This window comes from Gossypium raimondii, chromosome 2, assembly GCF_025698545.1.
Source record: "Gossypium raimondii isolate GPD5lz chromosome 2, ASM2569854v1, whole genome shotgun sequence".
Classification (NCBI taxonomy): Eukaryota; Viridiplantae; Streptophyta; class Magnoliopsida; order Malvales; family Malvaceae; genus Gossypium; species Gossypium raimondii.
The window spans coordinates 39,819,016-39,888,385 of NC_068566.1; the positions used below are offsets into that span (position 1 = coordinate 39,819,016).

General features: G+C 33.5%; 4 protein-coding genes and 1 pseudogene across 16 annotated transcripts; 2 read left to right on the forward strand and 3 right to left on the reverse strand.

Annotated features, from left to right (window-relative positions):
- Positions 1–9,358: 9,358 nt before the first annotated feature.
- On the forward strand, positions 9,359–12,505 carry LOC105788729 (protein NRT1/ PTR FAMILY 8.1). Of its 2 annotated transcripts, none has more exons than XM_012615758.2 (5): positions 9,359–9,721; positions 9,797–9,918; positions 10,000–10,217; positions 10,776–11,329; positions 11,509–12,505. In XM_012615758.2, the coding sequence occupies exons 2-5, from the start codon at positions 9,813–9,815 to the stop codon at positions 12,341–12,343; spliced, it is 1,713 nt and encodes a 570-aa protein (XP_012471212.1). In that variant the 5' UTR covers positions 9,359–9,721; positions 9,797–9,812; the 3' UTR covers positions 12,344–12,505. The 2 variants fall into 2 exon arrangements, with proteins under 2 accessions (XP_012471212.1, XP_012471211.1); XM_012615757.2 differs by having other exon boundaries at positions 9,359–9,601.
- A 2,045-nt stretch (positions 12,506–14,550) lies between these two features.
- LOC105788730 (uncharacterized) lies at positions 14,551–16,120 on the reverse strand. The gene is made up of 3 exons (XM_012615759.1): positions 15,761–16,120; positions 15,521–15,661; positions 14,551–14,919 (listed from the first exon to the last, which is right to left on the reverse strand). The coding sequence occupies exons 1-3, from the start codon at positions 15,950–15,952 to the stop codon at positions 14,749–14,751; spliced, it is 504 nt and encodes a 167-aa protein (XP_012471213.1). The 5' UTR covers positions 15,953–16,120; the 3' UTR covers positions 14,551–14,748.
- A 19,106-nt stretch (positions 16,121–35,226) lies between these two features.
- On the forward strand, positions 35,227–40,963 carry LOC105788731 (probable anion transporter 4, chloroplastic). Of its 6 annotated transcripts, none has more exons than XR_008193713.1 (10): positions 35,227–35,722; positions 36,108–36,334; positions 36,481–36,844; positions 37,172–37,216; positions 37,316–37,462; positions 37,628–37,765; positions 37,860–37,893; positions 38,431–38,610; positions 38,879–38,981; positions 39,620–40,963. XR_008193713.1 is itself a non-coding variant. In XM_012615762.2 (9 exons), the coding sequence occupies exons 1-9, from the start codon at positions 35,270–35,272 to the stop codon at positions 38,887–38,889; spliced, it is 1,599 nt and encodes a 532-aa protein (XP_012471216.1). In that variant the 5' UTR covers positions 35,227–35,269; the 3' UTR covers positions 38,890–39,134. The 6 variants fall into 6 exon arrangements, 2 of the variants coding, with proteins under 2 accessions (XP_012471216.1, XP_012471217.1); XR_001132130.2 differs by having other exon boundaries at positions 38,882–38,981; XR_008193714.1 differs by lacking the exon at positions 39,620–40,963 and adding an exon at positions 39,186–39,330.
- Positions 40,964–49,485: 8,522 nt separating this feature from the next.
- LOC105788732 (serine/arginine-rich splicing factor SR45a) lies at positions 49,486–52,386 on the reverse strand. Of its 7 annotated transcripts, none has more exons than XR_001132132.2 (7): positions 52,206–52,385; positions 51,441–51,544; positions 51,241–51,337; positions 50,967–51,116; positions 50,724–50,815; positions 50,465–50,528; positions 50,284–50,368 (listed from the first exon to the last, which is right to left on the reverse strand). XR_001132132.2 is itself a non-coding variant. In XM_012615764.2 (6 exons), the coding sequence occupies exons 2-6, from the start codon at positions 51,542–51,544 to the stop codon at positions 49,617–49,619; spliced, it is 1,167 nt and encodes a 388-aa protein (XP_012471218.1). In that variant the 5' UTR covers positions 52,206–52,375; the 3' UTR covers positions 49,486–49,616. The 7 variants fall into 7 exon arrangements, 3 of the variants coding, with proteins under 3 accessions (XP_012471218.1, XP_012471219.1, XP_052483467.1); XR_008193716.1 differs by having other exon boundaries at positions 50,724–50,830; positions 52,206–52,384; XM_012615764.2 differs by lacking the exon at positions 50,724–50,815 and having other exon boundaries at positions 49,486–50,368; positions 52,206–52,375.
- Positions 52,387–53,345: 959 nt separating this feature from the next.
- Positions 53,346–55,779, reverse strand: LOC105789682 (zinc finger CCCH domain-containing protein 40-like; annotated as a pseudogene).
- Positions 55,780–69,370: the final 13,591 nt, after the last annotated feature.

The following is a 69,370-nucleotide window of genomic DNA, read 5'->3' on the forward strand; positions in this document are numbered from 1 at the left end:
AACAGCATAGCATCAAAAACGGCGTTAATTACCACGTCGTTAAATCAAAATCTGATAAGTTTGAGGTGAAGTGTGCGGTGCAAGACGGCATATGTTCATAGAAAATCGTCGCCTCGTTAAGGAAGAGGACAGGGTTGTAAGAGATCAAAAAGTACAAAGGTCCAAATACATGTGCTGCAGGTACAGTATTGAATGTGTTTTTAATTATATTTTTATTTTCCAATGTTGCATTACTTAATGTACTCCCTCCCTATGTAGGTGTTTTAGAAGATCATCCGAAAATGGATTCAGCTATGTTGGCTAGCTTGATACTGCCCATGATAAAAGCAGATCCTCGGACTTCAGTGCCGGTGATAATTGCCAATATTCGTAGCCAAATGGGGTACACGCCCTCTTACTGCAAGGCTTGGATAGCTAAGCAAAAGGCATTGGAGAAGATGCATAGTGGGTGGGACGCCTCATATAATGAAATATGGCAATGGTGTCGGTGCTAGAGAGATCGTCCAGTGCCATCACGGACCTTGAAATGAACATGCGTACTACAACGGCCGATTGCTACGTGGATGCCAAGTGTTCAAACGCCTATTTTGGACCTTTAAGCAATGCCAAGACGCATTTTAAATCGCAAGCCGTTGGTACAAATTGACGGTACCTTCATGTTCGGTAGGTACACTCATCGGCTATTGGTTGCGTTACACAGACGACGGTGGGAGAATTCTTCCAATTGCATATGCAATAACACCGGGAGTCGTCGATGATGGATTTCTTTCTCTCTAGGTTAAGGAGGCATGTGTGCCCCAACCTGATATCTGTGTTATTTCAGATCGGGCGCGGTATACTAGTGCATTCGATCAACGCCCGATCGGTTTGGCTCCAACTTGCATCCCCGGCCTACCGTCGCCACGTGCCAAAATCCTGCTTCCCGCAAGTAGTTCTCTACTAACGGTGATGGAGGAGCATGCATATTCCAAATATTGCATTCCAATACCCGATCTTCAGCCTTTTATAACAAAAAATAAATTAATAAATATCTAAAAATACATAAATAAAAATATCTTAAATAAAATTTAAAATTTAAAATTAATACTTACCATGTTCATTTGCTCCACCGATATGTGATTCCTATCAAGACGAATCAATGATCCGGCCATTGTTGAAAATATTAAAAATTTTAAAATTATTTAAAAATTTTAAAATTTTCTTAAAAAATGAAATTTAATGGAAAAAGAAATTTAATATGGATTTGGAGATTTTTAAAGGAAATTGAGAGGATTTTGGAAGGAATTTGAGAGTTTGAGAGAATTTTGGAAGGAAATTGAGAGAAATTTTGAAGGGAATTGAGAGAATTTTTAAAGGAATTGAGAGAATTTTTGAAGGAAATTGATATTGAATTTGTTTGTGAAAATAAAATGGGTGGGGGGGTTTATATAGTAAAAAAATTGACCGTTGGGGGCAACGGTCAATTTTTTGACCGTTAAACCTTTATTCACAGCAGCGTCCACGTCGGCAGAAGTCGCTGATGTGGACGTGACCTCTGTCACGCCCCCGACATCGCTACCGACGTGGACGCGATTTCGGGGAAAATGGTCCATTCCGGTAAATAATTAAAAAACCGGCCCATTTCGATAATTTTATAAAAAAATTGGCTTTTTTTGGTAAATTAACCTCATACTTGCACCAAACAAATAAAAACGATTTTACTTTTTTTTCTAACAAAAATAAAATCATAATATTTTATTACCTTATCATCGGTTAAAATGATAATGAGAATAGAAAAACATTAAATCAATTGATGAACAATTTTGAAGCACATGGCATGTAGCTATGGCATATGACGTTATAATATAATAATTATCACTATGTAATCTACTTTTAAAAACTACCATAATCTATTTTTTAAAAGATAATCTTTTTTATTTATTTTTAATTTATTATAATTATTTTTAAATGTTTAATTATTCTCAAAAAAATTTCAAACTCATGTTTTTGTATATATATTATAAATATAGATATAAAATTATATTTTATAATTTTAACATTTTCTATAATTTTAATATTTTTATAATTGAAAAATTTTATAATTTTTTGATTTTTTATTTTATTACACACACCATATATATATATATATATATATATATATATATACATGTTTGACATGTATTAAGCCTTTAAGTGAGATGGTGTCACGAATTAATCGAACAAACTCAATTTGATAATGACTAAAATACTATTATTTTGCATAGTAAAATATGTTATTTTGAGGATTTTTTATCTTTTATACGGAAAAATAGAAAAATCCACACATATAAGATATTTAAACTTAAAACACTGTAGTTTGAAACATATTTATTTTATCATTTCAATTAAAGCATCGTTTATTATTTATATAATAAAATTATAAATATAAAAGGTTCTTTGGTGGAGAGAGGTAGTATTGCAAACAAATGAACATGATGTACAGGAAGAAGGCGAAGAGGAAGATTAGAGTAGATCCGATAACACTGAGCGCAATAACAAGTGGTGGTTAATAAGGTGGAGAAAGAGAAATGTGACAAATAATTAGGTTCAAAAAAGAAACAAGATAAGAGAAATTAAGAGAAAATGATTTGGGAGTTCAAAATGCCAAAAAGTCTTCACCAATTGTGAAAAACTCCTGTTTATAGTGTCTCAAGAATGAGAGTTATAAAGCCGACAGTTAATAGGAGTAATAAATTAATATTTTCAGTTACAATGATACTAATGGTTAAAAAGGGATGGTGAAAAGTTTTGTTGGTGACGGTGATGATGAATAGTGAAGAAGAGTTCATCATGTTTCTAAAAGAAGGGAAATGCACTCAGGGGGAGTTTGGTTCGCCAAATCTTAGATTATGTTTCGTAATAAGATTACGAGAATGTAACATTAGGGGTGAAATATGATATTACCTTATTTGATTCATTTGACAAGAATGCAAGATTCAAGTGTTTGATTGACCAAATGTAAGATTACATAGAAACACGTTTTACTCAATTGTCCTTGTTATAGAATTTATTTTTTAACAAGTTTAGTTCCTTTAATATTTTTTAGTCTCAATTTCCATAAAGTTATGATCAATTATTACAATTCTTACTTTTTATTACAATTTATATATTAATAAGTAAATATACTATGTTGAAATAAATTTATAAATCATCATTATAACCATAATTAATAAATTACTAAATAAATTATTAAATAAAATATAATAATTATAAATGTAATGTGTGATATCTACTAGTTCACTATTAAGAAAAAAAATATTTTGATTTTAATTAGTCTTAAACTTTATTTAAGAAAAAGAAACCTAAATTGATTAGAATAATAAAAACAAAGGGTAAATTGGTCTAAAACTTAAGATTATGCTCATAATCTAAAATTACGTAAGGAATAGGCCATAATGAGATTACACCCTATATTATGGGATGACTAGAATGTTGAAATCCAAACATCGTAATCTCATTCCAGAATCTAACATTATGAGTCATAATATTACAATCGGCGAACCAAACGCCCTCTTAGTGTTACAGGAAAAGGTTAAGAGGAAACCTCTTAACTACCCTATATCTGATCCACCAAACCAAACTCTTCAGAACATTCCATGAATGCAGATAACCCAAGAACCCTGCCATATTCCGAGGTAACTTCAACTACTTCTACTTTGGTGAAGTGGTACCATGTGAAACATCTTTCACAGAACATCTCTTGGAACACAAAACATTTGTTTTCCTTGGATAAGAGTTGTTCCCAAATAATGGTTATTTTGACTTACTCTAAACGTAAGTTGTTCCCAAATAATGGTTATTTTGACTTATTCTAAACGTGAGTTGTTCCCAAATAATGGTTATTTTGACTTATTCTAAACGTGAGTTGTTCTCAATATAAAGGTCGAACAAAAGTTGTTTTGTGGTGATGCTTTTCTTGGTAGAGCTTGTTTTGAATAATGATTCTTTTGGAAAAATACAATTGCTCTAAATACAAGTTTCTCCAAAAAATGGTTGTTCTAAATATAGTTATTCCTAAAATGTCATTATTCTAAACACTAGTTGTTCCAAACTTTAGCTTTTCTTGTTAAGCTCGATAATCACCAAGAGGGAGGTGAATTGATGTTTTAAAAAACTTTTAAAAAAATATGGCAAACAAAGGAGACTCAAGAATTTATAATGGTTTGTCTCCAATTGCCTACCTCTACTACCTTAGCTTACCAGAACTAAGGATTTCTCACATTCACTATATTTGAACCTTTCAAGGATAAGGTTTAACCTTTACAAAATACTATCTTTTCACTAGGCAAGATAGAGCCACTTCCCTAAAGGCTTTCTACCAAAAAACCTTAAGCAAACCCTTACAAATATGAGAAATAAGAATAAGGATTAAATACTCCTCTTAAGGGAAGATATTACAATGATAAAGCTCAATCAATAACAATACAACACTTGAAAAGAATAAGAAAGATGGTTACTCAAGTGTGTGTATAAAGAACAATGAAAATATCAATGAAAATATTGGATTTTTGTGCAATTGACTTTACAAAATTGTTTCTTGTCTTCAATATGGAGTTATTAACTTGTATTTATACCTTCTAACAACCTTGAGGGCGTTTGGAAGCATAGGGAGACAATTAGATTAGTTGTTGTAATTAATTCGAGCATTAATTGTAACCTACAAACCATTTATATCAGTAAAAATGGACTTCTGCTGGTAGAATTCTTCAAAATATGATCATTAGAGTCTGATGTATCGGTAGAAGTCCACTTGTAGAAGTCTGAGGGTTTTAAGGGTTTAGATTTATACAAATAGTTGTATCCGTGAAAGGTGTAGGGGAGACCAAAAATTTCTCACTGACTTACTTGTATCGGTAGAAGTCCCCCTAAGTATCGGTAGAAGTTTGATGCTTGACTTGGAATGCTCACTGACTGACTTCTACCGGTAGAACTCCTCCCAATTATCGACACAACTAAAATTTTATCAGTAGAAGGGCTCCCAATTATCACTGACTTACTTCTATACACTCGTATCGGTAGAAGTGTCCCATTAAGGTAAAATTTGACTTGAAACAATATTTTTCAAAGGCATTTTACGATTTTGAGTTTCTAAACACTTTGCAGATAATTTTAAGAGCTTTAAATCAATTTATTACTAATTTGACTGAGGAGAATTTATAATTTGATTTTGTTATAGCAAAACATTTGAAAAATTAGGGCTAACAATTTTGAAGAGTAGTTGTCATCTAATAACAACTACACTGAATGACAGTTGTTCTAACTAAAACTCTATTCTGAACATAGTTATTCTCGAACAACAGTTGTTCTGAACAATAACTATTCTAAACAAGAGTTATTACTCCGGAAGATATATAAAATGTAAAGACAATATTAGTCATTTCTTGCTTGATAGCACAATTTCCTAAAATATAGTATTATTCAGTGTAAGAAAGAAATGAAATGTTAGTAACCAAAACTAAATATCTACAATAAATATATTTGTTACGCAATTTTATTTTTCACAAATGTGAGATAACTTAATACACTTTATTTTTAAAATGAATTCACATTCATATTGGACTTTGATGTGTATTTTATACAAATATGATGCTTTTTCTAACTATATATTGCAAGTTCAATGGTTTTTTTTAACATAAATAAATGATGGGATAACGTGCACGACGAAATGAAAATTGACTGAAAATACCTTTTTTTTGGTACTTGTACAGGCCTCATGCGATACATTATGTTATATTATTTAATCATATTAATAAGTTTGAATTAAGGGCCCCAGCGTTTCATACATTTTGCGGCACACTCCGACTTTTTTTTAGTAAAGAAAGATTACAGTAAAATATTAAGATAAAATCATTCCAATTTTCCATCAATAAACTCAACACTGAAATTGGAGTCGTATCGTTGATACCAGCGATTGGGACCTTGGTCATGTAATCTGCTACACTGTTATGAAATCAAGGGATGTGTCGAACACGCACCATCCAATTGCGGCGAAGGAGTTGGTGAATGTTCCGCAACTCCTGTAATTTGCTTTTGGATGCACTTCCAGCAAGGATTGTTTTCACCAGCATAGCATTGTTGCACTTGGGTTCCACTTGCTAAAAGCCTGAATCCCAAGCAATAATGAGTTCCTCTACTCAACCTTAGAGACAGAATCATTAACAATACTCATCAAGAAACCGCATATTCATTCCGCACGGGAGTCTCGAAAGACCCCCTCCCATCGAATTACCAACACCATGTGTCAAGGCACACTCTGACTTTAAAGGTAATGGATAAATCTCAACTAATAAATCATCTTTAATTAAATATTTAAGGTGAGAAATGAATTTTTATTTTGTGTAAATATATCTAAATTTGACTTATTGAATTTTTAGAAAAGCATTAATATTATGAGAGACGTAGTATTATTATTTGTATATTATATACGTAAATAATTGTGTTTAATTAATATAAAATAAATGGATTTATTATTTCTTAAAACTTGTAAAGTTAAATCAAAATCAAAATTTTATGAATATGACATGAAACCAAAATTTATATATAAAATTAAGAATTATCCCTAAAATTAAGAATAATAAAATATTTCAAGCCTGACGGATTTGGGTATGATACAACATGATCTTATAAGGTGTTTGGCAGGGAGCAAGTTTTTAATTAAAATTGGTTAGTTTAGGTCAGGGTCGAATTTTGATTAAACCTTTTAATTGTATAACTAATTTCATATTTTCAATTAATTTTTTGTAAGATTTTAGTTATTTTTTGTTTATTTTAAATTTTAATCAAATACTTTTTATTTTAATTAAATTTTATAAAATGTATTTTATTTAATCTTGAAATTTTAATATAATATAAAAAGTATTTAATATTTTAAGGCAAGCGGATCAAAATATAAATCTTTTAAAACCAAATTCGAATACTAAAGTTCTAAATAATGTCAAAAATTAAATTAATAATTTCAAATTGTGACTTATTGATCAGGTGTTCACTTTCTTAAGAATAGCCGAAGTCGAATTCAAACTTGAAACCCAATTCTCCAACCTAATATTATATAGCTTAAGGATGTAAAAGCCCTCAAATTTTTTAATAAAATAATTAAACCCCTATTTTTTCACTTAATTGGATACTTGAACTTTCAAAATACATCAAAAATATCTTTTGACCATTAACTTTAACAGTTGACCATTAAAATTAACAACTCTTAATTTTTTTAGTTAAAGTCACCACGTATCACAACCACAATGATAAATAAAAATAAAATTCAATAAAAGTTATAAAAATATTAAATTTTAATAAAAAATTAAAATTTGAAAAAATATAAAAATTGTAAAATAATTATATTTTTTATAAAAATCGTAAAAATATAAAATACATAGAAATATTAAAATTTATAATTTTTTTATAATTTTTTATAATTTTTATTGGTTTTTATTTTTTTATAATTTTTTGCCACATGTCAAGCTGTGGTTGTGATACGAGATTACTTTAACTGAAAAAATTAGGGGCAGTTAACTTTAATGGTCAACTGTTAAAGTTAACAGTCAAAGTACTCTTTTGATGCACTTTTACAGTTCAAGTGCCCAATTGAGTGCAAAAAAAATGACTTAATTGCTTTTTTTGAAAAAAAGTTTGAGAGTCTTTTTTATGCATTTTGAAAGTTCAAGCACCTAATTGAGTGAAAAAAAATGGGCTTAATGGCTCTTATTTGAAAAAGTTTTAAGGCCTTTTTGATATATTTTGAAAATTCAAATACCCAATTGAGTGCAAAAAAAACTTAATTGCTCTTTTTTTTTAAAGAATTTGAGAAATTTTTACACCCTCAACCTTAAAAAAAAGTTAATACAAACTAAAAACCTTCTCACTGCACTTTCTTGCATGCCATCCCTGCTTAAAACTTAGTTTTTTTCTGCTAAATTTTTTTTATATAATGAAATGATATTAGCTTAAAGGTGTAAAATACTCTCAAACTTTTTAAAAAAGTAATTAAGCTTTTGTTTTATTTTTTCACTTAATTGGGTACTTGAACTTTCAAAATACATCAAAAAGGCCCTCAAGATTTTAAAAAAACCAATTAAGCCTTCTTTTTTTTTGCACTTAATTGAGTACTTGAACCGCCAAAATGCATCAAAAAAACCTTGAAACTTAAAAAAAAAATTAAGCCATTGCTTTTTTTCTTTCACTCAATTGCCAAAATGCATTAAAAATGTATTTTGATCATAAACTTTAATAGTTGACAGATAAAGTTAATTGCCCCTAATTTTTTCTAGCTAAAACCACCTTTTGTCACAACCACAGCGTAACATGTGACAAAAAATTTTAAAGATAAACATCAATAAAAATTATTAAAATTTAATAAAATTATAACAATATTTAAATTTTATTAAAAATTAAAAAAATATAAAAATTGTAAAAATATAAAAAAGTGTAAAATGTTATAAAAATTATAAAAAATTATAAAATGCATCAAAAAGGTCATTTAACTATTAACATTAATGACTCCCTGTTTTTCAATTAAAGTCATCACGTGTCGCAACACAATGTGACATGACATGTGACGAAAATGATAAAAAAATAAAAATAAAAAAAAGTTAGAGAAAAATTATAAAATACTTCTTTTGGCACGATAATTTTTATAGTTTTTTTATGAATTTTATATTTCTTTATATTTTTATAATTTTCTTATGACTTTATAAAATTTTATAATTTTCTTTCTATATTTATATATATTTTATAATTTTTTACTATTTTTATAAAAAATTATAATTATATATATTTTAAATTTAATATTTTTATAACTTCTATTAATTTTTATTTTTTTATCATTTTTTGGTACATGTTATGCCGTGGTTGTGACACGCAGTGGCTTTAACTGAAAAAAATTAGGGGCAGTTAGCTTTGACGGTCAACTGTTAAAGCTAACGGTAAATGGGTCTTTTTGATGGATTTTGGCAATTGGGTGCAAAAAAGTAGGAGCTTAATTGTTTTTTTTTTTTGAAATATTTTGAGGACTTTTTTGATATATTTTGACAGTTTAAGTATCCAATTGAGTGTAAAAAATAGTAAGGGTTTAATTGTTTTTTGAAAAAATTGAGGATATTTTTTTATGTATTTTGGTAGTTCAAATACCTAATTAAATATATAAAAAAAAGGCTTGCTTTTTTCAAAAATTTGAGGGTTCTTTTAATGTAATTTGAAAGTTTTAAGTAAAATTTTATAACTTAAGTCAAAGATATTATACAAGGTGAATCTGCAAAAATCTCAATGATCATGTGCATATTCTCGCCATTGATCTTTTACGATTTTCTACTATTAAACAACTTCAAATCCAGCTTTCCCTTCATTACTATTCAAGTATACGCAGTTCTTTCTTTTTGTTTGTTTTGTTTCAGATTAAAGTATATACAGTTAATTAACTTATTATACACACCCTTTCACCGATCATCATTATGAACACAAATTCAACTATTAAAGTCAAGCTTCCTTCCAACCTTTCAACTCGTTGACTAAGAAAGGATAAACTCTAGCTGGATCCATCATCCACCTCAAGTGGCTTACGCAACTTGATGAAGATTGAGTAACACCCCTGGTTTGTTCACACTCTAATTTTTAACTCTATTTTAGCTTCGGTACTGAGTGTGTTGTGTTTGAACAACTTTGTCTACCCTCGTTTATTAGTTTCAGAAACTCGGGTTTTGTCATATTCAAGGTGATTATGAGGTTGAATGGGTTTAATTGGTTTTAGATTCTTGATTACTGAATAAATTCATTGTTGAAAGTGCAGGTACTGGAAAAAATTCATGGCTGAAAGTGATTTTTACACGAAAGATGGAACAGTGGATCACAAGGGAAACCCTGCAAACATAAAGAAAACTGGAACCTGGAAAGCTTGCCCCTTTATTATTGGTAATTTTATGAAATTAACCACTGGTAATGTGTGAATCAAATTTGGACATGCTTATCGAGTTTGGTAATTTATTCAAACAGGAAATGAATGTTGTGAAAGATTGGCTTACTATGGGATGAGCAGCAATCTAGTGCGATACTTCAAGCACCGACTAAATCAGCATACTTCTGTTGCTACTAGAAATAACCAGAACTGGAGTGGGACATGCTACATCACACCGTTGATCGGAGCGTTTTTGGCTGATGCTTACCTGGGAAGATATTGGACGATTGCCCTTTTCTCAATCATTTATGTTTTTGTGAGTTCTAATCACATTAAAAAGAGAGAGTTTGTTTGCTTATAATTGCGTCACACAACCCAATAGACAAAGTATTATCTTTTCTTTAGGCTGTGTTGTGAGTCGAATATCGGTATTTTCCTCTTCTCACTGAATTATGCTCACAACGTTGGCACAATGCATCAAAGTTATTGTTGTCTTTTCGGGTACCCGTCGACCCTTGAACGATTTGTCACCTGAAGGTATGTCTCCCTTAGTTTGAACCGAGGATCTCTCCCATATGAGAGATCTTCCACAGCACAAATACTGATTGGAGGCACAACTTCAGATGACAAATCCTTGAGGGACTAACGGATGCTCAAAAAAGACAGTACTTTTGATATAAATGCACTAGGTGATTGAAGTTTATTAGTTGAATGTTAAGGACTATGCTCAAAAAGTATAAATAATGGTACCCTGTATCAGCTTAGTCTAGTATCATCAATTTTTATCATACCGGAGTTAAGATTTTGAAATAAGCTTTTCATTAAAATCTGTATGTTCACAAATATTATAAAACCATTTATGATTCTCATACAGGGAATGACACTTTTGGCAATGTCTGCAACTGTACATGGCATCAAGCCAAGGTGCTACACAGAAGACAACTGCGACCCAACAGTGACTCAAAGTGCTGTGTTCTTTGTAGCACTTTACCTGGTAGCACTAGGAACAGGAGGAATTAAGCCTTGTGTCTCATCATATGGAGCGGATCAGTTCGATGACACCAACGAGACCGAGAAGAAACACAAGAGCTCTTTCTTCAACTGGTTTTATTTTTCCATTAATATCGGTGCTCTAATTGCTTCCTCTGTGCTGGTCTGGGTGCAGGATAATGTGAGTTGGGGATGGGGTTTTGGAATTCCAGCCATTGCTATGGCAATAGCTGTTGTATTTTTCTTTTCAGGTACTCGTTTGTACCGAAACCAAAAGCCTGGAGGCAGCCCTCTCACACGCCTCTGTCAGGTTGTGGTAGCCTCCTTCAGGAAATGCCGAGTGGCCGTCCCTGCTGATAAGTCTCTCCTGTATGAGACCATGGATGCTGAATCTAATATCAAGGGAAGCCGGAAGGTCGAGCACACAGAAGATCTTAGGTTAGAGCCTGAACATCAATCTCAAACTTGAAAATTACAATACAGTCAAGTCTAAGATAACTGGAAAAATATTGTTCAGCATGCTCAGTGCGTGTAAATAGATATACTCTACTGCCAAGTGCTTGTTTTTCTCTTGGTTTCCATGTTCAAGCTCTAAGTTAGCTGTTGTAATCTTTCAGTTTCTTTGACAAAGCGGCTGTGGAAACCGAATCAGACGACATAAAGGGTACAGTAAACTCATGGAGACTTTGCACAGTTACTCAAGTAGAGGAGCTAAAAGCTGTAATTCGCTTGCTTCCCATATGGGCCACCGGGATCATCTTTGCTGCAGTCTACAGTCAGATGAGCAATTTATTTGTGTTGCAAGGCGAAAGAATGAATACGCACGTTGGCAATTCTACGTTCAAGATCCCACCAGCATCGCTTTCAATATTCGACACCCTCAGTGTGATCTTTTGGGTGCCAATCTATGACAGAATCATTGTCCCAGTGACGAGAAAATTCACCGGTCACAAGAACGGCCTAACTCAACTTCAACGGATGGGCATTGGCCTCTTCATATCAATATTTGCCATGGTAGTTGCAGCGATTCTGGAACTCGAACGACTCCGGGAAGTGAGGAGGCACAATTACTATGAGGTTAAGGAAATGCCTATGACAATATTTTGGCAAGTCCCACAATATTTCCTCATAGGGTGTGCAGAGGTTTTCACACTCATCGGACAGTTGGAATTTTTCTACGAGCAAGCGCCTGATGCCATGAGGAGTTTCTGCTCGGCTCTGCAACTCACTACCATAGCACTTGGTAACTACTTGAGCTCTCTGCTTGTCACCATTGTCACTGCTATAACCGCTAGGAATGATAAGCTTGGGTGGATACCGGACAACTTAAATTATGGCCATATTCATTACTTCTTCTTTCTCTTAGCAGTGCTGAGTGTGCTTAACTTAGGAGCATTTCTCTTGATAGCAAAATGGTACACATACAAAAAGGCAGTGGGAACTCTTCGTTGATTCTGTACCTCTTTACCATGCCAAAGCAAATGTAAACAACTGTATATGTATCTCCACCACGCCCTCCCCTTTACACTGTTAAAACATGAAATGCTTCTCATGTCTGATTTTAAATGAGTTAATAAACAATGAAACAAGGTGAGAAAGATATAGAGGATATAATGTCTTAGCTCCTTTTTCCTGGCAAAGTGAAATCCCAATGCAACTTAGTAGCACCCAATTTTGTTTGGGATATTTTGAACTGTATGTATATAAATTGATTCGCATGGTGTGCCAAAGTGAATGTTGGAGTAATAATAAAATGAAAAAGAATGATGAGCTGTGGTGTGGTATAATGGTTGCTCATATTTCATGGCAAACTATTTATCTCTTTGAAAAGTACCTGTAACGAAAAGATTAGTTACTACTACTGATGATGGATACCTTAGTTGCGATAAAAAATAAAATAAAGAGTATCGTATTAAAAGGAAAGGAAATTATATAATAAGATTAAATAAAAATATTTAAAATAATCTAATAAATAAAATCGAGCATTTGAACCTATCGTCTCAAGCATTTGAGCTCTCGTCAAAATCGAGAGAAAAAATTCTAATCAAGGATAATATTAAACTTGTTAAAAGGTTCATCGGCTTTCTAAAGAATTAACCTGGGTGAAACCAGATATTTTAAAAAAATTACTAGACAAAACTAAAACTTCAAAAATACACTCGAGAAAAACCAAAATTTGATAATGGACCTGGATGAAATCAAAACTTTTTAAATGAATATGAAAGAGAATACTTATTGGACGAAACCAGAACTTTGAAAATAGACTGTACAAAACCAAAACTTGGAAAAATTAACAGACAGTAAAAAAAAAAAAAAATCCTGAATTGTTGGCAATTGCACGTTCCCAATTATAAATGTACATACCTACCAATAATGCAAGAATGGTCACACGCTTCTAGAAGGATTGTTGTCAATTTATATCACTGCAATAATGCATATGCTCTTGAATGATGCAAATGTATAAGGCGACTGGTGCCTTGATCACTCTTCTCCAATACGCCTTCATCTTCTTGATTCATTTCTATTATAAATCAGAATGCATCATGAACCAAATTGGATACTTTTGTTGAGGCCGTTGTTTATATTTTTGAGGTGGTAGACAAAATAATAAAAATTGGGTTTTAGATTATTTAAAAAGTTGGAGAAACATTTTTTTAGGTCCCTTAAAAATTGAAAAATAATATTTTAGACCCCTTTCAACTTTAGACTCTGGACAACTGCACCTTCAAACGACCTCCAAAGCCGGGCCTGGTCCCAACAACTTTTTTATGCGGAATTTTCTTATTCTCTTTTCTTGACTTATGTCAACCATTGTCTTTTTTTGAGCAACATTCTAAAATTTCTAAAACAAATTTTTATCTAATGAAATAATTTAAATTAAAAATAAAATGGAGTCTCTCGAAAACATGTAATCTCTGCGTAGAAAAACTTTGGTCTCAATTGTAGACTTTTCAAAAGTGAGGACTTTAGTTGATTTTGGAAAAAGATAGTCAGAAAAATAGGTCCATATCCTAAACTAACAATAAAAACATGAATTTCTTTGAAACCAAGCAAATGAGAAGTTCTATTTTTCAAAGTCAAAACTTTTAATTGTCTTCAAAATTTTAAATTATTTTCATTGGCAATCAGAATCTACAATCAATTTCGTATACCAAAAACCTATAATAAATTTTAAAGGGATCATGAATGGATATGGTGGGGATTTTTTAAATATAAAATTTTACAAAATATAAATTTTCTATAAAATTTAAATTTGTTTTTTTTTTTTGCTTTACAATTATACCTCCAATAAACGTTAAAAAATAGTCAGTGACATCAGTTTTCCTCCAAAAGAAAATGGAAGATTATTTTTCAAAAATAAAAATCTTAAAAGGGTTTTTACAAATTGTTATATTTATAATAAAGAATTAATAAGTTCTTTATCGTCATTGGATGACTCTTCCAAGATCTGTTGTTTTTCGTTGAATCTGTGTTTCTCTTTTAAGAATTGAAAAGGGATGGAAAATTTTCAAGCTTTCTTTCTAAAATGGTGGGTACAAAGATATATGAATTTTCTGATCTTTAAATGTTAAGTAAAATAGGAGGATAATACATTTCAAGACACTCAAACTCACATCATTTCGTAAAGGTAATAATGCTCATGTCAGTCGAGCTAAACCTTAATCAACAAAATATAATCTTTTTATAAATAAGTTTAGGATAATTCTAAATAAAATAAATTTACATATCTTTCTCATATAAAATTTTGCATATAATATATCGGATTGGCATCCAACAAGTTACAATAACTCATATCACATGCCATGCTTCCAAGAAAGCATTGAGTTTAGTAAAATAGTACGGCATCCAGCAGTGGACTAGAGTTTGCTAGATTGATTACCAAACAGGAGTTTGCTAGATTCATTACCATACAAGGAATGACGACCTTCGGCAATTAACTCCCCTGTTGCTTTGTTTCTGATATGAACAAGTGTTCCTGCATATCCTCCTCTTTCTCCTAATGCCTTTGAGGTAATCTCTAGCTCATCCTGCAAACCGGATTACAATCCTATTAAAACACCCACTAATTCTGCTTATCTGAATCCACAATATCTACGTAAAAAAGTTTGGATATCTACAAATATCCGAATCTGTATTATCCATTGTCATCCCTAGCTAAACCCAAAATGACTTGATCCCAAAGTGATTCACCCAAAAACTCATTTAACAAACCTAATGATATAAATCCCATATGACCAAACTTGAAACAACCCAAATTCAAAATGATCTAAAATCGAAATTAGTCAAAATACCTTATTAGAAACCTCTCAAATTCATCCAATCCAAAAACCAAAACAACCCGCTTTAGATAGATCCAATCTCACATCCTCTTTTACAACTTTTAACTAGCATACCTTTCTATTATTCCCAAGTCGGATAGTGAAAAAGTCAATCTGATTTAAATTCATCATCAAATTGGCTAACAGACTCAAGCCACAGAAATCAAGAAATAAGTAACAGAGTTGGATTACTTTCTGAAAACATTCAAATGCACTACTATAAGAAATTATTAGTACTAAATCCAAAGCAACTCACAACATTAAAAGCCCTAGAAATTCTTGATTGAATTCATGAAAAAAGATTACTTACACCGAGCTTAGCAGTTCCCAGAAACGAAATGGACATATCCACTGAAACTTTCATAGGAACACCAATAACAAAGACCGCTGACCCACCGACTTCATCCACAATATTCGCAATTGCTCCCGTTGCTAAATTTCCATTTTTATCCTGCCAAAGTTCATTTATTCAACAAAAACAAAATCAAACCCAAATCATATGATTCTAATTCAACAGAATCTTAGATCGGGGGGTTTTTGGAAAGCTTACGGTGAGGCGAGGAGGAACTTTGAAAGTGCAGGAAACGAAGCCAGGCTCGACCTTGTCGACACGGATGCCGCGTAAGCCGAAATCGTTGTAGAAGCTACGCTCGTAACCGACTCGGTGGGGGTGAATAGTGAGTCGTGACACTGTCTCCTCTGCTTCTTTGTCTAGTTGCAGGAGTTCCTTCACCTTTTCCATGTCTGATTTCCCTTAGATCTCGTGCTGAGATTGTGAGAACTGAAAATCTGGAGATTCAACGGTTAAAGCTTAAAAAGTCGTTGCTCTGTTACCTGTAATTCAATTGGGGCTGGGTCAGTCGGATTGGACTTCACTTTTGTCCTTTATGCTGGTTTTTGAAGTCTTTTACTAGATTGGGCCAAGAGAAAACAACTTACCATTTACCAAATACTAATATGAGTCTAAGAAATATTTGAATATATTAATATAGATTTTATTGTTGGAATTTTTCTTTTCTTTTATTATTTATAAGACTTATGACTTTAATTTTACTAAAATATTTGGTTAAATAAATATATTTTATAAAAAATTTATCATACTTATAAATAAGAATTTTAATTCTATTAAAATTTTATTAAATAATAAATAAATATTTTAAATTTCATATATTTAAATTATAATATTTCCCTAAAAATAAAAAAGAAAATTATATTACTTTTATTTTAAAAGGATTTTTAATTATTTATATAATCTAATTTATATTATCTATCAACTATTATGGTCAATTTATTGACTATAATAAAAGCAAACTTTGAACAGTGTAGTACAAATGTCATTTTTGAATGGTACAAAATAACTTTTATTATTTTGAATAATTTTATTTTTATTAATTATGTGAAACAAAATTATATTCAACACTGAATATAATCAATATTCTTATTTATGATTTGATTTTTTATATTATAACATTTGGATTTTTAATAATATATTTTTAATTATTTCAACAATTCAAATAATGAATATTACTTTATATATATTAATTAGAGTATTTTAAAAATTAATTAAAGATTTAAACGTGCAAAATCATGTGCAACGTTGTATGGCATTAGAAACTAGTAAATTTATAAATTGATAATGAATTATATATAAATATCTTTATAAATACAGATTTTAAAGGCTTAATATATCATTTGGTATATAAATTTGATACTTTTATTCGATGTAGTACCTATATTTTTGGGATTCATTGTTGTACTTATGTTTGAAAAAATTATACATCAGTAAATAAAAGTAACGATGTTAGTTTATTAATATTTAATTTAAAATTTAAAATTAATTTAATCAAAATTTATAATTAATTAACAATAATAAGAATTAACTCTCTTCAAAATCCTGAAATTTAAAATAAATAAAAATCACAACCACCAATGAATTCCTTGAAAAGAGGAATAAACCTATATAAAAAATGTTATAAAAGTCAATTCAATGTTATAAAGTTAATTCTGCAGTTTCTATTTGGATCTAAAATTATATATTAATTTGGTATTTTTTTAACTTGGTACTTATTCTTTTTACTACATACCAAAATGTAAGGTTGTATATCAAGTATTGGTTGTCAATGTCACATCAACATATTTTAATAATGTTACCCAGGTATCTAAAAATCGTATCGAGTTGATTTACGATTTTCAAGTTTAGGTACCAATTAAGTCAAAAAAAAATTTAGATACCAAATAGGTATAAGTTACCCAAGTCTAGGTACCTTTATATATATTAAACTTAAAAAATTCACAATTAACACTAAATGTATTATATTAATAAAAAGGTAAACTACCAAAATAGTCACTTTTGTTTACCTTAGGTTACATTTTAGTCACTTATGTTTGAAATGTTACATTTTAGTCACATATGTTTGTGTGCTGTAACATTTTAGTAACTGAGCCGTTAATTGTCGTTAATAGTGTAACGATAAGCTGATGTGACATGTTAAATTATCATTTCAAACAAAAAATTTAGGTTAAATTATACAATTGGTCCCTATATATTTTTTTCTTTTTGAGCAATTTAATTTTTTCTTTTATGTTCTTTTAACTTTTCTTTTCTTTTTCTTTATTTTCCTTTCTCTTCTGCTTCTCTCTCTCTGTTTCCCTCCATTCTCTATCTCTTTTAACGTAGTTTTTTTATATTCTTCACTTGTTAAAACTTTTTTATACTTATGAAAAAAGAAAAGGCGAAAGCTGAAACCAAAATAAAACTTGCTTCGCATATTCTTACCCCCACAATTACAAACCCTCATCATCCCTTATCGCTTTAACAAACTAATTTTGATATCTCAATGACTTAGTCCACAAGCTCGTCTCACTAGAAGACCTCTCCAGTCATGGCTTATGGCAGTCCACCCTCAACAAAGTTTCCTGAGCTCATTCCCTTAACCTCCTAACCAACCCCCATGACCATCTTATATATCTTACCTACAACACTCTCGCCCTCTCGAAATTAAATTGTTTTACAAATTCTTCAAATGAGCTCTACACTCTCAATGACTAAAATGACCACCATACGAAACTTACCCTAAACTTTACCTAAACCGGTTTGGTTCCATGCTCCATTTCTCTCTTCGGTTCATCCATGCCCGACTTCCAATCAAGTTTGCTTGGGAATATCTAAGAAGGTTTAGATCAAATTTATCGTTTGCTTAATTTTATTCATCAGAAAATAGAAGAAAAGGAAATAAATAATATACACAATTTTGTAAAATTTTGGAAACGAAAAAATTTTTGTTTTGAATATAAAGAATTCAATTTATGTTTAGATTTTATTAATGATATGGTTTTTATATTGATTAATTAGATCCAATTTTATTTTCAAAATTAGGTTATATTCAAACAGAGATTTGATTAAGAATGATTGATATTTGGTTTTGAGTGAAATTCAATTTAGGAATCATGTGAAAAAATAAGGACTTGGTTTATTTGGTGAGAAAAGATTATGTTTTTGCAAAGTGAATAATATGAGAAGGAGAAAAATAGAGAAAACAAAGGGAAAGAAAAAGGAAAAGAAAAAAGAAAAAATTAAATTGTTCAAAATAATAAAAGTATAAGAGCTTATTTTAACAAATGGAAAATATAGAAAATTACGTTAAAAGAAATGATAAATGGAGGAAAATAGAGGAGAAGGAGAAGAAAATGGAAAATAAAGAAAAAAATGGGGAAAGTTCAAAGAACATAAAATAAAAAAATTAAATTGCTCAACACAAAAAAAAATATAGGGATCCATTGTATAATTTAACCTAAAATTTTTGTTTGAATGATGATTTAACGTGCCACGTTAGCTTACCGTTACACTGTTAATAACAATTAACACTTAGTGGCTAAAATGTTACAACACAATAAAGTAAGTGATTAAAACCTAACATTTCAAACATAAGTGACTAAAATGTAACATGAGACAAACAAAAATGACTATAGTTTTCCCTTAATAAAATCATGAGAATTCAAATATAATAATATTTCTAATTAACTTTTTCAGCCAATGAAGTTTTGGCTTGATGGTAAATTTAAGGCCTTTGGAACTTTGAGGTCTTAAATTTAAATTTCACCTTATGTAAATATGTGGATTCTCTTCTAAATTTATTTTAGGAGTCCCACCTTATGTAAATATTGATAATCTCGTACATGCATGCATCATTCACATAGACATTTAGTTGAGTTTCAGTTATCTTTGCTATAACTAAATACTAAGTGGTTATAGGTTGTTATGATTGGTTGCTAGGAGTTGACTTGGTCAAATCAAGAAGCCAAGATGATTTGTGATAGGTTATAAATACTCTCTCTTCCTATGACTAAAGAACAATTTTTTAGAATAGAATAAATAAAACCATACAACATTTCTTATTCATCTTACCTTTTTACTCATCTTTTTTCTTCTACTTTCCTTTTATATTCAAACTTTCTTCTTTGTCAAACTTTGTACTAGACTGTATTATGGTATCAGAGCTTTAAGTTTTACAGCGTTAGTCTCGATCCATGATTTTTTTGTTCAAAGGTTCTCAAGCTATTTTTTTTCATGAAGATTCTAAATCCTCCAATTGCAAATTTTAAAAATGAATATGTCGAACCTTAAGTACTCTAATCATTAAAGTCATTCTCCAACAAATCTATAATTCTTAACTTAGATTAAACAAATTACCTTTTGGCTTCAACAAGTGTTCTTTACGCAAGTCATTCTGTAACGCCCTAAAAATCCCTTATATATTTGTTTTCTTATGTTTGTGACACAAATATATGCCTGTTTCAGTGGTTATGTATTCTAGAAGTGTTTAAGAAGTATTGGGTTCAAGCCTTGGCTTGGGCAAAATTTTTGTTTTAATTGAATAAACCCCTATCTTTAGTCAGTAGGCTTAAAAATAAATATTGAAAAAAAAATGTAAGAATGGACCTACTGGTCTGGTGGTTAAGTGGTGTGATGTAGTGTTAGGGGTCTTGAGTTTGAATCTCTGTATGTGCAAGGAGGATTTTTTTTTGTACATGTGCCGTGAAGGAGTTTGAAATATGGTAAAATTCTAAGTATTTGAGGAGTGTGGGGATGTTGTGGCCGATTTTTAGGAGTTTGTTGAGGGAATTTCGATTTTTGAGGGATTTGGGGGATTGAGGGGAGTGTTTTGGGGAGATTTGGATGGAAGAATTTGGATAAAACCTAAACTAGTAGTGGTAATTTCAGTTACTCTCTCTTTCTCCCCAATTTTCTGATAGCTTTTGGTTTTTCTCTTTACTTCCATCTTTTATTTTTTCTTCTTATTTTTTTTACTTTTGCTGTCGTTCGGTTCTTCACAACCTCCACCTACTGCCGAAATTTTGAGATTTCCATGCTCTTTTTTTGTTCTCTCCAAGCCGAATGATAACTACTTCTTTTCCAAATCTCGGTTGCTCCTAATCTTTGGACAATTTGAATTTATTCTCTTTGCTGCCGAATTGCTGCCAAAATTGCTACCGAAAGTTTTTTCCCATCATCTTATTCTTATTTTCTTTTCCTATTTGCTTCATTGTGTTCATTCGTTCCGTGAGTAAGCGTACGTTTTCGTGGTACAGTAAGTTTTGTTTCTAGTTCTTGATTAACTTTTGTTTGGTTAAGTGGTTTAAGGGGATTTTCTGTTGGTTGTTTAGGAGTTGACCAAAGGGCTAGAGGTCTTTGATTGACATCTTAAGTGGGCGAAACCTCCCTCCTTACTCTAGTGAAGGTATTGTTGTTGTGAGTTTAACACTTGGTCAACTTTTATGTTTTTGATTGAGTAAATGTTTAAGTGAATAATTGGTGATTGATTGGTCAAATGTATGTTTCAAAGACTTGGGGCAGTTTTCTTAACAAATAGAAATCAGGTGTGTAAACCCTGCCTAAAACGTAAACCGGCAAAAGCCAAAAATTATGGCAATTGACGCTACACGAGCGTGCACTCGCTCGTGTGGTAAACCAAATGTATAAAATGTGGGCATTAGATTGTTGCGGTCCCCATGAGTGATTTCGTGATCTTAGGTTGTTTTGGGCCACGATGAGCCGAAATGGGTTATGTGGGCCCAACAGGCTTGTGGACCCCACACGGGTAAACCACACGAACGTATGGAAAAAATTGGGCCAAACTGTGTAATTTCATGACCGTGGCCAATTTTGGGCTTTGAGGCCCACACAAGTGTGTGACCTATATGAGCCCACATTATGGGCCTTGAGCCCAATTTCACTGTTTGACTGTTAAGGTTGCACGGGTTGCTTGAGACGACTGTGAATCTACTGATGGGTCAGTAAGTAAACCTAAACTCCCAAACTGATATGAAATGACTGTTATGCCCTCACGTGGTAAAATGCCTGTTATGCCTTATGTTATAAAATGACTGTATGTTTTATGTTATGTATGATTGTATATAAGCATGCCACGATATATATGTTGCATACAGGTATGTTATATTGCATGGGAATGGGATTATTATGATTGGAGGAAGTTTATCAGATTGGCACTCTCTGCTGCAAATCTGTTAGTGTCATGACGGTGCTAATTTTGGAGTGAAGGGATGGGTGGGTGATATTATCCCCACATGGAGTGCTGGGCTAGATGGAGTGGAGTGCAGAGGCTGGATGGGTAAGATTTCTAATTGCATGTCTGAACTGTTACTATCACTGTAATGGGCTAAGGCCCACATTGATACTGATACTGTAATGGGCTAAGGCCCAACGGAACTAAACTGTTATTGAATTGGGCTTAGGCCCAGACTGCACTTGCCTAAGGCCTAATTGGCCATTTTGCTTATATGAGGTTACACACTGAGTGTTCATAAACTCACTCATTTGTTTATCTTACAAGTAATCCCCAGTCTTAGGGATCGGCATTGCGAGAGACTCGGAGGTGACCATAAAACCGCACCTACTTCTATACTCGATTTTTACTGACAATAATTTAACTTGGGTATTTGTTGTAATAAGGCCTCTTTAAATTGTTAACTTTTAATTTGAGATTTTTTTTTTAAAATCTTACTGATAGTAGTAGGACGCGGATTTTCAAAAGATGAATGCTTTTCAAGACACCACGTTTTCGTAAAATACTGTAAAAGCTTCCGCATCAAACAACGTTTTAAATATAGCAACAAACTAATATGATCAACAAACTGCTAAAAACAACTGGAGTTTTCAATAAACGAGAATTAATATAGAATGAGTTTTTTTTTCAATGAAACTATATTTTCGAAAAAAAAACACTTCAATGTGATATCGCCAGATACGAACATAACGTCTAGGCCGATTTTGAAGTGTTACACATTCTTTTTAAAAGTATATTGAGAATGCTTGCACTTTTCAAAGTTCATTGTTGCTAAAATTGGAAATAAGGTGATGAATTCTGAATATCTTACTTTTAAACAAGATAGTGCTTTAGCTTTGTGGTTACTTGTATCGATTAGCTCAAGTATATTGCTTGCACTTGTTAGATGCACATCCTCATATGAGATTTGGAAAAAAACTTCAACAAATATTTTCTACCTTATCCATGACATGAGTTATGCATCTTCATTGTATAATTAAAAAAGTCTAAGAAACCAGGATCAATCCATGCTTGAGTATCTTGCTGAAGTACAGACCATTTATGATAATATTGCAAGTTCTGGTCATCCCCATTTTAGACACCGCGTATTATTTAACTATCCTTATCGGATTACCTAGTGACTATGAGTTTGGTTGTGGCGGTTATAACCTTTGGTATGCAACCATGTACCTTACAAGGAGTGAACAATGTTTTGATTGAATTTGAAGCTAGGCAAAAGATACTATTTTGCAACAAAGAGAAAAATATACGAGAGTGCAATGTTTACTTTTAGTTTATACTTTTGAAAGTTATGTTCCAATGATTAATGATTTAATTTTGTTTTAAATTTTTTATTTTAATTTCATTTTAACGTTTTAATTTTTTTAATTTTCATTTTAAATCAAGCCATATAATATCTAATGTGTTATTTAATGGTTAAATTTAATTTATATAACCTTGAAACATTTTAAAATTTGAAAACCAATTTAAAATAAGAGTCGTAATTTAAGGACAAATCATTTAATTACCTCTTATGAAATATAATTTGAATTAGAAAAGCATTAATCAATTTAATTGACCACCAATATTAAATTGTTTTAATTAAGTCGATTAAAATTTATATGAGTAGATTAATAGATTAAGTTAATTTGAAGTTGACCACCAATTGTTCTCTCCTAATCATCTATACCATACTTAAAATTTTTTATTAAAATGACATCAATAATTAACCGGATAACAACTAGTCCGTTTCTACTCACTTCTGGAAACCTATAACAACCCGTTAACTGCCGTCGGACTTCCTTAAAGGACTCAATAATTACATCAATATAGTTGCTAGAGTAGACTGTGATAGTAGCGTTGACATTGGAATTCCATAAAAAAGCCAAGCTTCCATTACGACCAATTTTATCTACATAAAAGCAATTATCAGACTGAAGAGCAATACGAATTTCCTTTTTCTTTTTCTTTTTTTTTTTTGTAATGAACTAAAGTTTCTATAAGAAAACCAAACTTGAGGTTTTTTACCCAAATAATATAAAAAAATGCCAAAATGGTATGTTGCAACAATTATGTACCAAAATGGTACATTTAGATGGATGGAGAGTGGTGCATGGCAGCACCACCCTGATATTCTGACACAATACAGTTTAAAAAATAATAATAAAATAATGGTGGAGGCATGTAGATAGACAGCACACATATAAAAATACGGGTCAAATATAGGTAGTATACAATAAAAATCAGACTCGAAAACCGACCCGCTGACACGATGGGACAAAATACTAGGTCACTTCTTGGGAAAAGACGGCACCCAGTGGTGGAGGAGACGACACTGGTGGCACCTCGGTGGTAGGCGATGGGACGGCTGCATGTAACAGTTCATTTGTTTTTTTTTTTTTGTGTGTTTGGGGACCTTATAATAGTCCCTAAGGTTCATTTTTGCCCGGTGAGTGAAGGAGAAGAAAGAGAAGGAGAAGAAAAGAAGAAGAAGAAGAAGAAGGAGAAGGGAAAAAGAAATAATAATAAAAAGATGGAGAAAAGAGAGAGGGAAGGAGAAAGAGAAGGAAAAAAAATAGAAAAGAAAAAGGTATTTTTTTGTTATAAATTAATTGATTAATGAAACATTTAATTTGTTTTTGTTGTTATTATTGTTGATTTAATTCAAATATAATTTTAAATTTATTTTGTAAGGTATTATTTGGTTAAAAGAGCTATTAAGGTATGTTTGTATTTATTTTATATTTTCATTCATTCATATTTTATTTTTAATGTTTATTGAAGTAAAAAGCCTATTTATGTTATGTACAAAGAATGTTTTATTATTTTATGTAATTTATTTGTTATGAGTGTTTTAGGTTGATTATATATATTTTATGAAATTTATTTGGCATGTTATTTTGATTATTTTAATATTTTTTATTTTTATGTAGACAAAAGATGAGACCATTGATATGGAATTTGGAATTTATGAAATAAATTAGGAATTAGTTTTCTAATTTTTAAGATTTTATAATTGAGAATAAGAGTTTATGTTTTTAAATTTTATTTTATGTTTTTATAAATATTTAAAATGAAATTTCTTTTGAACTTCTATGAAAAAATTATATTTTTTGACAATAATTAAGTTGGCATGTTATTATATATATTATATGTTAAACCAAAACATTTTACTTATTATCATTTTAAAATAATAAGAATATTTGTATTTATTATGTATCGTTTATGTTATGTTTTTGTTATATTTTTATTGGCATGTTATTTTTAGTATTTTAATATAAAATTTTTGTTTTTATGTAGATAAAAGATTAAACCATTGAGATGAAATTTGTGAATGGGACCATTGAGTTGGAGTTTGAGTTGGAATTTATAAGATATATTTATTTTGTTAATGTAATATAGCAAAAAATATGATGTGGAAAAAAGCTGTATGGTATTTTTTTGTAATTAAAACAATATATAAAATTTAGGTATTTCGATAAATATTTAAAATCCATCAAACATTAAAATTAATAATGAAATTTGTTTTGAAATTGCGGTATGCAATGACTCCATTGATTAAGAACAATGGTCACATATTAAACACAGTTAATAATATGGTAATATATTATTATTTGTTAATTACAAGTTCCCTTAAAAAAGATCTACGTAATTTACGGAAATAAATTATGTTATTATAACTATTTTCTGTAATTTATCACTATCAGGGCTTGTACCGTGCATTAAGGGGCCGGGTGAATGGTTTAGGATATTCCTCGGATGAACGATTGATGCCATACTTGGAGTTAGCTGGATTCGGGTCAGTAGTATTGATCTGGATGTTTGATTTGCGGTATGATTTAATATCCGCATTGGTTCATTTGCCGTGTAGGGAGTGCAGTAACGGGAGTAAGTGCGATAGCTGAGCCGGCTGCCCTTTGTTATAGCCTATTAGGAGTCTCGCCCGCCGATGTTAAGTCCAATTTTACGGGTTTGAAATTTTCATGGCTGAAAGCCAATTTTTAACATTTATCAATTAATGCCACTGAGCATGAGGTGATGTGCGCAGCTCGAGCGTACATTATGCATATTATAGGGGTGTACTGATGCCTGATGCAAACAACAACATGGTTCATTTGATGTATTTACCCTTATTAGCTGATTTGCAGAATGTTCGCTCGTATAGTTGGGGTTCCGTAGTTCTGGCTATGTTGTATTGTGAGTTTTATCGGACAACAAAACCTGATGTCGTAGACATAGGCGGATGCCTTGTATTGCTGTTGTCATGGGCTCTTTATCAGATGTCATTCTTGGCATCGGTTAGGCACCAACCATCTGTATTTCCACTATTGAACAGGTGATAAAATTTAACTTCTTATTAATTGACATTTTTTTATAATGATACTATTCTAACGATACTATATTTACTTGTAATTTGTTTCGTAGATGGAGTTTTTATCTGGGTATCAAGAGGTCGTACACTGTCCCAATATATCGTCTGATGATTGAACAACATGCCGGGAAAGGGGTAAGCTATTCCAATATTCGTGACATGTAATTACTTTGTATATCTTACTCGAACCGTGTTAAATTTTAACCATGTTATTAGTCATGCTATTTATCTGGATGTCGTATTAGAGACCAGAAATTGTGGTTGTTATACCCTCGTCTGCCCACATTTATTCTCACCTGTGGTGTATTAACGCACCAATTATCAATTTCTAGACAGTCGAGTGGTATAACGGGGATCGAGTACTCCGGTAATTTGGTTGCATCCAGTATATCCCAGATCCACCAATACAGTTGGGAAAGATTCACTTGATCAACAAGAGAGGAAAACATGGAAATAATTAGGGAGTTATGCACCGAAAATATATTGCAGTGTGGGATAATCAGATGGCGCGAAAACCTCAGATGGATATTTCTTCCGATTTGCAACCATAGTTAGAGTACATGCAATTGTACTCTAGTACGGGAAAACCATATTCACTTAGTGGGCAGTCGACTGTAGTCCCCTCGCAGATTTATCGACCTGGGGCATACGAGCTAGTGCCCAATATAGAGGCTGAGCCAGAGCTCGAGCCCGAGCCCGAGCTACAACTGGAACCCGAGCCCAAGTGATCACATACACATTCGACTAATAGTTCTTATCATCCGGAGTTACGGGTCAATGACTATTTCCTGGGCTCGTTAGGACACGAATATCATTCCGGGTTTGATATCTTTGGGTCGTATCCATCACAATACAACACTCCTCCTAACTTGTATCCACTGCAGTACTCCACTCCTCTTGGGTTGTATCCACCATAGTATGGCACTCCTCCCAGCTCAAGTTCATCGACGACGTTCGGGGCATATGATTTTTCTTCCATATTTCGCGCACCCCCACCTATGACCGAAGAGGATGTTGATCGCTGCAATCACCCACAACGTGAACGTAGACCTCCGCAGAAATATACCCCTATGACCACACCATCAAACCATCAATTTTAGGGGTTTCTTGCAATTTAAATATTACAAAGTTTGCACTTTTTTATTCTAAAAAAATATAAATCAAGAAAAAGACAATCTTTGTATTTATTTAATTATATTAATTGCAACGTTAAAACTTCGAACAAACTTGGTGGTCATAAATTAAATTAATTGTAACATTACAACATTAAACACTAAAACTTTTAACAAACTTTATAATATAAATTAGGTACATTGGATTACATAAGCTCAATTTTTACCTAATTGTGACGATTGTCCAACATGGTAGTTTTTTTGCTGGCATTTACTCTGATTATGACCAGCTAATCTGCATAATCCACAACGATTACCGTTAGATTTCTCCCTAATGTTAATTTCATTAAGGATTCTAGATGATTGAGGATGACCTTTTAGATTCCTACGCAACCCTTTGTCTGGGACAAGCTCGAAAGTCATCGGAGGCACCTCTCACGTAGACAGGTCAGGTACGATGGAGAACCCATTCTCCCAGACACGCAACGTGTGCTCGAGTGTGTACACATCATTGACAAATTGTTCAACATTGAGCGAGACTTTAGCACACACTGCCACAACATGTGTATATGGATAATAAAGTGTTTAGAACCTCCTACAATCGCACCGTCTGTTTCAAAGATCAACTCTATAGGACCTAGGTGGTATACTGGGTCGACGACCGATGGTCTCCGTAACTCAAAACGTTCAAGACGTCGTGAATATACTTCTACATTCATCGACCTCATCATCCGACGATTTACAACCATTGCATCCTTGACATCTTCAACAAACATGTGTCCCGCCTCCATCTAGTTGACTTGTTGCTGACCCATTCTTGGCATCAAGGTAGCCAACCTGTAGAATATAGCCGAGAGAACAGATGAAATTAGAAGATGTCGTGTTTTTAACAACACAACGTTAATCCCCTCCACTAATTTTGTGGTCATTTGACCATAACGAAAGCCCTCGTCAAAACTTTGAGCCCATTGCCACGGCTTCATGGTACCCAACCACTGTCAGAAAGATGTGTTCGTTTGATCCTCCATGTCACTATCAAGTCAAGTCATTCTTTGGTGGAAAATGTGTGGTTCTAGCTTGTGCGCTGTATATGTATTAAGAAAAGATAAGTTACAATATTGCTTTAAAACATTAAAACTTATATTGAAAAGATAAGGTTACCCTTTACCCATTCTCACAACTTGTCTCCACCAGTCTACATTCTTATAATCTTGATGGAAGTTAGACGCGATGTGCCAAATACAGTAAAAGGATTTCTATGGCACATCGAGACACCTAATAGCGGCAATTAATCATTTCTTTCTATCGAAAATGATGTAAATATTATCATTGCTAATAACATACATTTGCAATTTGGTAAGGAAAATTTCCCACGATTCCATGTTCTCCTTATCTACGATGATAAATGTTATCGAAAACACGTTCTTGTTGTCGTCTTGAGCAATCGCAAGGAGAAAGATTTGTGTATATTTCCATATAGCTAGGTCTCATCTACTTGCACAAATAGCTTACAGTGGATCAAACGTCCAGAACATCCTATGGAAAAAAAAATTTCGGTTGTAGATGGTCATCCGGGCCGTTATAAGGTCGTGTCTGTAACTCAATGACAGTCCCTAGTATGTACTCCCACATAGCGGCTATCCATCCTTATAGCTTATTATACAACGCATCGAAATCCCTATACAATTGCTTCATTGCCATTTATTTAACTATCCATGCCTTTCAGTATGATACTCGATATTGGAATTGTGTTTGCATTTCGGTAATCAGTGTCAAACTTTAATGGTAGGCATGTCCTTCACCATTGGCATGATACACGTACAGATAGTTTTGGAATCAAGTTTTCGATAATCTTCTATCATACGTGTTGATGTGCACGTGTGAGGCCCAACAAATTTTCGTATCTGTAACAGCCCGATTTTGGGCCTAGTCGGAACAGTGGTTTCGGGACCACGAATTCGACAAATAAAAATTTATTTTTCTTATATTTTTATGGTCTACAATTTCACGGAATGATTTTGTGAAAATTTCGTTCGAAAATTTCAACGTTTAGGCACTCAATTTAGTCAAAAGGACTAAATTGTAAAAAGTGCAAAAGTTGAGTTCTACATGTTAGAGGTGTTCAATTGTTATGAAACTTTAAATTGGAGGTCCTTATATGGTAATTAGACCATTGGTTAAGTTGTTAGACAAAAATGGGCATGAGATAAGTGAAATAAGAAATTTTTAAGTTAGGGGCAATTTGGTAATTTAGTAATTAAAATGAATTAAAAGGGAAAAAGATGGCAAATTGGGCTCATCTTCTTCATTGGGACGAAATCAGCAAGGGGGGAGCCATTTTTAGAGTATTCAAGCTTCCAAGCTCCATAGTAAGTGATTCTAAGCCCCCGTTTTTAATGTTCTTTACGTTTTTAGAGTCCCGGTAACTTGATTTTGCTTATTCTAGCAATAATTTAATCTAGGATTTATATTTGGAAAAATACCCATATGTGAAATGTGTTTATTTTGATGTTTTATGGTAAAATATGAAGCTAGAGATTATGTTAAGCAACTTTTGCTAAGCGATTTTGAGTGAAAACGAGTAAAACGACATAATCGATAAAAATACTAAATGTTCATAAGTAAGTGTTAGAATGGGAATTTGGTGTTGTTATAGAAGGGAAAAATGTTCAGCATGTCATAATACATAAGAATAAGGGATAAATTTTAATTTCCGAGCCTAGGGGCAAAATTGTAATTTTGCCAAATGTGATTTTTGGACTGGATTGAATAATGTGAGTGTTAAATAAGTTAAATGTGTTATTATAAGTCAAGAAAGACAAGGAATTGACTTTGATTAGTGAAAAAAATGAGAAAAAAGTGAGAAATTTCCCGATTGAACATTCGGAATAAAAAGGGATACGAATGAAGTGACAGAAATGATCACATATGTGGCATGGACTGTGTGTAGGCCAGTATATGAAAGTGAAAGTGTTGGTCACGTGTGTAGTACTGTGTGAAGGCTACTACGTGAATCGATAAATAATGGTCACATGTGTAGTACTAAGTGAAGGCTACAATGTGTACCGAGAAGCTTTGGTCACGTGTGTAGTATTGTGTGAAGGCTACTACGTGAATCGATAAATAATGGTCACATGTGTAGTACTAAGTGAAGGCTACAATATGTACCGAGAAGCTTTGGTCACGTGTGTAGTACTGTGTGAAGGCTACTACGTGAATTGATAAATGATGGTCACATGTGTAGTACTAAGTGAAGGCTACTATGTGTACCGAAAAGCTTTAGTCACATATGTAGTACTATGTGAAGGCTACTACGTGAATCGTAAAGCTTGATCACGTGTATAGTACTATGTGAAGGCTATTACGTGAACCGTAAAAATTGATCACGTGTGTAGTACTATGTGAAGGCTACTACGTGTATCGAATGATAATAGTAACATGGGTGGTACTATGTGAAAACCCCAAATATTTGTTGTTATATCGACATGTTTAACGAGATATGAGAATGTGATTGAAATGTGATAAGTTACGAAAGAGTGACTGAAGTGATGAAGTCTTGCATTGTGTTATAAAATAAATGGTTATAATGCTATGTGAATGAGAGATATTGGAATAGAATAGATTTGGACAGTGACGGTGATGTTAGTTTGAAAAATCACCAAAAATTGTAGAAATGGATTTAGTGGTTGAATGAGATATGAAATTAAAGCTTATTGAGTCTACTTTCATTAAAAGAAACAGAGCAAGCAAAAAAGTTGTATATTTTGAGATATTTGAATTTTAGTGAGATAGGATCAAAATGATTTCGGAATCCCCTGTTCTGACTTTGGAAAATCACTAAAAATTGTAAAAGAATAATTATGAGTTATAATTTATATTATTAGAATCCTTGATGAGTCTATTTTCAAATGAAATAAACGAAATTATCATCCAAATTCTGTACAGTGAGATAATTCATTTTTAGTGAAGAGAGGTCAGTGATGTTGAGCAGTGAAATAGGGGTGAATTTAAAGAATAAACTATACTAATTGGCCAAGTCAAAAATTCTGAAAATTTTATGGTAAGAAGACATGTGAGTCTAGTTTCAGGGAAAATTAACGGATCTTAAGTTGGAGCTCTGTAGCTTCAGATAAAAATGATTTGGTGAAGCTAACTCAAATAGACAACTTTGAATTTAAATATAAGTGAATAGTGAAATTATGTATAATGCTATTTAAGCAAGTTTTATACATAAAGGATGTGGAATGAAGAGGAGGAGGAGGACAATATAATGTATGAAAGAATTGTGTATAATCGTCATATGCCCGATTATAATCGGTAAATGTTAAATTGAATGGTAAATACGTATTGGTACCGAAGGAACTATTGCGGTGTTGAAAAGCAATTGATCAAATATATAAGAAATTTAGTCTTGATATATATATGATAATAATGATATATGGATGATTATATCATTGAGTTGCATTGATTAATTCGGTTTATGTGATGGAAATGTCAAGAACATTTGTCTTTGATATGTGATGATCATGGTTTAAGCTCATATGGGAAAATAAAGTTTCATAGTATGAGAGTGTGGTATTGAAATATATATATTGGATTGAGAAATTAATTTGAATTGTGAACATGAAATATTGTGAATTGAATAAAATGGAAATGGAGCTTTGAATTACATAAGTAAGAATCGGGTCTCGTAGGCCCTATTTGTTATGAATATAATATTTTGAGGATATGTTATAAAGAATTATAAAAGCATGTTAAAAATTTGAAGAGTTTAAATTTGAATGAAATTTTGTAACTCGGTTTAATACGTTTACATGTGTAAGTGTTCTAGTAATGCCTCATACCATATTCTAGAGTTGAATAAGGGTAAGGGGTGTTACAGTATCTCCCACATATGTGAATTTTGAATAAATACAGCTCGTGCCCACCAATTGCAGCTTTTCGTCGACTTCCAACACTCTCTAATATATAATGTCGGTTTAGACACTGCGACTTTGTAGTCCACTAATATATTCATGCTATACCGCTTCATAGAAAATACGCATTCTTCCTTACTTTTGAATCTCTGGCCTACGAACAACTCCTCAGGATTGGAATTTACGGCTAACTGGTGAGCAGGTAGTATTTCAGGGTACTCGAAACTCGGCTACGTGCGCTGCATAGGGTCTATGAGTGACATTTGTGGCCTAGGATTATTTTGTATCACAATACGTCGAATCTGGTTCCCGACTGAAGACACGTTAATGTTTTCATCGTCATTCACGTCTTCATCGTCAATATCATCGGGGACCTCGTCCACATCGGGATCACTATCACTATCGACCTCTTGATCACAATGATCACTATTATCGTATCCATCATCACCAACCACATCAATATCGGGTGCAACATTAAGATCGATATCGATCCCGCTTATAGTCGATTCACTATCAACGTACGCCATTGGAGCCACCACGCACGGTTCTTGAGCTCCATGTTCTTCACCATATGCAGTGAGATCTTCATTTTGCTCCACACCGGCTAACTCAGCAAATAAGTGAATCGTTGCATTTTGGTCACTCCGATTCCCACAATAAAGAGCGATCATTGTCTCTACGTCTCCATCGTCTACAAGTTTCATTTCGGTGAATTTGATGGGATCTGTCGAAACTGGAAACTTGTAGAAAAGTTTCGAGATCCTTCTCCCACAACGTCTAACAATTTTTACGCTAATCATTTTCTTCATATCATCGAATGAGACATTTCTATTAAATCTCATTGCTATTTATTGCCGGCATTCAAATATATATCCAACGGTTATTGTCAAGATGATTCCATCAAAATAAGCGCATACAAAAACTGATTATCCATATTCAATTCTCAATCATTAAAAATAAACAAAAATTCTCAAAACAATTTCGAACAGCATAAAAATACTTACATAAAAAAATTAATGAATGAAAAGAGTCCATTTCTAACTCTATCAAATTTATTGTCATTTCTAACAAATATCTATGACAAAAATATTTTCAGATTTATCTATTCTTTTTATTGTTATCACTAACTAACAATTACTTTATAATAGTTAAACTTTCAAATACATTAAAAATTTTACAACATAACATTGTCAATAATCTAAACACAAAATTTACTAACAAATCACAATAAACAAAATAACTTTAAAACAAAATATAAAAATAATACTAAACAAACTATATAATACTAACATCATAATCTATTATATTTGAAAATAACAATAAAAATAATAATACATTTTCTTTTTTCTCTTTTCTTTCTTTCTTCTCTTCTCCCTCTCTTGTTCTGCTAATTTTTTTTCAAACTGATACAAACCGGATGGGAGAGTGGGGGGAGGAAATATACTAGGTGTGCCACCTATTAGATAGGCACCACCAGTGCCACCTATCAGATAGGGGTCACTAGTGCCGCCTATCAGATAGGCACCACAACTAAATTATTATTATTATTTAAAGTGTATTGTGTCAGAATGAGGGTGGTGCCGCTTATGTACTACTCTCCACCCATCTAAATGTACCATTTTAGTACATAATTGTTGCAACATACCATTTTGATTATTTATCTATTTATTTATTTATATTATTTGGGTAAAAAACCCACAAACTTGAGCTTATTAGAATTTATCACCTCCTTCAGAGATAAAACCGTACGCCAGTTGCCCAAACCTCGACAGTTCCAAGATAAACAATTCATGGCTCATGGCAGGTCCCTTTTAAGAGACCGGCTGATAACGAATGAGCAGAGACAGAAGAGGGAGATAGATAGGCAGTTTCTCCAGACCCGCCCACCTTGCTATACTAACCTGTGATTGAGGAAAAGAAGACTAGTTGACTTAAACTCTAGAGTGACGTCTCTATTGCACCGATGATCCCCTCATCTTCCGACAAAACTTAGTTGTAATTTCTTCGGGCCATCCCCTAACAGCCACCCCATCCCACATATCCAAAAGTTTACGACAACTTGTTTCACTATGGCCTATTCGACAACACAGATAGCAAACCAATTCATAGCTAAAAGAAATCGTCAAAACATTGTCCACTTGTCTTTGAATCTTTTTCTTTCTCATCAATTGTTCTCTTATGTCAAGCGGGACGTGAATATGCATAAAACTATTAAACACATTCCGTTTGTTACTTGCATCATAGTCTAGAGAAGTTCCTATAAGACCTCCTAGGCTTTTAGCAAGATTAATAGATGCTAACCTTGGGGGCAAGTCATGAACTTGGACCCAAAATTTAATAAATGAAAACTCAATATTTTCAGGATTCTCACCCTTAGCTAACTGATAAGTAATAAACAATTACTAAACAATCATGGACCTCTTAAAATCATCTTTTTAAGATCTACAAGATGATAGAACTTAATAAGATAAAGGCCCCCAAACCAATAGGTTCGATAATAGAGTATGCCTATCGTAGCAAAATTAGTGAACTGTTCCCCAAAACTTTGCCAACAAAAAAAAAAAAAAGATCATAGTTGATGTCATCCTCCAACACATTTTCCACGTTAATCACCAGTTCGACTTCTTCTTTTTCCTTCAAGGGAAGGAACTGAAAGTCGGACTCCATAACAAACAAAACAATGAAAACAACATAATAAGATAAAAGCAAACAATGAGAAGAAATTGACAAAGCAATACTAAACATGCACAAAGGCATGCTCCCGAAAAGAAGAAAATCAATTAGAAAAAATTAACAAAGCAATCCCAAACATGCACAAAAGGCATGACTTGCTCGCGAAAAAGAGGAGAAAAACTACGGCAAGGCTTTAAAATCATATATAATTTTTTTTTTCATAAGGGTGGATATGAAACAATCTAATAAGGAATGAAGTTTTTATCTGAGGTCCAAATTTAGCCCTATAATTGCCAAAAGTTCACCAATAATCATTTATAGTTCACGGAAATAGTAGGGGTAATTAAGTCATTTTGAAGGATTACTATATATACTCGAGGCATCTATTGCTTGTGAAGTCGGTGGTCGCCGTTCACTTCAACGATGAACTCAACACTCAGTTTAAACCGACCAGTTCGAAATTATACTCTCGGCAGCTTTAAAAACCCTAAATTGATAGAAGCTAGGCCTTCTAGACATCAGTTACGTTCTCATTTGATCGACTTTTCAAAGCTTAAATGGTTCAGAAATGTAAATTCGAGGACCGGTTCGAGTGTTCAGCAGCAGCTACGAGATTACTCGTGTGAATCGAGAAGAATTACGTCTCGTCGAATTAGGGTTTCGTCCAACGATGCTCAGTTCGGTTCGTTTCCTAACAAAGGCGGGGCTGAGTCATCGAGTTTTGCCGAGTTTATCACATCCGAGCGTGTTAAAGTGGTGGCGATGCTGGCTTTATCTCTGGCGCTTTGTAATGCAGATAGAGTCGTGATGTCAGTGGCGATTGTGCCGTTGTCACTTGCTCATGGGTGGAGCCGGTCGTTTTCCGGTATTGTTCAGGTCGGGTTGTTTTGCTTCTCTTGATTTTCATTAATTCGACAATGAAGAAAAGGAAGTTGTTTTTTATTGGAATTTAGTTGAATTTTGCGGAAAATGTAATTTTTGGAGCACAAAACGCGTAATTTTGTATGCTTTTCTCTTCAATCATTTATGTTTTAGTTTTGAAGACTTTGTAGGAAACAAAGTGAATGTAGCAAAGGTAACGACCAAAGAGAGCCATAATTGCAGACGTGTTTGTTAGTTTAATTTCTCTAATTGGTAGAACAACTAAGCTCCTTGTCATTTGGGTTTTATGTGTGATCAATCTCGGGTTGCATGATTTTTTTAGAATAATGGTTTAAAATTAAGTGCCTGATTTCACTTGCTTATTTAAAATTTGTTGCAGTCATCCTTTCTGTGGGGTTACTTAATTTCACCAATAGCAGGAGGGACATTAGTGGACTATTATGGTGGTAAGGCTGTAATGGCATGTGGTGTGGCATTGTGGTCATTAGCTACATTTCTTACACCCTGGGCTGCTGAAAACTCTTTATTGGCATTACTTTTTGCAAGAGCTATGCTTGGTGTTGCAGAAGGTGTAGCTCTTCCTTGCATGAACAATATGATAGCAAGGTATTGGTGATCTGATTTTATTTACTGTTTGATGCTGATCACCTTAAATTGATGATTTAAATCATATGCCTTCAAGCAAGTTCATCTTTGTAGTAACAGTATGCGAGCCCAATTGTTGAAGTATTCTGCAAACTTTTTTCTTTTAGATGGTTTCCATCAACAGAACGTGCAAGGGCTGTTGCAATGGCAATGGCTGGGTTTCAGCTTGGAAATGCAATAGGACTCACTTTGTCCCCAATTCTCATGTCCCAAGGTGGTATATTCGGACCATTTGTGATATTCGGACTATGTGGATTTCTTTGGGTTTTAGTATGGTTATCTGCAACCTCAAGTACCCCTGATCGAAGTCCCCAGATCTCAAAATATGAGTTGGATTACATAATGAACAAGAGACAGAAATCCCATGCAGTGGAAAGCAAGCCTAAGACCAAAATGATCCCTCCATTCAGAAGATTGCTTTCTAAAATGCCAACATGGTCCCTAATTGTTGCAAATGCCATGCATAGCTGGGTAATGCATATTCCTTTCCCTGTAGCTTATTACATGATAATTTGGTAAATTTCAAAATGTGCTTATGCAGCTTGTGAGTACTTTCTGAATATCTTCTGTATGCTTCTTTCCAGGTAGAAGCAAGACGCTGTTGTCTTGCCTTTTTAGAATTTAGTAGTTTTTGGTCTTCTTTTTTTCAGCCAATGCACACTTTTTAAGAATTTCAACGCATCATACATTAATTGACAAGGAAAAGTAATTCAACAATGGGAAATTCTCATTGCAGTATCTATTTTCAGTCAGTTTTGCATCTCTCCTAAAACACTAACCTCTTTAAATATCATCCAGGGCTTCTTTGTTATTCTCTCATGGATGCCTATCTACTTTAACTCGGTAAGGGGAAAAAAACTTAACTACGAGCTGTTCATTCTGTGATGTGTGCAAGAATATAATCTTGTTTTAAGTTGCAAATAAGGAACATTTTGGCAATAGGTCCATCATGTTGATCTCAGACAAGCAGCATGGTTTAGTGCTGTTCCATGGTGCATGATGGCGCTAACAGGATACTTAGCTGGTTTATGGTCAGACACATTGATAAGGAATGGTACCAGCATCACTTTGACTCGCAAGATCATGCAGGTAAGGTTCAAAGAAAATGACGCTGTTGACTTTAAAAATTGAGTGTCTCATAATACGTTTCATTGTGTTTTTTATTCATTTTCGTTTGGTTGTCATCTGCTTGTCTTCATTTGGTTCTGACTTCTTTTCTGCTCCGTAAGCACCCAATCTGTTTCTTATCTGCAGTCCATTGGTTTTGTTGGTCCTGCGGTTGCTCTTGTTGGCTTAACTGCAGCAAAAACTCCTTCAACTGCATCTGCTTGGCTTAGTCTAGCTGTTGGACTTAAAGCATTCAGTCATTGTGGTTTCCTTGTCAACCTTCAGGTCAGATTGCTGAGTAATCTTGAAATGTTAAATAATATGATTGAATGTCTTTTTTCCCCTTTTCTCACTTTCTCTCTTTTGTTTCCGTTACCAGGAGATTGCTCCACATTATTCTGGTGTTTTACACGGTATGATATTTTGCTTGCATCAAGTGTAATTTTTGTTTAATTTCTTTCTTCAATCGAAAAGATGGGTAGCAAACTTTGTTAAGCAATAGACTTCACGGTACAATGAAAAAGTCTGCATTAAATTTTCCACCAAAAGAGTAGTCTTTTGTTATTACTGCTTTCAACAATTGCGCTCTTAATATAGATGTTGATTCCTCTATGTGTTTTTTTTTTATTGCCTGGTATTTGTGTGTGTGTGTGTGCATTGCTTGTCTTTATTGACAAGAAAGTAAATTGTAGAGCACTTCAAACAATTATCTTGGTACATGAGACTTCCAGTACTATTTCTGAACAAATGGACCAGAGCATGACAATTAATTCTATTGAGTAAAAGCAAATTTATTAGGAGCATATTGCTTTTCCTGATTCTAGTTAAAAAAGAGAGGTTTCCCTTTTTTTTTTTTTTTCTTTTTTCTCGTTTTTGGGAAAGGGTTGGTGGAAGGAGAAAGATACAATTCGACTATGTTTAACTAACTATCCCTTTATTTCTGACCTTAGGATTGTCAAATACTGCCGGAACATTCGCTGCTATTATTGGAACGGTTGGAGCTGGTTTCTTTGTGGAGCTGGTGGGATCATTCCAAGGATTTTTGTTGCTTACATCGCTCTTATACTTCCTTGCTGCTCTATTCTACATTAAATTTTCCACTGGAGAGAGAGTCAACTTTGATGAATCTGGTCAGTATCATAGCCACCATATAAATACTTAAGTCTCTACCAGGCTTCAGATATGAATGAATGGTAATTTGTAATAACAGGGTGCTCAAACTCAAGGTATAAATACTTACCTGACTATTAGAAGGCTATAAAGAGAAAGATTATCAGTGTGAATCAGTTTTATAACCACTATAAGATGTGTGATTATTAGCTGATAGTTTCTTTGCTGACTTAACCCTGCACCATTGTTTTAATTTTCTAATCGGTTGCATGCATTATTCGTGATCAGCAGATTCATGAACAAGTTTTTAGACTTGTGGTACTAAACCTTAGTTGTTGAGGATGGCGTGTGGAGCGTGAAGTGTGAAATCATCTCGGGCAACAAGAGAAGGGTGAGCAGTAAATCTTGTAAATAATAATAATAATAATAATGGTGCTGTTAGTTTCTTGTATAAAGCCAGAGAAATGTATAGTACATGATTTTTACTATTCGAGTGTGCATCAAAATCTGATTATCTGAAAGATAAAATCTAGAAAGTTATAAATGCTGAAAGCTGTCATCAATCTCTCCACCTTGCTTTCTGATTGATTTGTAGGCTTTTCACAATGAGTTGCTGTAGATGAGCGCCATCAATGGAATAGGTGTAATATATACACTCAAATTTGTTAGTATTATGATATATGGAATATATAAGTTTAAATTATAAACAAAAATTATAATTGCTCGTATTATTATTTTTACATGTTATTGTTAGCCTAAACAAGGCATATATGTCGTTTTTTTTTTATTTAATTGGCTTTTTAGGCTTTTTTTTAATTAGGGAAATAGGTTGTTTTCAGAGATACGCTTTCACACTCTCTCTCTTTGGATTTTTTAAGGTTTAGGTTTAGGGTTTTAGGATGAAACCGCGAAAGCTTATAGGTAGATTTGAGGGGTCAGGGATGCGATAATGCGCCTCAGAGCACATACATTTCATATGTTTTGCCAAGATAGGACTATTATCTCATAAATTCATCTTATGGAAGTCAGGTTTCGGGGTGACTGCTTGATACGATCACAAGTCGAAGTCTAAATGGAGGTTTCAGTCGACGATCGTGAAGTGGTCACGGGTTCGAGTATAACCGGGAGCCAGTTGACTGTCGTTATGCCGTCACAAGTTCAAGCTTTTTGGACACCCACAGTCATTATGTTTTTCGGTATAATCAACGTAATTGTTTTCTCTATTTTTAGGCATTTGGTTTTTTTAACCTTTCATTCTTATCCGAACGCTGACAACGAGGTGGACACAAGAGGGCTCTCAAAAGGAGAGCAGATATTTCGGCGGAAGTAGAGGTCAAACTCGGGTCAACGCGGCAACGATTGTAATTATTAGTGGGTTGTTTAATAACGGCAACTGTTGTCGCCCAAAAAAAGAGGATCACTTTTACTCTACCGAAATAGTCACTCCTCGCCTAAGAGTCCTCTTGAGTTCATAGTGGTGCCAACCTCCGGATAAGAAGGAAGGTTAAATATATTAGTTGTGTGGAAATGGAGAAAAAAATTACGCCGATTATAACGGGAAGCATCACAGTTTTTCCCTATGATTATGCTTGTGTAACGACCGTCAACTAGTTCCGTTATTATACTCTGATCCATGATTACATAACGATCGTCGATTAAGACCTCTACGTAGACTTCCACCTGTAATCGTAAAAAATAAAATAACCATAGAACCCAACATCCACAGGATAGGATTTAGAGGTAATGATTTCATCTCCACAGGATATATGAAATGTGTTCGTCTTGGAGCGATATCGCATCACCGACGACTTAAGAATACTTCAAACCGGAAATTTTATTAGTGACGAAAATTTTTAACATTGAAGCGGGGAAGAAAACGAAAAGAAATCTTGTAAAGTGTCAGGATAAAGGTTAGGAGTGATGATGTTTTAGGGATGATGGAGTATGGAGGGAGAGCCCTCTTTTATAAATGCGGGAGAGGGTGAGATTGCAAAGAAAAATATCTTCATGGTCGAAAATACGTTGCAGTACCAACGTTTTCATTGAATATCTTCAAAACATGAGTCAAATTTGTAAAAAAGTTCTCGGGATCAGGTTTTTTTTTTTTTGCAGACTTAATGAAAATGTTTGTGAAAACTCATCCAATTGGGCGAGCTTCCCTACTGACATGGCAAGAAAGCGCGTCCAGCTAGGTGCGCTTTCCTGTCATGGCACTAAGGAAGCTCACCTAGCTGGATGAGTTTTCACTAACATTTTCATAAAGTGCAAAAAAAGTACTTGACCTCAGGGATCTCGGGTAAAATCTTCAGCACGTTTTGAAGCATTGAATATCCTCTGAAGCATGTGTCTGATGAAATTATTTGATCTGTGAAATGGGTTTTCAAGCACCGAAGAGCGTTTCATTATCATTATTAACAAAAGTGTGTCCTCAGAAACAGATTTTGAAGCACGCATTCCCTCTCTCTTTGTTTTATTTTGCTATTAAAGTACTGAAATATTCAAAACTTAGGCACGCAACAATTCATATCAAACATCGAATAGTTGAGTTACGAGAGTTGTATGCATTTCTTTAGATAACTCGTCTAAAGATTTTTTAAATATCCAATTCATTTTAAATTGAAATGAGTCGATGAGTGAAATCCGTTGTTTACTACAACGATCAAATCTATAATACAAAAGCCCGAGTCATATTTGCAAGAGCCATATCTGTGGAATCGGCTTTTAAACGTACCATTCAATTACATAAGCTACGGACTAAAATCAGGAGAAAGTCGAGGGTTCGAGCCGATGAAGAATTTTGAGCTTACAATGTAGATATCTAACATTGATTGACCCCTTTAAGTATAAGTTATTTGATGTGAAAGGCGAGCTCGAGTTGAAGGTGATCATATTATCGCACTCCTCAAACGGAAATGTTGTAATGGAGTTATATGTCAAGTTTTCCAAGGCTGATGGAGCTGGTCAATCTTCAGTCACCATTGCGACTAATGTTGGAACCGAAGTTGAAGTAAAAAGCCTTAAACGGTTGTGCGGTGAGTTTACTGGTTTGTTACAAAGGTCATATTATGATGTCCTCAAAACATTAATGGGTAGACATTCTTTGATTTTCGACATTGATTTTAACTTCGACGGCCACTACCAATCGGGGTATGTGTAACCCGAACCTCGACACTTGGGCATGACATTAATTAGTACGTTCAATTTCAACTTCAGTTGATCAATGTCCTGGGGAATAAGCACTTATATATGGAGGCCATCAACCTAATACCATTTCGCAATCTAGTACAGATTTTTTCGGGCACATGGGGTATAGAAGAATCGATGACTTACTCTTTACGATCAGGTCCGGTGAGGGTATATCAAACCCTTTGGTTGAATACGACAATGAAAGCGTAGATGAGGAAAAAGAAGTAGCGAATGCAGTTGGTGGATCAAAATCAGACCCCTATCCAATTCGACAGTCCAGTCGACAATAACGGTTTGGATAATGCTCCAAATCCAAGATCCGCGATTTAGGGCATATAAACTTCTACCCTACATGACCAATATCGACCTCTCTATTGAGAGTGGTTTAGAGTTTTAGAAGTTACTGCACAAAACACTTGGTAATGCAAGTTCATCGTCAGATATCCAAGTGTTGGAAGTTGGCATTGAATACCCCAACAAAAATATTTTTCTTGCTGCATTAAAGCGATACAGCTTTAAAAATAGCGTAAACTATCACGCCACAAAATTTCGTTTAAAGAAATTTGATAAAAAGTGCGCAATGCACGATGAAATGTGCAAATGAAAAATCATGGTATCTTTTCAAAAGAAGAAAGGCTTGTGGACGATTAAAAAGTATTTCGGTCTATATACTTGTGTTACATCAAGTGCATGATGCAATCACTCGATTTTCTGACATAATGTGACCTAATTGGGTCTTCATTTTTCCAAATAATGTAACTTTAACTTGCAATTTGCAGCTGTAAGTCAAGATCATCTGAGGCTAAACTCCAACATGATATTTGACATTATTCTACTTATAGTGAATGCCAGTCCCAAGATTCTCGTCTCGATGTTGATTGCCAACATTTATAGCCAGCACGATTACACGTCATCGTACTACAAAGCATGGGTCGCAAAACAAAGGATTATAAATAAGTTGCATCACAGATGGGAAATGTTTTACAACGATTTATGGAAATGGTGTTAGGTACTGGATCGGTACGTAGTAGGTTTCATAACCGATCTGGAAACGCACTTAGCATACTTCAAGGATCGTCTAGTCCCTAGGAAAAGAGTAATCCATTGAATCTTTTAGACCTTTGATCAATGCAGGGAAGCTTTCTGACACTACAAACCTTTGGTGCAAATTGATTGTATCTGGTTGTATGAGAGGTATGAGCATCGATTGTTGATAGTCGCTGTCTAGGATAGTAATCAAAAAATTATGTCGATAGCGTTTGCAATAACTCCAAAAGAAAAGTCAAATGATTGGGATTTCTTCCTAAGTCGATTGTGTCGTCATGTTTGTCCCCAACCCAACATATGTGTCATCTTCGATAGGGGACCAGGAATTTTGGTCGTTATTGAACAACATGGTAACTTTTGGGATCACACACACCATAAGTATTGTATACAACATGTCAGCTACAACTATCACTCAAAATGGCCTTCGAAAAGTGAGCGAGATTAAGTTATTGACATGGGTATGTAGTTGTCATTATTTCCACAATCATGTTATACCATATTTTGTTTATTATTTGCATTCATGGGTATACTTCTCTCAACAGAGTACGAGTTTGTCCAACATCGTTTCCATGAAATGTTGGATAATTTGCGTGCCATCAACAATTACGATGTAGCATACCTTGCCAATATACCCTTCAAACAATAGATGTAATAGTATGACAGTGGTCTACGGTACGAGCATATGACGAACATAGTTGAATGCATCAATTCTATACTGAAAAGGACATGTCATTCTCTAATAATCTTGGTTGTCAAAGAAGCATACTTTTGTTTGGCTGTCTTATTTCCAAAGCGGGAGGTGGCATATGCTGGAAAAATAACGAGTGGTCATGTTCGGTACGAAGATGTCATGAAAGTAATTAGACGAAATACGAGAGTGAACACTATGTATGTAGTGTGTCATTCGCATTGAAAACTGTAATTTTAGGTCACGAAATATGCTAGGCCCAATTAGGGCATATCAGGGGCATCATATTGTATCGACCTACCAGAAGGGACTTGCGATTATGAGAGATTCCAAGCACTTCGATTCTTATGCGCACATGCAATTGTTGCATGTGCGAATGTACGAATTGAGTATACACCTTATATCAACAATGTGTACAGACTAGAACACATGCACAATGTATGGAGACCTAAATTCCCATTCGCCCCAGATGAGAGTGTGTGGCTGCTAGTGTCCAACGCCCCGTTTGAGTTGGCCCCAAACATGAACTTGCGTTGCATTTCGAGAGGTCGTCTGACTTTCACTTGGATACACACCAATATGGATGTTCGGGAGAGGGACAATCAACAGAGGTTATGCAGGTACTGTAGAAACTCAAGGCATACGAAGGAAAAAAGTTCTATATTGAGGGGTACATTAGGGCTTCAACATCGCTAACATTCATTTTTTTTCGACGATAGAAAATTTATTACACTGCTTCATTTTTTTCTGTAATAAAATTGTTCTTTCTTTTTAACTTACATTTTAATTGTATTTATGTAGTGTAAGAATTGTTATTTTAAGTGTATATTCAAGTACCAATTATAATTTCTCGAGGAATTGAGCTTTTTCCATTTTTACGAGTTAGTCTCTGTACCTTTATTAATCACTAGTTCGATAAATGTGTCTATCCAAAGTTACTTATTTCATATTATATATTAAATATATGGAAATTTACGTATAACTTACGTTAGAATGAGTTGCAATAGAAATATACAAAAAAATATTGTGTATTTATTTATGTCATTCATACTTACATCGCAATAGGTAAATAGAAAATGCATCATCGGCGTCGTTGGGCCGAATGTGTGTTGTAGGGCGCTGGCTGACAGGTGCACGTAGGATTTCTATATACAACTAGTGGTGTCGGCTCCTCCACTTGATCGTGATAATTATCATCATCTTCTTCGTCTTTATTTCTATTGTCGTCTTCATCATCTTCATCTCCACATTCGGCTTCGTCTCCATCGCATTCCTCCGTGCTTAAGTGTGGTGTCGTCCTAGCCTCCTATCGTGTGCTCTCCACTCCACGAGAAGATTGTTACGCCGATGACCCACCTAAATAAAAAATGACACGATGGGTGTTTGTGACACTATCGGCGAATAATCGTACGATGTTGCAAAACTCGAATACGTTGGTATTGACCCTAGCATCAATATTGGCATCAATGACGACATCGGTGATGGTACTAGTGTTGAGATTTGGCTCAGCGTTTGCATCAGCATGGGGGCATAAAATACTAGGGACGAAAGTTCTCCGAAATATGTACCTACGGGAATAGCAGAAGCAAGGTGCTGCGATGGTGCACAATGTGGTGCTTGTGAAAAAAATAAGGTTAGTAAAATTAATATGAATAAGTGGAGTGGAGTGAACTAATCGGGATGTGGCTTAGATGTTGCTGGCGCTTATTGTGTCAAAGTCGGTGACGAACCCGTCGCGAAACCTCTTCTAAACCTACGATGTTAGGCCGCTCGTCATTACCTCTTCTGATGAAGTTTCCTACTCATCGTCTCCAAATAGGCCGTTGTGTCCGATGAGAACAAAGGTTTGTGGATGGGTAAGACTTTCATCCTACGACTACAAATGTCAATGTACTACTTTTGTTAATCTTGTCAATTCTCGTCGTTCTTCCTCCAAAGGTCTAGCTTGTGCAGTGTTTTCATATCTTGTGTGTTGGGAAATGTGTCCATATTGTAGTAAACTTGTAACTGTTTTCTATTTATTTGAACGATAGATAAATAAATAGAGTTAATTTCACATTTCACTATTATGTCTTTTGTATTTTCTGTCTTTTATATTTTGCATGCATAGCGAAATTGTGACAAGCAAATTTAGCTCATTAATTATCTAAAGTTCAAAAGTTGAAGATAAGTAGCATTGTAAAAAACATTTACATTGCGAGAATGACAACTTAGTTCAGTATATAATCTAAATGAGTCTGTAATCCCGTAAAAGAATCAAAGTAAGTATTTGATTCAAATACTGAGAAGGATTATTATGTCATCGAGAATTTCAATTGGGGAGATGGCTAGTCTTGACTATTGGAGCAGTTGACTCAACGAGTAGAGACATAGATGTATTCATTGGTAGAATGATACATTAGACTAAACTCAAGATGAATTAATTTTAAATCCATTTGTGAATTAATTCACTTGTGACGTTCATAGTGTGATTTACCTAAATCCTGAGTTAGTCATTAACCATGCATATGCAACTAATGTGCTTTTATATAAGTGGAGGCTTATGCTCTAAAGATGATCGAGCTCATAGCCAGTATGTTAGGTACATAACTTGTGTATGGCATGGCTTTACTAGCAATAGTGAAATTCATAGCTCAATTAAAGAGTTAATGATATCTCTCATTGGCATTTTGTAGATTGATAAAAATGGAACATGGTCACTAGTTGCTAGTTCTCGAACGAGCAATTTATCATAGTCATTTGTTGATAGTGATCATATTAATCATTAAGAAGACACAATGGTGACAATGAGATAAAATAGGATTTTATTGAGCGAACGGATTTAACTCAAAAGAATCAAAGATATTATATGAGGGTAACACACATGATGAGGTCATGGTTCAAAGTAATTAGATGAATTACTTCCGTGAAGGGTATAAAATAAGGAATTTTCAATCATGGTACTTCTTGTGAACTGAATCCATGATTAAGTAATTACGAATTATCGAAATAATGCTTATGGACATAATTGCAATCATTAGACCCATATGTCTGATTGGTCCATCTACTAGCTCAACAAAAGCTCGATCAGACTGTATTTGAATCAGAAGAAAATTCTACGACTTTGGGAATAATTTAATTGAGTCGATTTATTCGATGTGAAATTAAATTAGGTGGTCGTAAGGATTGTTCAACTAGATAATTTGATTAAAGAATTTTCTTGAAAAATTATTTTGGAAAAATTAATTTTGATGAAGTAAAATTAAATTAATCAAATCAATTAAAATTAATATGATATTTTTGGAAGTTAATTTTCATGTCAGTCATTGGCTAAATTGGTAATTGAACTTGAAAATTGGACTTGATATCATAAATTGGGCTCGGGAGCCCAAAATTGAGATCAATACCCAAAAAACTGGTCAAATTGGGCCCCATATGTGAAATCGGGCCGATGGTCCAACCGGTGGCTAGACCGGACCGATCAAGTTGTCATTGACTCGGATCGAATCGGCTCGGGATGTCGTAAGGGTGTCGCACCTACACCAATGGACACGACGGTGCTGGCGGCAGGGACGACAGCATCTCAGTGGCCAACGGCGATTGGTTGTTTATGGTTGAGCAATGAAAGTGTTACACCCCTACTAGGATTCTACCAAAGAATTTGATTTCAGATTAACTATTCTAAAAATAATGTTATTTTAATAGTTTAATATTAAATTTAATTTAATATTTATCTTGATAAATATTATATTAATTTAATATTAAAGTGATTAAATTTAATCATAGTTGAACTCTCTAAACTCTCCCTATATAAAGAGAGTCTCAGGTCATTATTTATACATACTTGAATTTAAGATAAAGTTGTATAAAGAAAATTTTCTGAAGAGATTATTTTAGAAAATTTTTAGATATATTTTTCTGATTTATAACTTGATCCAAAAGTTCAGAAAAATTGCAAAATTACTCTATTGGTAATTTTTGTGAAATTTTTTTATTCGAAGTGAGCCCACACTCGGCAAACGTGAGCTTGAGGATAACGAAGAAGACTACTCGGTTGAAGCACTCATTCTAGATGAATCGAAAATGTACAATTTTAATTAAGATTTTGATTAAGTGTTTATCACTTTAGATATCACAACCAAGATATTGTTTTGGAAAAATTTTAAAACTCTGGTTTTTCCTTAAATTTTTTTTCGCTGCGTTTTCCAAATCCGTTTTTCCAACATCTCAGTGGCGGCGGAATTTGTTGCCTCCACCTGAACTATTGTATCACTCGATCCGATTCGTGCATCTCCATCTTCGCGTCCCACATACTTCGATTGGCCAAAAATTTCGGCAAGACACATTTTATGATATCTAGCTCAACGTATGGTATCCATTCAAACTACAGTGTCCAATTGTAAATTTTGTTACGTACGGAATTTTATTTTACAAATCATTTCGTAATTATTATATGTTTGAAAAATAAGTAACTAACTTTGGCTTCCAAGCGTTGATCTAAAAGTAGCCGGATATCTCCGAGCTGCACGGGTAGTCCCACGTAACTCGGCTCATGGTTCCACATATACAAGCGATATGTTAATTCAAATATATAATAAATAAACAATATTTACCATACAAACTACATATATGAAAACATATGGGTCGCTCACTCGGGTACGAAAAGATGGTAGTTGCCACTAGGCCCATGACTACAGCAAGAGCAGGCAACCATCGATTGGCATCTTATCTGATTCTGTCTCCCGACACAAATCCCGATACAACGTGGCCAACATGACGAATCCCCAACTCAGTCGTCTGCTTTCTTTGAAGTTGACTAGGTGTAGTAGCCACCTTATATGTACTAAATTTTTAGATTTATCAGGCATTAGAATGTCCCTGATTAACCTCAGGATGAATGTCGAGCGTATTATTCTTTAATGACGCCGTGCGCGTCCTTAAGAAGATTTTTTAAATTGATTTTCAATCACTTTATATTTATCCGACCACAATAAAACTTATTCGACATCTTCCCCAAAAATATCTCGCAAAAGACATCTTTACCAGGAACGACTGCTGACCCTGTGGCAACTAGCCCATTCATCGATAAACTAAGTTGTAAAGCTACATCCTCAAGTGTGATTGTACAATTGCAGTATGGAAGATGGAAAGTGTGTTTCGAGCCTCCATCTTTCCACCAACGTGCTGATGAGTATATGATCAAGTTTGCAGCCCCCAAGCATATAAGACACGTGCAAGAATCTTGTGTCTTGCAAGTAATCACGAATTTCAATGTTTGGGCTCTTTGACAAGTTATGTATGAACCCCTTCAAAACATGATCATCCGTCTTATTTATATCGACAAAAAAATTTTAAAAATAAAATACTTTAAATTTAACTTAATTAATAATAACAAAATTTAAAATTCTCGGAAATTTTAAACTTACATTTGTGTTTTGAAAATTACTTTAAATCGGTAATTTTAAACTCCCAACAGTGCCAAGAAGGCTATTGAATAATCTTAACTTTCAAGTAAAATGTTTAGTTTAAAACAACTTCATCTTTTACTTTAAAAATTTCTCCCGTTAAATCAGAAAGGAGAAAAAGGAACTTTAATTTCTTTGCTTCTTTCCCTAAATTCGAATAAAACCAAGATTTCTAGTCAAATTAGCATGTGCTTATAATTTAAAAATTTATACACATAATAATTTTTATATAATGGACTTCTACTCAATACTTCCTCATAGCTACCTTTCTTTCTTTCAATAAATAAATATATTTTGCAGGAAATATTATTTTACTAATTTATTCGTAAACTTCAAACATTCATAGAAAAAATAAATTTGTATGCTAATAATGTTCAAAATTACTTCAATTAAGTAATCTTACATTTCATCAATAAAATAACAAAATCTTAATTCCAATCATCAAATCAAAAAGATCTTAATACGGAACGCTAAATTCCCACATCCAAAGTCCAAACAGGCAACTCAAAAATAAACGACAGTAAACAAAGTTGAGCAAATTTGTAGTCGTATTTAATTAAACCACTTCTTAAGTTCACAAACCAATTATTTATAAGGTTCTATTGAAACTACAAGGACAACATCATTCATCCAAAATATACATCAACTAAAGCACTACCCTTCACGATGAAGAATCAGACCTGGGCGTCGCTGATCTTGAAAACGATCTGGAAGACGGGCTTGCACTTCTACTTCTAGAGTGGCTGTGAGGGGTAGTTTTCTTACGTGGTGTAATGCTCCTCCTTGACCTCCTCTCTACGGGTGATGCACCGCGCAAGTAACTCCGTCTTGAGCTGCTCCTTTGCTTGGGGCTCAAACTATGTGAGTAGCTCCTCCTAGAACTTTTCCTTAACCGAGATGGTGTAGGGCTTCCAGAAGCAGAGCGGTAACGATAACTTCTACAGTCAGCTGAATCATAGGACCGGTCACGCCTTCTATAGTATCGATCATCAGGTGAGTAGGAACGGTCCCGCCTTCTGTAGTATCGATCGTCAGGTGAGTAGGAACGATCCCACCTTCTGTAGTACCGATCATCAGGTGCATAAGAACGGTCCCGCCTTCTACAGTATCCATCATCAGGTGAGTAGGAACGGTTCCGCCTGCGGTAGTAACAGTCCTCGGGAGTGTAAGATCTATCACGCCTTCTGTAGTATCGATCATCAGGAGAGTAGGAACGGTCCCATCTTCTATAGTAGCGGTCATCTGACGATCCGCTGTAAGGGGAGGGAGCACGGGAGTACGACCTGTGCCGAGGGGAGTAAGATCTACTCCTACCCTTACCAGATGAATAACGAGGAGACCGACTCTGACTTCTTGAATAAGAAGAATAACTTGGAGATCGACGAGGTGAGTTGCTTCGAGATCGATGACGAGCTGGATGCAGATGAGAAAATTAAAAACATAATCTAGCATACTCGAAAATTTTAAATAATCCTGATAACAAGAATATTCATCAACTACAAAACATACCACGAGAAGTTCTCAACCCCAAATATCTTCCTGGAGTAGGAGTTCTCCCCCTCCGCCTCTTGGCCTGCAGTAAACACAAACTCAAAGAATGAGAAAGTGAAATTACAAGAAGTTCACAAATAATATATTATAGATGAGAGTATAGCTGTTTTTCACTTTTTCTCAGAAAAGGTGTTATAAATTTGAATCAACATGCAGAATAACTGAAACAGCAAAAGACATAACAGTTAAATAAAGAGAGAAATTCAGGGCATACAACCCTAACAGTCTGATTGTTGTTGTTGTATTTGAATTGTTTGTTTAGATGTAAGACTTTTGGAGTTTGGTGAAGAGCTGCAACACACAGCTAACCTGCTGCCACAAAAACTTCAAGTGGAAAGAAGCAAACAACTTTCAAACTATAATAACTGACCGTCCATAATTCTTATACGATTAAGCAAGGATCAATTACTACAATCAAAGCAGCTACTGATCAAGATAAACCGAATTATTGATCTTTTACCTTCTCCACTGTAATGACACGTCCTTCAAGAACAGAGCGGTTCAAATACTTAATGCAACGTTCAGCTTCTTCTATAGTCGACATTGTAACGAACCCAAAGCCACGAGATTCCCTTGTCCACGGATCAACCACAAGATGAACATCAACCACCTATACATTAAGTTCCCCATTGTAAGAACTTTGAAAGCACATACAGATATTGCTTAACCATACAGAAATTGTATACTCAAATTCAAACATAACAATAGACATGCAAAGTTATACTCAACCATACTTTTCCCTCACTGGAAAAATGCTTCTCCAGCTCTCTCTTGGTGATCCGATGTGACAAGCCTGTCACATACAAATTGTTCCCAGGATTTTCAACACTCCTACCAATAAAAAAACAAATGGGAAAATTGGGTATAAAATAATTGAGACAAAAAATAAAACCAATAACCAGCAGCAAAGCAGAACGAGATGACTAAACAATACCTTGAGCGACTCCTTGACCTTGACAAAGATCTCGAGACAGACCTCCTGTACCTCTTGTATGGGGAAGGAGAAGGAGAATAGCTTGACCTCCTAGAGTAGGACATCTGACAATATGAACACAATACACAGCTCAGTACTTACTTAATTCACAAACAGTAACTTTTCAGTTACAGCCTCTCTTTTATAATATAAATACATAATTTATTCATACTTAGAAGCATTTACACTAAGAAGAAACCCATTTTCTTAACTCAAAATAACAAAATTCACCACGTTCTGAAATAGTTCTTCATAATCAGATCTTCAAATTAATCTTTCTATAACCGATTGGTTAGAATTTTAAACGCTCAATTTCCTTTAATTTCACCTACCAGGTTAAATTAGAAAAGTACCAACATATAAAACAATCAGAATTGAAATATAATGAATATGCTATATAAAATTAGGCCTTCCAATGCAGCAACGGATCATAAATCAACATAATTGTTGCTACATATTATACAAACATTCAATTTTTTTAAAATTTAGTTCTTTAGAAAACAAAGATTCAAATTAACTTTCAATATAGCACAGTAATCGAAAATATTTTAATTTGATCACAGACCTATCTCTCTTATCATAAAACGAGGGCAAACTCAAACTCAAAATCAACAAACAAATAAATTTTTTTTAAAAATCCCCTACCAAGAATTACAGATAAATTATGAAAACAGCGTATAAAAAATGATAAAATTTATGAAAAAATTAATTGGAAGGATAAGTTACCTTAAACAAATGAACAGTTAAAGGTAGAGGATGGAGTGTTTTAGATCTATCGTAATTTTTTCTTAATAGCGAGGGTTTCTTACGTTACGCAGCGAAAGATGTAGAAGACATTAAAAAAAGGCAGGTAAAGCATATAGGAACGAGGTTCTGAAGTTTCTAGAGAAGCGGACGTGAGGAGTGCATTAAAATTCGGTTGAATCCTTCCCCTTTAAGGTCCGTGAGCCTTTTGGTCACTGCATAGCGTCTGTTTTAACGTTTCGGGTTAGGGCCGTTAACCGTTAGGCACTTAGGCTCTAGAGACTAGATGATAGGACAGTGAAAAAATCCATCAAGAAATCGAATCGATAATTTGGTTTGAGTTTTTTATACTTTAATTCGGTTTTAGTTAGATAATATCATTAAATTATATAATTCGGTTTGATTTCAATTTATTCTATCAGACATTGAAAAGTTCAAAAACAAATTTTTAATTTTTTTTAAAAAATAATATTTTTAAACATATAAACCTAATATATAAACTCATTTAAAACTCAAAACAAACCTCGGTTTTTTTACTTCTAAACATAACTTTTATTACACTTTTACATATTCTATAATTAAATAAAAATAAACCCTAAATCTAATTTTAATCTCATGATACTCTCACAGTTTCATTGCTTATTTATTATTATTGTTGTTAAAACTTTCAAGAATTCAAGTGTTCATATATTTTTACTTATTATATATCATGTGATCTTTTATTATTATCATCGTTGTTGTTAAAACTTTTATAATTTTGGTTATTATTATTAACATTTTCAAGTTACGTGCTTTTTGCTATTATTATGCGTTGTTTGGTTACTTGTGTAGTCATATGAGAAAAAAACTTATTTATAATTAAGTATGTATTATAATAGTTACATATAATAAAATAAAGAATAGTTAGTACAAGTTAAACTTGAAATTCTAAATATCGTAATAACTTATAGAAAAATAAGATTTCTTCAAAATAAGTGAATAAATTTTCTTCTCTTTACTAAAAATAAGTTATGAGAGTGGCTATATATTACTAATTAAATTAGTTTATGAAAATAAAATAAAATTATTAAATAGTGTTTAAGAAACATAAAACAAAGATAATTTTAACTACTTAAGGGTTGATCAGTCGTAATCCAAAGACACTATCTTGGATGGAACAAGTGCGCCCATTCTTTGAGAATCCATGGAGGGGTAAAAGGCTCTCTCTTGCTGAAGTGGGGGTGGGATATTGAAGTAGTGCATTGGTTGTGGTTGACTGCCAGATGGTTGAAACTAGTTCTGCTGCTGGTAACATTCCGCTATGAGCTACAGTTGCTGGCTGCTTTGCTCCTTCCGAAGTTTCTGACTCAAGTTTTGGAGCTTCTGGTTTACCCCACATAAGCTTCAGCCTCAAACCCTTAATAACCGGCTTATTAGAGAGCTCTTCTGCAACCTTCTCTGCACCTTCTCGGGTTGTATAGGTCACAAATGCACATGCTTTGTTAAGAACCATCTTTATGGACTCGATTTCACCATGGGCAAAGTTGTCTCTTAAATCCTGCTCATTGATCCTTTTATCAAGCTCACCCACGTAGGGGGTTCTTATGCTTTCATCCTAGGGAGGTTCCAAAGAAGGCATCTCACCAGCCTTGTTGAGTAGCTCCAGTGCCACCTGATCATTAACCTTGAGATGTTTAGAACAGAAAGGAAAGAAATGAATGGGTAAATAACGGGCTTTTAACCAATCAAGCATGCCAAGCACTAGAATATAGGTTGCTCAGTTGTGTAAGCTATGCTTTCTTGAGGTACCCATGTCCGACACATTGGGATATGACCTCCAAGAAGACTCCAAATACATGGAAAAATTATAAGTCTAATCATAGCCAAGCCAGACCCATGCCTATTTCCGACACACCCATGTCCAAGGAACATAGGTTGTAAGCATAGGTCTTTAATAGGAAATGAAGTTTGTCTTCATGTCAAAACATCAGCAACAACATTTTTATAAAAAATTTCATTAAACTGAAGTTTACCTAATCACATGAAGGAAGACAGGTTGACTGGACTATCAGTTTATTTACTGGAAAGTACTATAAATAATTCTAATTTATTGCCATCCTGAGTGATTGGCCATACAAAGGAGGGAAAAAATTCAAGAGGCATCTGCCAGTGCATTAGCATGCAACAAAAACTAGAACAAATGTCATGGATAATTAACTGAGCAAATCGGATAGCAACAACAGATTACAGTCCACCTCAGACATATATGAGTAATGCATTTTACTTATGTACGAATACTCTACTGATAGCCAATACATTGCAAGCACCTTTTATGCACTAGTCAACAAAAATATATAAATCACCAACAATCGGACTTACCCATAGTAACAATCTTTAATATTTTGCTAAGACAACTCCCCAGTTTCGGGCATCTCATGCCTGTAAATGCCTGTAAGGGCACTCAACACCTCTTGTGCACTCATCCCCCACATAGAAACTGCAAATATGCGCTCGATTTCTTTTGTAGTAAGATGATGTTCTTTGCAGTTTCAGGATCGTGTCACTTGGTCGTACTTTTCCATAAGAGGACTCATAATCTAAACCAGCTCTTGCCTGCACTCCATGAATTATTTAAGTTAGCATAAAACGAAATTATGAAGAGGAAAATGAAATAGAAGTGATTATGGTGATCAATTAAACAGACAAGTTTAACATATTGTGCTACATCAACAAGATATTTATATCTACGTACATATAGTATAAGGCTACAAGGTTCATACACATATGAATTGAGGCGGGGAAGGGTGCACAGATGGGTAAAAGGAGAAATGATGAAGCACTGGCTCCTTACTTTTGTCAAATACAATAAAGCTGAAATCATACTGTTACTCCAATACTTGAATTCACTACACCAAAACAGGTTTTTAGCGGCGTTTTTTTAGGCCTTTAGCGGCGCTTTTTAACGCCACTAAAGGTTTTTGCGGCGCTTCCTCAAGCGCCGCAAAAAAGGCCGCTAACGAAAATGTCACAAACATTTGCAGCGTTTACAAACAAAAACGCCGCTAAAGAACATGTTCTTTAGCGGCGTTTTTTCCTAAGCGCCGCTAAAGAACATGGTCTTTAGCGGCGTTTTTTTTACAAATGCCGCTAAAGAACATGTTCTGTAGCGGCGTTTTTTTACAAATGCCGCTAAAGAACATGTTCTTTAGTGGCGTTTCTTTAGCGGCGTTTTTATACAAAAAAGCCACTATTTTTGGGATTTTTTTTATATTAAATTTTTCATTTTTTCGGTCCTCCTGTAGTAACAATTCAAAAGCAACCAATAGCAATAAATTTATATAATATTTCAACATAAGGGAATAAAATAATATTAATATCAATAAATAAAAGTGAATTCATATTATTTTTGCAAAAAATGTTAAATGTTAAAACCAAATTAAAATATTTATGTCATACACTATGAAGGCGGAAGTTGCGACTTAAACATCTTCATCATAATCTGTCTCTTTGAAGTTCGTCATACTTTTGCTCTGCTCGCTTCTCTCGCTGCAGCCTCCGCTTCCCTCATTGCCGCCATTCCTCGCCTCGCTCTCTGCTTTAAGTTGTAGCCGAGTTCTTCATATTTCCTTTGAACCTCAATTGTAGTCGCTTGCATCCGAGCCATCCGGTCTTTTAACCTCTGAACTTGACTTGAGCCCGACTCCCAAGCCATGTATTGGTGGGGCTGGATCCAAAATCTTGGGTTGGGCTAACAAGAGATCCTTGAAATCGAACCCGACCATACCTTTCAGGACCCAAAACTTCAGTAATAATCCGGTTATCAATATCTTCAAGATGAACCGAACTATCACTAGAAGCAATCGCTTCGTACTCCGCCTTTTTATCCTTTAGTTTTTCCTAATAAATAAATCTAATAGTTAGGAACGCAATATTATATATTGAAAAACATATGCAACATAACAATAGTCGCATTACAAGTAATGAATTAAACCATTAGAAAATAAACACTATAAATAACTAAAATAAGTCAAATCGTATTAAGTAAACGTACCATTATTTCACCAGCTTCAGGAGTCATGGAAGATCCATCTTTCTTCCTATGTGTAATTTCAAAAAGTTGAAGGCGTCCAACTTTTTGACCGGATGACCGTTCCTACAATATAGTAGTATAAATATTAATTAAAGGGCAAAGTTATACATATTCGACAAAATTAATAAATTTAAAAATACCTCCGCCTCAGCTACACATGCAAAACTTCTCGACCCGGCTGTGTGGGTGAATTTTTGTTTCTGCCTGCTGCTTATTCCAACTTGTTCACGATCCTACGTTATGAATTTTTTTAGTACGTAAATAGAAAATATTATAAACCAAAATAATTACAATAGTTTAGAAGTACGTCATACCTCGCCTTTATTCGAATGCCAAAATCTAACCGCATCTTCCCATTGGTACCTCAACATACCCGACGGGACATTTTGCAATTTCTCATCGAGGGTTGTTTTTGTCTTATAATAATTTTTCTTCAAAGTACTTTTGTTGTCTCTCCATCTTTTTCCTAATGCCTTCTTTACATAAGCATCCGAGACCTCTAAAGCAAACCTCGCCTACAAAAAATAAAAAACACAAGTTAATCAAGTAAATATAAATGAAACTATTTCCCAAGCATTATAGATGACATTAACATTTTGTTACCTTAATATTATCGAGGGCTTGGTTTTTGTTGCTATCGGGCATTTGGTGCTATGACTCGTAGTTTATAGGCAACATATTCGGATTTCGTGCTAAAATGCCCATGTATCCAGCTAAAAGTCGAGCTTCTGATCCAACAGGCTGACCAAAACTGTTTCGTCTAACTTTGACACGCTCGACTGGATCTAACTCGTACAACTCTCTAAGTAGCGTACGTCCTCGACCTCTGCGCGTCCCACCATTTTCAGCTACAAATGGTATATTATAATGTAAGAATTTGAAAAATAAATCAACTATAACGAAACACGCATGTAAATTAAATGTAAAATTACTTTGAACTTCAGAGGATCATCACCGTAATCGAACATTTGAAGATCCAAGCTAGCATCGTTGTTCAAGATTATGTGTTTCTGTCGAGTTTGGATCATTTTGAACAATGCTTCCCCTTAGAATTTTTCTTCTAGGCATTTTATCTACAATACACATAAAATAGTTAATTACTTAATAACTAATTACAACAATAACAAAGATATATAAAAGCAGTTGAAATATATAATAAGACGAAGATTTAAATTATGATATTACATATAATTAAACAATCGTAAAATCTTACTACTTCATTATTCATAAATATCTTCATCAGTATCCTGACGAACCCATCCAAATTGTGCACTAGTACTAGGGATATTATTGTTTAAGTTTTGTTCTGGAAAGGGCAAAGTTACTGATCTATCGTCGATGTTATCTCTACTTCCACTGCCCATGTCAAACAAGTCTCTAGGGATGTTACGGAGTACAACGTACCAACCCTCATCAGTTGGATCTTTTGAGTAAAAAACTTGTTTGCCTTGAGATGAGAATACATACGGCTCATCTATCAGTTGTTGTCTTGTGTGAATCAATCGGTCAAAGTTCACCATTGTAAAACCAAATTGATCTTGCTTAATTCCACGAGCTGTATTAACATCGGCTCAATCACCACGAAATAAGACAACTTTCCATTTGCCATAGTAATCCAACTCAATTATGTCAGTAAGTTGTCCGAAATATTCCACATTTCCCTCGACAGGATTATTGTCCCTAGCACTAGCATAACTTGTAATTGCAGAATTGACAATTATTCCACAATTTTGCGTTCTCCTCAACCTCTCGCGATATTTTGTATGAAATCTGAATCCGTTGATGAGGAACGCACTATATCTTTTAACCACTCGATTTGGACCTTGGGAGAGCCATTTAACATCGTCGTTTACATTATTCCCACTCCAAACCTATTGAATGAAAAGTAAACCGAGTAATTCATTTGTTATGAGAAAACATTATTATTTGTGGCGGAAGCTCGAATCGCATACCGCTTTGGCTTAACCATTCATAAAAGATTCGTAAACAACTTATTGATATCTCGATGTTGTGTTCTTCGGGAGCATAAACGAGATCTCAATATTTGTTTGTACTCACCGTGTTAAAAAATGTGATCTTTGTTAGAAAATAAACATTTATTAGTTTGATAAATATTTATCAAATTTGTAGAACTTACTTAGTAAAGGTTCCAATAATTGTGGTGAAATGAACATATCGATGTGCTTGTACCCACGATAAATGATCTAATTTCGTAATTTCAACTTTTCCGATTGGTTCTCCAAAACTTTGGAACAAATAAGTATCGGATAAGTTATGGTCCGTGAGTCCAGCATTCCTATTTGGTCTGTTTAACCTTGTTTCAACATCTTCCAAATATCTTGAGCAGAAGGTCATACATTCTTCTGCCAAGTAGCCTTCAGCAATCGATCCTTCTGGATATCGCTTGTTGCGGCAGTAGGACTTTAATTTAGATAGAAACCTAAACACAATATACAACATTTCTTAATTATTGAAACTAAAGGCATAGAGGTGAATGAAGGAAAACTTTAAAAAACTCATAGTTCACACCTTTCTATGGGATACATCCATCGATAGAAAACAGGTCCGCCAAGAATTGCTTCGTGCGGGAGATGGATTATCAAGTGAATCATAATGGTGAAGAAGGAATGTGGGAAGATTTTCTCCATGTTGCATAAAGTCAAAGCGGCTCGATCCTGTACCTTCTGAAGTTCTTGAACGTCCAAAACTTTGCCACAAATGGCTTTCATTATATTGGATAGTTCAATTATACAAGACGTCACCTTCTTGGACATACAACATCGTAGAGCCACTTGCAGTAAATCTTGCATCAAGATGTGATAGTCATGTGATTTTAGCGAATATAATCTTCGATCTTTAACACTAACACATCGAGATATATTTGATGCATACGCATCTGGAACCTTTATATCCTTCAACACCGTGCAGAACAATTCTTTTTCCATCTTCGACATTGAAAAAATAGAAGGCGACAATCGATATTTCCCGTTCGGTAGTGGATTGGGATGAAGATCAGGTCGGATTCCCATTTGGACTAAATCAAGTCGACTCTGAAGATTGTCTTTTGATTTTCCGTCGATATTCAAAACTGTACCCACAATGTTCTCGCAGACATTTTTCTCAATGTGCATAACATCAAGATTGTGTCGTAGAAGGTGATGCTCCCAATAAGGTAACTCAAAAAAAATACTTCTTTTTTTCCATAACTCCGCCTCATTAGGATCGTCCTCTTCATCAGAGTCATCATCAGCTTCATCATTGGATCTTCTATTTCTTTGCGTGTTTGGCGGTTGGTTTATCTTCCCATAAATGAAATTCATATCTTCCAACATGAACAAGATTTCAGGGCCACTGGTCTGCGAAGGAGCTTCTCAAACTCTTGATGACTGTCAAATCTGAAACTCAAATCTAAATCTATGATTTTCGGTAACCACCGACGATGCCCCATGTAAGAGAACTTCTTCCCATTGTACAACCATTGCGAACATGTTTGTGCAGACAACAAGGACACGATAACGACCCTTGGTACTCCAACCGGATAAATTGGCATAGGCGGAAAGTCATTAATGGTCCACATCAAAGTCGCACGTAAATTAAAGTTCTCCTTTCTCACCACATCGTATGTCTCGACACCACCCACAATTGTTTTAACTCTTCAATAAGTGGTCAAAATAAATGTCGATATCATTCCGGCCCTTTCTCCCGTGGATAATCATAGATAAGATAAAGGAAGATTGCTTCATGCAAATCCACGGAGGCAGATTGTAAGGAACAAGCACTACTGGCCAAGTACTGTAGGCAGTGCTCATGATCTTGAAAGGATTAAATCCATCGATGCTAGCCCAAGCCTCACACTCCTAGGATCGCTTAAGCTTGTAAATTTATTGTCAAATGATTTCCAAGCTAAAGAATCTGCCGGATGCCTTAGTAATCCATCATCGGTTCGTCCATCATGGTGCCATGTCATTGACTCCGCTGTCTTCGACGACATGTAAAGCCTTTGAAGCCTTGGTATCAACGGAAAATACCGTAAAATCTTGGCTGGCTTCTTCCGTGACTGTGCATCATTTTCATCGTCGTTCCCATCTTCTGTGTTTCTACTTGTCCAACGAGAGTGGCCGCATACATGACAGCGCTGTTGGTTTCTCCGATCGCACCAATACAACATGCAGTCATTTGGGCAACTATGGATTTTGTTATACCCAAGGCCTAAATCTTTTATCATTTTCTTCATATCTTTGCATGACCGATGGATTTTTGCAAACGGGAACATCTCTCTCAAAAACTCTAACAGCATTGTCAACGAGTTTCCGGTCCACCCTCCTAAACACTTTAATTGAAAAAGACGAACATAGAAGGACATCTTTGAAAATTTTGATCCCTCATACAGTTCTTCGTTCATGTCATTAAGTAGCGCGTAGAACTTCGCCGCTTCTCCATTCGGCTCTTCATGACGAACACTACTTCCCGGTTCGGTAAAAGCATTTCCACTAATATTACAATCATCAGAGGCCATAAAGTCCGCTGGGAATGATTCGACACCATGATTGTGCATATTAAATGCATCTCGCAACATACCTTCCATGTCATCCCCTCTATCAGACTGATGGTAAGCAGTATCAGGATAAGTTACATCCATCCTTGAAGAGGAGGTACTAGACGGGCATTCTCCATGAAATAACCATTGTTTATAACCTCGAACAAACCCATCAACAATTAGATGCTCGTATACAACTTCACGATAATGCCAGTTTATGTTGACACACTTCTTACACCGGCAAAGAATCATATTCTCTTGGCTTGCATATTGAAATGCAAAATTTAGAAAAGTCTGTACCCCATTTCGATAACCGTCGCTTACCCTTGACAAATTCATCCAAGATCGGTCCATTTCTTAGATCTTGAAGTCTGATTTTCACCAGAAATTACAATGGTAAGTTGTTCAGTGGTAAGTATAAATGCGTTATGTGAGTATATCATATGATATATATTTATGTATTAAGTAAGTTATGTAAGTTATGTACGTGTATAAGTTATGTATTAAGTCTAAAATCTAAATCTATGAAAGTAATGTATGTAATGTAAGTTGTAAGTTATTATGTATTATGTAAGTTATGTAAGTTATGTAAGTTAAATGTATTATGTAAGTTGTAAGTTAAATGTATAATGTAAGTTGTAAGTTAAATGTATTATGTAAGTTGTAAGTTAAGTGTATAATGTAAGTTGTAAGTTATTATGTATTATGTAAGTTTGTAAGTTAAATGTATTATGTAAGTTGTAAGTTATTATGTATTATGTAAGTTGTAAGTTAAATGTATTATGTAAGTTGTAAGTTAAGTGTATAATGTAAGTTGTAAGTTATTATGTATTATGTAAGTTGTAAGTTAAATGTATTATGTAAGTTGTAAGTTAAGTGTTATTATGTTTTAACATAAATAATTTAATTATTAACAATATTTAATAATAATTTTAATAAAATAATATGTTTTAACATAAATAATTTAATTTAGTTATTATGTTTTAACATAAATAATTTAATTATTAACAATATTTATTAAAATAAATTATTTAATTATATTTTAACATAATTATTGTTAAAATAAAATTTAATAAAATAATATATAATTTAATAACATTACTAATATAATTATTAACAATATTTAATAATAATTTTAATATAATATTATTATTAAGAATATTTCATTGCCTAATATCATTTGCTTCAATCTAGCATCTCACCGTTGTCTTAAGTCACAATAGCCAATATTAAAATGAGTTTAACATACGGTATGATAATCCTCTAATAACATTTTATTTTAATAGTCAATTTTAATATTCCACATATTTTTTATATATTATTTTATCTTTTATGATAACATGACAACAAAAATTAATTATAAGGTATACTCTTTAATAAATTAATTATTTATAGCAATCTTTTGGTGAAATAAAAACCTTCAAATTTTACATAAAAATTACCCCATTGTTTATAACATTAGTTATTTTCATATGTGAAATAAAAAACGAGATCTCATAGTCCTATGTTTTTAAAAAACTAATAGTTCTTTTCAATTAATTATATGATTGCGTTTTTTGCACGAAGCTGCTGTAGAAAAAACATGATAAAGGGAAAATTCTGTGTTCATAATCCTTTCTATGCTAAAAGAACTGTTACCAAGTAAAACAATTGATTTTCAACAAAGAAAACCGAACACATGAGGTACAAATTGGGATTTAAGCAAAGTCTAAATGTGGTTATGAATAAGTTTACATCCAGTTACGAGTCATAGTTAGAACATTATAATTTAAGATACAAACCAGAATATAGATAAGAACCCAACATTATATTTTAACTCACATTCTTAAATTAAAAAATAGTGATTTAAAGACACTCATATGCTTAAATGATATGGAAAACCACATTATGCATAATGTGCAAACCAGATTATGACCAGAAAGTAAATGGTATGGATAAGCTATTTCCCATTTAGCAGCAGAAATCAATAGAAGCGGTACCATCTTAGCAGCAAAAACCAGTAGAAGGTACCATCTTAGCTGCAAAAACCAATTATAATTCAAAACCGGTCCATTTTTTTTTTTACATTTCTAGAATGATTTTTTGAATTTATTTTCTGAGATAGTATACTACTATTACGAACCTCAAACCTAAATTGCAGGAATCTGTCATTAAAATCTTGAGAAACATAGTCTCATAAAAATCCATTAAAATCGAATTCATTACCTGCAAATGTTCTACCCTTAAAAAACACCTAAATTACATGGGCAAAATTTCACCTAAAAAAACAACCACACGATTTCATCGACACCAACAGAGAAGAAATGAAAGCATTTGATGCATACTCCAAACCGTCGTCACCAACAACATAACATTTACTCCAAACCAATGAAATCATTCCCAGTATAAAAGAAGTGAAAGCTATAGTGTACCTTCGCGACGATGAAGCAAAATGAAACGATTGAAAACCCTATACACAGAGAAGACGAATTCAAGACATATCAGGGTCATCAACAAATAACAAACAAAAAAATTAACAAACACAATAAAACCCAATGTTTAAATGCGCAGAATCGGGAAATTGGTACCTTAAATACTGATTCCCCCGACGACAGAATCCGAATGTCTGCCCACCTTCTCCGTCTTCTCTGTCTGGGTAATATGAGTTAGCAACAAACCGAAACAATGAAGGTAAATAATCCTATAAGTTTGCAAGAAACCGAACAACGGATGTAAGAAATCGGATGTAAGAAGCTTTTCAATTGAAGAATCGGACGTGAGAAATGGCAGATAGAAAAAAGAATTAGGGATTTCGACTGATTGGGGATTTGGTGCTGGGGGCGGGGATTTAGTCCAAAACTGAAATATGTTTAAAACGACCCCGTTTTCAATTCCAACTTTTCCGGCGCTAACAACCAAACGCCACTAATTTTCCAACATTTACGGCGTTTTGAGAATAAACGCCACTAATATTTAATTCCCAAAGTGAAGCAGTATTGTTTGCTCAATTTATAGAATATTATTTGCAGTGTTTATTGGCAAAACGACACTAAGGTTTTGATTGTGTGGCGTTTTTGAGGAAAACGCCACTAATTATTCACTTTTAAAATATATATTAATAAGTTTATAAGTTTTCAAATTATAAGATATATATTTATGAATTTGATACATTCATATAACATTATTTTTAAGCGGTACATTGTTATGACTTTATTAATATTATTTCAATAATATTATTTAAAATATGTTACATATTTAATACATTAATTTTAATTGTTAAATTTTAATAAAATTTATAAATCTTAAAGGGTGTATAATGAAAATTTTATCAACAATTTATAAATTATTGATATTATTCAAATAATGTATTACAATTTTAAATTTATGCTATATTTTTAAGTTAAATTGGGTTGACGGAGATATGCCAGTATAATTTCATTTAATGTAGCGGCTTAAAGAAAACGCATACAAATCTATTAAATTTCATTTCACGAAACGGCTACGTTTTATTCAATTTTCAAATATTATTTGCGCGTTTCTTACAAAACGCCACTAAATTAATTTCATTTCACGAAACGGCTCCGTTTTATTCAATTTTTCAAATATTATTTGCGGCGTTTTTTACAAAAACGCCACTAAATTAATTTCATTTCACGAAACGGCTCCGTTTTATTCAATCTTTCAAATATTATTTGCGGCGTTTTCTAAAAAACCGCCACTAAATTATTTATATTTATTTATAAGTAATTGCGGATATTATTCATTTTTGCGGCGTTTTAGTAGAAAACGCCACTAAATTTTCATGTACAGAAACAAATGGTGCCGTTTTATTAAAACATAAGTAAATTTTCTGGCGTTTTCATAAAAAACGCCACAAAGCTAAAATAAATTTAAATTTTATTATTTATTTATTTATCTCTTGTATATTTAATTTAAATTTTACATTAATAATTATTAATATTTTAAGTAATATTTTTAAGTATTTAATATAAAATTAATAACCCTAATTCTCAAATTCCTAACCCATAACCCCTAAATCTCCCTTAACCCTTAAAACATAAACCTTAAACCCCTAAATCTCCCTAACCCCTAAACATAACCCCTAAAAAATTTTATTATACAATGTTACTATTTAAATTTTACGTAAATAAATATTCAAACTTTATCAACATTCGAATTTATAAATTATTGATATTATTCAAATAATGTATTACAATTTTAAATTTATGTTATATTTTTAAGTTAAATTGGGTTGATGGAGATATGCTAGTATAATTTCATTTAATGTAGCGGCGCTTAAAGAAAACGCCACAAATCTTACAAATTTCATATCATGAAACGGCTCCGTTTTATTCAATTTTTCAAATATTATTTGCAGCGTTTGTAACAAAAACGCCACTAAATTATTTATATTTATTTATAAGTAATTGCAGATATTGTGTTCATATTTGCGGCGTTTTACCAAAAAACGCCACTAAAATTTTATGTACAGAAACAAACGGTGCCGTTTTAATAAAATATAAGTAAATTTTCTGGCGTTTTCATAAAAACGCCACAAATGATTAACTGAAACAACGCCGTTTTCATTTTAAAGATAATTTCCGGCGTTTTTTGAAAAACGCCACAAAAAAATGCAATAAATATTTGCTAAAATTTGAATAAATGTTGTTATTTATTTATTTATCTCTTGTATATTTAATTTAAATTTTACATTAATAATTATTCATATTTTAAGTAATATTTAAAAGTATTTAATATAAAAATTCCTAACCCATAACCCTAAATCCCCCTTAACCCTTAAAGCATAAACCCTAAACTCCTAAATCTCCCTAATCCCTAAAGCAAAACCCTAAAAATTTTATTATACAATTTTACTATTTAAATTTTACGTCAATAAATATTATTTAAAAATATTATGTAATATTTAAAAGTATTTGATACATGTATCAATCTACATGCATAAAGTGATCGATCATCTATCTATTATATCTCTTAAATAATATAAACTATATACTCATAATTTAAATATATTAAATTTCTTATTAACTTAAATAACATATTTCATATAAAAATTAATAAAAGATATTTAATCTAAACTTAAACTCTAACTTTACCGTTCAAACTCTAAACCCCAAATCCCTAAATCCCTAACCCCTAAACTCCTAAACCCCTAAACCCCTAAACCCCTAACTCTTAAATCCCCCTAACCCCAAAAGCATAACACCTAAACCCTAAATCATAAATCTCAAACCCTAAATTCATATCCTAACCTACTCCTTAAACTCTAAACCATATACTATAATGATAATTAATTCAATATTTTAAATTTAATACTACCTCTTTTATGATTATATAAGTAATTATTTAATATATAAACTAAAAAATCAAGAATGTATCCAAAAACTTTAAAAATATTTTAAATAATAGTTTTTAATTTTTCAATTTTAAGAAATATTTTAAATTATTTTAAATCCACGAGCATTAGCGGTAGCTTTTTAAAACGCCGCTAAAACCCCAAAAGATAAGGAGACGACGCTGTTGGGCTTAGGTTTTTAGCGGCGCTTTTGCAACAAACACCGCTAAAAGCCTGATAATTAGCGGCGCTTCCTATAAAGCGCCACTAAATCCTCGAAATTCGAGGCGATGTCGTTCGCTAGATTTTTTATGCACTTTCCCGTAAACGCTGCTAAAGACACGAGCATTAGCGGCGCTTTATAGGAAGCGCCGCTAATTCCGTGAATAGCTCGAAAGCGGCGTTGTTACGCTTAGTTTTTTTGCGGCGCTTTTATACAAACGCCGCTAAATCCCCAAAATCTCGAAACGGTGTCGTTGGGCTTAGGGTTTTAGCGCTTACTTAAAAACGCTAAATCACCAAATGTTCTTGAAACGGCGTCGTTAAGCTAGGTTTTTGTATACTGTACCTAAAACGCCGGTAATGTTTATTTTCAGCGGCGTTTTTAATGATTCGCCACTAATGGTCTATCTTTAGCGGCGTTTTGTATCCAAACGCCGCGAAAAACGCCGCTAAAAGCCTGCTTTGGTGTAGTGATTCGTTTCAGTTTGCCACTAGATAATATACAAGGAAGCTTATTCTAAAAGTTTAATATGTCAAGAAATTAACCTCAAAAGGGGAAAAGAGCAAAAATTTCAATCACAAAGCAATCAAATGGAACAAAATCATACTCCCATTCAAACTTCAACAGTCATTGTTAATTTGACAAGAAATATACAAGTGAAACTATATATAAAAAGGAAAGGTAATCTCCTAATTTCCTAAATTTTAGCTTGTTGTAATCTTAAATCAATGTATAATCAATGTTTAAGATTTATACATATCTTAACACTCCCCCTCAAGCTAGAGCGTATAGATCATACGCTCTTAGCTTGTTACATATATATCCAATCTAAGGTTTCCTAAGAGCTTTAGTGAGGATATTTGCTAGCTGATCAATAGAATCAACGAATCTAGTTGCAATACACTTCGCCTCAATCTTCTATCTAACGAAGTGATAATCAATCTCTATGTGTTTCGTCCTCTCAAGAAACACTGGATTTGCTGCAATATGTAAGGCAGCTTGATTATCACATATCAACTGCATTGGACTGACAATCTCACACTTTAATTCTTGAAAAAAAAATTTTAATCACAAGTGACTAAAGCCATGGCCCGATACTTCGGTTTTGCACTTGACCTTGCTACAACTTCTAGTTTTTACTTTTTTAGGATATTAGATTCCCGCCAAAGAAAACACAAGATCTTGAGGTAGATCTTCTATCAGAAGGATATCCTGCCCAGTTAGCATCAAAATATTCGACTATTTGTGTATTGCCCTTATCTTCGTATAACAAACCTTGTCTAGCTGCACCTTTGATGTATTGAAGGATACACATCACTGCATCCTAATGATTGTCATAGTGAGTTTGAAAATTTTACTTACTACACTTATTGAAAAAGAGATGTCCAATCATATGATAGTAAGATAGTTCAATTTTCCAACCAACCTTCAATATTGACTAAGGTCTCTAATCGAATCCCCCTGTCATGGAACAAGTTTAACATTAAGGTCTATAGGCGTATCAACAAGTTTACAATCCAACATCCCTGTTTCTTCCAAGATATCCAACTATGAGTACTGTTGGATCTAATGCCTTAAGTGTAGTATTTTCGTCTAGGTACACTTGTAATTTTTCGAACAGATTAGTTAATAAAATTATTCATGAATTACATTAATAATTTGTAGATTGTCCTCGTACGATTTTTGCACCCAAAGCAAAATGGAAGCAAATGTTACTCACTGGTTGTCTAATGTTTAACTAAAATTAAGCGGTATTATGTGACTGAGTCATGATACAAAAAGATAACTTATATTAGTAGATGAACTTAAACATGTCCTTAGTCTAATCGAAAATGAGCAAACCGATTGAAAGACTAATATGTCGTCTATAAAGTCCAATTGGGGAGATGCCTTGTCTTTAGCATCGAAGCGAATGATTCCTAAAAGATAGAGACATAGATGTGATTGACTAGACTCAAAATACATCGAACTGGACCCAAATAGAATAGATCCTAAATTCGTTTATGGATTTTTTCACTTGTGACGTTCATAGTGTGGCATACCTAAATCTTGAGTGGATGGCGGACTATGTATATGTGACTCGTACACTTTGATGTAAGTAAAAGCCTGAGTTCGAATAGATAAGGAACCAAAAGCTGGTGCGTTGGGTGTACGACTTCTGTCGTACGTAGCGGCATTCACAACAATGGAGTTCATAGCTCAAGACATGGTTAAATGATATCTTTTTATTGGCATTACATGATTGAATAAAAAGTAAACGTGGCCACAGGTTGTTCGTCTTTGTGATGAATGACTTGATTTGTAATAGCCCGATTTTCAAAAATGTCGAAAACTGTGGTACGAGATCACCAAATTCAGAAAATAAGCTCGTAAATTTTATTATCAATAATTACGAGCCAAATATGATTTTAAGAGATTTTAAATTAGTAATTTGTATTTTATAAAAATTTATTAAGTCAAGAAATTGAGAAAACAGTATCGAGACTTCGATATTATAAACCGAGCCGTAAATATTTTTATAAATATTTACGAGTGTCAATATGGTAGTGTTAAAGTTTCACGAAAAATTTTAATGTTTTAGCGATTAATTAATTAAAAGGACTAAATTGAAAAGATGCAAAACTTGCTAAAGTGATTAAATAGCTTAACAATTAAATAAGGAAGGACTAAAAGAGAAAATGGACCAATTTAGGGGCTAAGATGACATACCATTAAAAAAAATCTAAGATTTTTATGTATTAAGGACAAAATTGGAATTACAATAAAGTTTATGTGGCCAAATTTTATTTTAAGCATTTCAAGACCATTTCTTCTTGAAATTTCGGTGGGAGACAGCCATGGAAGAGGGTTTGGAGCTGGTATTCCATATTTTGGCTTCAAGTAAGTTTAATTCTTGCTTTGTCCTTGAAATGTTTATATTTTTAGACTTTTACAATTAGGTCCAACTTAGTATTCTACTAGTTTCTCATTTTTTTGAAAGTTTTGG

What these genes read in the sequence shown, in the direction of transcription:
- LOC105788729 (XM_012615758.2), top strand. Translation starts at nt 9,813, where the DNA reads ATGGCTGAAAGTGATTTTTACACGAAAGATGGAACAGTGGATCACAAG. An exon ending in TCTCAATCATTTATGTTTTT is followed by an intron (nt 10,218 to 10,775) that starts GTGAGTTCTAAT and finishes ATTCTCATACAG; the next exon opens with GGAATGACACTTTTGGCAAT. An exon ending in GAGCACACAGAAGATCTTAG is followed by an intron (nt 11,330 to 11,508) that starts GTTAGAGCCTGA and finishes GTAATCTTTCAG; the next exon opens with TTTCTTTGACAAAGCGGCTG.
- LOC105788730 (XM_012615759.1), bottom strand. Translation starts at nt 15,952, where the DNA reads ATGGAAAAGGTGAAGGAACTCCTGCAACTAGACAAAGAAGCAGAGGAG. An exon ending in AAGTTCCTCCTCGCCTCACC is followed by an intron (nt 15,662 to 15,760) that starts GTAAGCTTTCCA and finishes GAACTTTGGCAG; the next exon opens with GATAAAAATGGAAATTTAGC. An exon ending in TGGGAACTGCTAAGCTCGGT is followed by an intron (nt 14,920 to 15,520) that starts GTAAGTAATCTT and finishes TCCGGTTTGCAG; the next exon opens with GATGAGCTAGAGATTACCTC.
- LOC105788731 (XM_012615762.2), top strand. Translation starts at nt 35,270, where the DNA reads ATGAACTCAACACTCAGTTTAAACCGACCAGTTCGAAATTATACTCTC. An exon ending in CGTTTTCCGGTATTGTTCAG is followed by an intron (nt 35,723 to 36,107) that starts GTCGGGTTGTTT and finishes AATTTGTTGCAG; the next exon opens with TCATCCTTTCTGTGGGGTTA. An exon ending in GTTTCCTTGTCAACCTTCAG is followed by an intron (nt 37,766 to 37,859) that starts GTCAGATTGCTG and finishes TTCCGTTACCAG; the next exon opens with GAGATTGCTCCACATTATTC.
- LOC105788732 (XM_012615764.2), bottom strand. Translation starts at nt 51,544, where the DNA reads ATGTCCTACTCTAGGAGGTCAAGCTATTCTCCTTCTCCTTCCCCATAC. An exon ending in AGGTCAAGGAGTCGCTCAAG is followed by an intron (nt 51,338 to 51,440) that starts GTATTGTTTAGT and finishes TTTTATTGGTAG; the next exon opens with GAGTGTTGAAAATCCTGGGA. An exon ending in GTGTCATTACAGTGGAGAAG is followed by an intron (nt 50,529 to 50,966) that starts GTAAAAGATCAA and finishes TGTTTACTGCAG; the next exon opens with GCCAAGAGGCGGAGGGGGAG.